Here is a 60948-nt window from a genome sequence, read left to right on the forward strand (position 1 = left end):
CCTACCTGTTTATTTGAGATCTTTGAGGCCTTTAGTAGTGCTTGTTATGGACTGAAGCCAAAACCTCTTTGCACTTCATAGTAACATGCAATTTTGCATAAAGTAATAATGCTTAATCAAATACCTAATATTTGATCTTTACATAAGCTAAATATTTTCTCATGTATAAGTATTTTATTGTTTGAATTTCACTCCTTTCATCAGAAGAAGGATGATAATAACAAGCTTTACTTTTCAAATTATTTCACCTGACAATGTGTGATTATCAGAGTTTTCTTTAAAGCATTTCTGTTAGTTCATTATTTTGATTTCTGAAAAACAAAGCAACCATATTTGATCAATTTCATTGTTATTCAAATTGTTTAAAATAAAATGCATAGGACGTGCGTAAAGCTATCTTATCTGTAATACAACTTAAACGTCATTCCTTACAAGATTATTAAGGCAACGGTAATACGGACCAAAACAGTTATAGAAGATAAATAGATAGCACCGAATCAATAATAATGTTATATTAAATCTGTCGTGCTTAATCAAGATAAAACTGATTATTTCATTAACACATGGATGGTTACATTATGATTCCAAAATATTTTGTACCAAATACTGTGACATTTGGCGACTCTTTTGAGAGATGTGGACCTTTTTAACAATGCTATACAATGGCTTTTGTAAGTGTTGCTTACGAACCGGCTTGATAAAGATTTACATTGGAGACTATCAATATCAAAACGAAGCTTTTATAATTGTTTGAAACATCCTTTTTTTTATCATAAGTTCACTGTTGAAATGTGATTTCGAATTCACTTTTTACAATAGGAAGGGGCCTTTGAATAATTGAAAACAATTTACCATTCAAATTGTTTTTGAAATAAGCACGTTTAATCTTATTTCATTCGGTTCTCACCTTGCAAGAAATGTCATTGTGGTCGTATCTTGCAATATTTTAACGTAAAGTTTGTGCTCATATTCTGGTTTCAGATACAGAGGTAACATTCTTTAGAATTGCGATAGAAAAAGAAGGTAAATCATGTCCATAGGCAGTTAGAATACGAAGCACACAAAGACATTGATTTTTTTTTAATTTGTTACTGACATAGATTGATATTAACATACACTGAAAAAGTTTAAAAGCATGATGATGGTAGTTTTTAACGACCTTGACTGGCTTTACAGCCCTCGCACGGTCGGTTTAAAAGCATTTTGCTAGCTGTAAGTATTATACTCCCTCCCCAACCCCTACTGAAAAGCCCGCTATAGGAATCTGATCATCATTGTCAATGAGCTGTTAAATTGTCTGTAAGATCTACACATGTATTTGAATGATGACTATAATTACATGTGAACACTGTTTTAAGAATAAAAGGAGATGTAGGATATAGGTCCACCAGACAGCAACACACAACACAAACAAGTCTCTTGCATTTATAAATCAATACTTTCATATACAAAGAAATTAGAGAACAACTAGTACAAATGTTGTAACAATTAACAACTTGTTTACTAATACGCATCAATTTCAATAAGCAAGTTTCTTCACAGTATTTATCAATGTTGGATAACTTTCTATTGAATGTGATAATATTAAAATTAAGAGTAAATCAAATGTGAAATATTTAGGTATCATTTTTTTATCTGGTGAACAAGTTGTTGACAATATTATAAAGAAGGCTAATCAGCGACTTAAATTTTTATATAGATATAAAGAATGTTTGTCTCAACAATCTAGAAAAACATTGTGTTCTGCATTTATACAATGCCATCTTGATTATGCATGTGCTTGTTGATATGAAGGCTTATCCAAAAAACTTAAAGACAAGCTTCAAGTTATTCAAAATAAAGTTATACGGTTTATATTATATCTTCCTTAGAGAAGACGAATCACTGTAAATGAATTTGAAAAATTGGGATTATTAAATTTTTGCAACAGAGTGAAACAATTTCGTCTGAATCATGTTTAATGTTTTTCACAACAAATGTCCAGAATACTTAAAAAGTGTTTTTTCAAGAACTTCTTCGAATAGGAATACTAGAACAACTACTTACAATTTTTATGTTCCAAATGGCAAAGGTGTAGAATCTTCTTCTCTCTGTTATAGAGGTTTTAAAAACTGGAATGCTTTGCCAGATTATGTAAAAGGTATTTCATGTGAACTCAAAAATAAAATTTAAGTATGAAGTAAAACAACACCTAATGAGTAAACTCAGGTCAATGTCAGATGCGGATTTTATATTTTATTAGATTGCTTTTTATACGAATGTTTTAAGCTGTGATTCATGGATACTATTTATTGCTGTAATATTGAATGATAAATTATTTATTTTATTATCAAGACTATAAGGACCCCATTGGAAATAAGCTTGTTTGCTTTCATGGGTAATCCTTGGGTTAAGGCATTAGAGGTACCTATATCACAACCATTGCTATATTTTAAGGTTGTATTATGTATTTGTATATATTGCCTTTACCTGTATAAATATTATTATTATTATTTAACAACATGATTTCCTTACTCCCCAACTGAAAATTGTGGTTTGCAGTACAGTAGACATATGGTTTTAGACTCGGAAATCTTTTACATTCGCAGACAAGATCCATATGAAAAAGTAAACGTAGAGGTAAAATTATGTCAATGAAACAGTAACCCCACAACACAAACACCTTTTGGAACCATATACTCAATAGGCTTTTTTTTATCAAAACGATAGATCCAAACGACTGTTAATATCGATAGTAAAGAAAGTTTGAGTACTTATAAAACTAGTTTAAAACGATTCATTTCTCCATGAGAAATGCCACTGTTATTGGACTGTTCGTCCCTGAATGAATCATCTCTGCTAGATTGACTCCACTCCACTTGAGCGATACCACCTCTAATGGAATGTTCGTCCGTGAAGGTATCATGCATGTCAGATTTACTTCCAATGAAGTGATACAACTTCTGATGGACTGTTCGTCCCTGAAGGTTTTTCTCCATGTCATATTTACTTCCACTTGAGCGATACCACTTCTAATGGACTGTTCGTCCCTGAAGGTATCATCCATGTCAGATTTACTTCCAATGGAGTGATACAACTTCTGATGGACTGTTCGTCCCTGAAGGTAACATCCATGTCAGATTTATTTCGAATGGAGTGATACCACTTCTGATGGACTGTTCGTCCCTGAAGGTATCATCTATGTCAGATTAATTTCCACTAGAGTGGTGATATCAATTCTGATGGACTATTAATCAATGTCAGATTTACTGCCACTTGAGCCATACCACTTCTAATGGACTATTCGTCCATGAAGGTATCATCTATGTCAGCTTTACTTCCGCTTGATTGATACTAATTCTGATGATTTGTCCGTCCCGGAAAGTATCATCTATTTCAGATATACATCCACTTGAGCAATACCACTTCTGATGGACTGTTTGTCCCTGAAGGTATTATCCACGCCAGATTCACATCCACTGGGGTGATACCAATTCTGATACACTGTTCATCCCTGAAGGTATCATTCATGTCAGATTGACAACCACTGGAGTGGTACCCATTCTGATGGATTTTTCATCTCTGAAGGTATCGTCCTTGCCAGATTATTCTACTTGAACGATACTACTTCTGATGGACTGTTCGTCCCTTAAGGTATCATTCATGTAACTTCCATTGGAGTGATACCACAAATGAAGGACTGTTCATCCCTGAAGGTATCGTCCTTGTCAGATTCACATCCACATGGAGTGGTACCAATTCTGATGGACAGTTCGTCCCTGAAGGTATCATTCATGATTTACTTCCACTGAAGCGATATCACTTCCGATTGACTGTTCGGCCATGAAGGTTTCATCCTGCATCATCGACATTGGTCATGATTAAATACGTACATATACATAAATTATCTGCGTATAATAATGTTAATGAATATGCTACAGTAACGATTTCTTCGCGCAAATTTATGACATCTAGAGGACAACAAATATAGAGATATATTGTGGAAGTATGACTCCATCAATAGGAATTTGATAAATAGTGGTATTCTCCACGATAGTATTTTTGGTGTTAAACAGCACTTCGCTTACTTGTAGTTTGAAGCAAGACTAAAACGTTTCTTTTATATTTTCGGTATTGAATGTCTGTAAATGATGGTTTATTCCTGTACTGTTCGTGTAGCAAAAAATCTAATGACGTTCTTTGAATTTCCAATCAGCGAAAAAAGAAATTGTAACCACCGCAACAGATAAAGTTGCCTGTACCAAGTCAGGAATATGACAATCGCTTTCCATTTGTTTGATGTGTTTGATCTTTTGATTTTGCCATTTGATAAGGGACTTTCCGTTTTTTTAATTTTCCTTTGAGTTCGGTTTTTTTGTTATTTTACTTTTTACACCCAGTTTCATAGAAAGATCAATATATCAAATAGACATTTTTGTTTGTTTGAAAAAAACGTATTGATTGATTGTTTGTTATTTGCTTAACGTTCAGTGGCAAATGTTTCATGTATATACAGGACGAGAATAAAATAACAATTGATACGATAAGTAGGTTCTGAAAGGTAAGGCGACCGAGATAAAGCGTGGTCAATTTGGACTTTCACTGAAAAATGAAGATATAATGGAGAGGGGCAGACATATTCCAGCAACTGGCTACCTACGGACCCCTCAAAGAGTTGTTGCTAGGGTTCTGTAACGTGCAGAGATCGTGACATTCTCCTTTCTTGCCGACCGGACGTGGCTGCGTATTTATGCATCCCACACAGCCAAGACAAAATGATGCCTATATCCAGCATACTTTCATTTTCAAATAGAGGTCTATATTTCCCGCCCTTCATCTCGGACGACTTCCCTTGCCAAACCTACCTATCGTTTTTACTGTTAATTTGTTTTCGTCCAAATATTTACCATAAAAAGTAAAGGAGACAACAAACAATAAATCAATACAAGTTTATCAAACAATGATTTAAACCACTCGGCCAATTAGGTTAGTTAAATATAACTTCCATTAGTTGAGTGATGACTTTTTTCTTCGATTTTATGTAGGGTTGTAACACAGTACATGATGTATTGTAGCATGCACATGGAATGTTATAGGTTAAAATTTTAGATAAAGCCGACGATGTAAGGCATCACTCGATTAACGAAAGCTACTTTTAACAATTTAAAATTAGTAGTTGCTGCTTTTCCACTCAGCAACCGGAATTTATGAATTAAGGGTAATATTTTTTCCTGTGGACTCTTATCCTGCGAATTAGCTCGTCAAAATCTGGTTCAGTGTGTCGGGTCTTGTACACAGGAATGTGATGTATAGTCTTGATGTGATGTGATATTTGCCACTGGGCGGTAAACGCTACATCGTCAGCATCATCATACAGACAGTACCACGTTCTCTTTCAAACAAATATTGTTTCGAAACTTATAAAACTCACTACAATATGTAGAGTAGATGGGTTTATTGGTATGGAAGTAGCATTCTGCAATTTGCGATCCTTCATTGGTTTGAAGATAAAATTGAGAATGGAAATGGGGAATGTGTCAAAGAGACAACAACCCGACCACAGAACAGACAACAGCAGAAGGCCACCAACAGGTCTTCAATGCAGCGAGAAATTCCCGCACCCGGAGGCGTCCTTCAGCTGGCCCCTAAACAAATATATATACTAGTTCAGTGATAATGAACGCCATACTAAACTCCAAATTGTACACAAGAAACTAAAATTAAAAATAATACAAGACTAACAAAGGCTAGAGGCTCCTGACTTGGGACAGGCGCAAAAATGCGGCGGGGTTAAACATGTTTATGAGATCTCAACCCTCCCCCTATACCTCTAGCCAATGTAGAAAAGTAAACGCATAACAATACGCACATTAAAATTCAGTTCAAGAGAAGTCCGAGTCTGATGTCAGAAGATGTAACCAAAGAAAATAAACAAAATGACAATAATACATAAATAACAACAGACTACTAGCAGTTAACTGACATGCCAGCTCCAGACTTCAATTAAACTGATTGAAAGATTATGTCTTCATCATATGAATATCAGGCACAATCCTTCCCGTTAGGGGTTTAGTATCATACCATCATAACATATATGAGAAGAACATAACCCGTGTCATGCCAACAACTGGTTTTTAAGATACATTTTTTTAGACAAGATGTTTGAAATCTGGTCATCAGTATGCTCAAATGAAAAATGAATTAGAGACAAGTTTTTCGTATTGGGAACTTACAATGATTGTATATCTCAACTGCATGATAATCAATCTTTTTTTTTTAATTTTCGCTTCAAACCATAAATAATTTAAAGCCATTTTCTTGTTGTTTCGGTATTTGTTGTCGGCGCAAACACGACGTGATTTCGACACACACGTTGATGTTGACAAAACTTGCACAGAAAAATAACATTAACAGGGTTTTTTTTTAATTTGAAGCTCAACCTTAATCTACGAGTGCTTCGTACATAGAAACGTCTGCAGTGCTGTTCTTTAATGGAAGTTATAGTCACGTTATTATAATCGATCAATTACTTCTCAAACTTTCTTGTATGTAACAAGAAAAAAGATAATGCGAAAATGAGATTTTAATTATAGCATCAGTTGCTTATAAATACGTAACATACCGGAAATATAATAAATAAACAACCGCTTGATTGCAAATCCTTTAACATTCAATTTCATTAGGAGGTGAAAAATGAACTTAGTTATTATTTGTATGAATGAATACTAATGTACCATCACACAAAATCTTCTCACTTTGATAATTTTTTCAACTGTTGCCACATGTTATAAAATAAATTGGTTATCGTGAGAAAAAAAAATGTGTTACTGTCTTATCATCTCGAAATCAAATAAATTATGAAATTACAATGATATTCTTATCAAACTAAAATTACATTGGTCTGTTTCGATTACATCATGTAAAATACAACATTATACAAGCAAAATCAATTTCAAATCTCTATCAACAGTTTATATTATTTTTTAAAGGTGTACATGTGATTTTATCAAAATTCACATTATAAGTGCACTTTTAAGACTATCTTGTTTATATTTTATTTCTATTGCCTCTTGCCGATCTTGGCGTTATCACAGTTTTGATATCTTCTCAGAATGACCAACCTTTTTCTTGAGGAGGTTTATTGAGTGGAGCGGGAGGGTTAAACTTAACGTTAGCATTATGCGAACGATTCAGAACTCCGTTCATCCATGGCATCGATCGTGGTGGAGACATGATTCGAGTGGTCCGTTTGTTCTTATCTCGACTTCGATTATTCCAATATGAAGCTCTTGATCCACTTCCAACATTTTCAAGCATAAGTAAGCGTTGTTCCATCTTTTGCAAGCGTTCTTCGTCTGCAGATTGTTTTTCTGTCAAAGCATTTATTTGATACTGTTGATGTGCTTTTTCTTTCATCAGTTGTTCTATCTGATCTTGCTGTTCTTTCCTATCGTCTACACTTTCGTCATGTAATACTTCTAACTTCATTATCTGAATTTTCTGTCGTTCGTTTTCCTCCTCTATTTCATGTATTTTTTGAAGCTGGGTATTGAGTTCTATCTCCTTTCGCTCAAGTTCTTGCTGTTGTACTTCAAATTTCTTTCTCAAGTTTTCGAGTTCCTGATTCCGTTTGTTCAATTCTTCTTTTGACTTTTGGTCACATTTATCGTTAGCGCGCAACTTTTTATTCTCTAGCTGCAGGTTAATAATCTGTTGTTGAAAAATGTTTAACTTTTCAATCAGTGTCCGATTTGTTTTTCGTAATCTCTCATTTTCCTCTTTCAGTTTGTTTAACTCTTCAATTGAAGAAGCGTTTGGTTGCTCGTCCTTAGATTTTGTTATTCTCTGAAAAAGATCAGCTATTGTAGGTGCAATTCTTACCAGTTCTTTTTCCAGTGTAGTTAAATCGGCTACTGTATTTGTTGTTTCTCCAGATTCCAGAGCCGTTCTGACAGCGTAAACAGCATTCGCCGTGTCGTTGTTAGGTATGCTCATTACAGAGGCTTGTCGAATAAGACTTGTTGGAGTCGTCAGTAAGTTTGGCGTTGTTGTACCACCTTCATTTGTTGAAGCCGGAAGTTGTCGTAAAATATCTGGTACTGGTGGTTTTATTTTCTTCTCTCCCGTCTCCCCATCTTTTGAGCTTATTCCTGTACCACCACTCTTAATAATAAAACAAATGTGTATTTTAAAATAATATTTATCATAGATTAAACATTGTTATATTCGATTTCATGCAGACGTTTGTGGAAGCCAGACATATTATTATATTTTCTTACATTTTTATTCTTTTTGTTTTTCCAACCAGTTGTTGATTTGAAGATTACAGATATTTTGAAAACTTAGAATTTCCTGTGATATGCCACGGTTTATATTGGATCTGTGTGTGAATGGATATCAAGCATTCTCATGAAAACCAAAAAATAAAAAAGGGTCCACAAAATCTAAATGTCATTGTATGGAACAACGGAAACTTATAAGTTGTTGCACAATAAGTACCTATCTCAAAAAAGTAACGAGGAGAAAACTCCCATATGTAAGTTATATCCCAGTTAAAATGTTTTTATCAAATAGATGAATGTAAAACATTGTTTATATATGAAATAGATACCATGCTTGAATTTGCTGATATTGGCCTCTGATCTTCCGTCTCAGCCTGTGATACAGAATCTGCAAGGGAAAACATAAACTATTAACACATATATTGTTACCCGGTTTAATCCACCATTTTATACATAAGAAAATGCCTGTACCAAGTCAAAATATGACAGTTGTTTTCCATTCGTTTGATGTGTTTGAGCTTTTGATTTTGCCATTTGATTGGGGACTTTCCGTTTTGAATTTTCCTTGGAGTTCGGTATTTTTGTTATTTTACATTTTGTATATTTGCGGAGGTTGTTCAACATTCCATAAGTCATTACAAGTTTTGTGATTTGAAACTGACTCTCTCGTCTCACATGTTCAAAATTGAAAATTCACCTTAAACAAAGAATTCTTTAGTCCCCAGCAGAATAGAATGAGAAAACATAGAAACAAATATGACCAAAAGAAGTCGCTACAGAAATTGACATGGTTTCTAGTGTGCTTTATAGGATTAAGTACGAAGACATATATACATCAAATCTGAGAGGCTTTGAAATCAACATTACGTCACAGACATAAAGATTTAATAAACAGCAACACTAATTGAACAACTTAGATTCTTTCCACTTGATTCTTATGAAATTCCCTATTTTATGAGATCATAGTGCACAATTGACAAGATAATAACCGTACAAGATGAACTAGCAACAAAACATAAACAACATACTTTACAATGACTATTGAAAATGAGTTAGGCCTCACGGTGACTTTGAGATGAAGAACAGCAACAAATTGTTTTTTTTTCTTTTTGCTGTGCATGTACTGATTTTGTGTCATTGATGGATACCCCATATCTTTTGTTTTTCTATTATAATCTTACCCGACATATAATCTTGATCAGATATTCCTAACTTTTCCATGACTTCGGCATATCTGTTTGACGGATCACTCTTCATCAGTTTACAGAATGTTTTGTAACCTTTTATACCTGACCGTATTAAAGCACTCAAAAACTTTTCAGCTTTCATGAACTTCGTATTTGGTTGAACTGTTAATATCATTTCTTTGGTTTCAGCATCGAATCTTCCTGCTTTGAACAACCCTTCTGTCAACTCTTCAACCCGCAGTTCGTGCTTTAAGAAAGTCCAATTTCTCCAAAGTTTTCTTTCATCATCGTCAATCATGGGTTCTACTTTCTTTTCTTCCATTTTCACAAATTTGTTGATATCAAAGTTTCACCTATCTACAATATTTACAAGGTTGGTATATTTAACAAACTGCTTTGGTTAGTTTAAACTTCAAACATTTCTCACAAATCTTCAATGCCAGAATAAAGTTCTGATGGAAGCTTTATATTTTGATAGCAAAGGTCAGCGGTATGCGTGTAATACAGCTCATTTTACAAAAACCTAAAGGTGCCTCGGAGGTTCACCAATATTTTGTTTAAATCATATTGGTTTTGTTATCAGACAATCTTTTGACCATTATTCTCTTAATGCTCTATTGCTTTAAACCTGACAAACGTGATACAATTGTGGTCAACAATTAAAAGAACAAATATACAATATATATTCAATAGATTTTTATCCTTAGCATTCATTAGCGTCCCTATTTGAATCTTATTAATAATTTTATTACTCAAATGAACCAAAAGTAAAGTTATCAATTAGAAATAACTTGTATTCAATATACTGAAAATATTTAAATTGCAATCTTAATACGACTTCCTCGTTATCAAATTAGAGGCTATGAAATAATTGCTTCAGACATAAAACGAATCACTTAAAGACGGTCATATTGTTTTTTATACACATGACTTTAAAACACAAAACGAATCTTGTTTTACTGGTTTTTTTTTATAATTTTTATGATACACACATAATATTCCTTTGTGATTTATTTGCTATTACAGTTTGCTGTGCATTCAGACCCAGAACCCGGACAAATCTAAGATTGGTAACTAACTATAAAAGAAAAGAACTTTAGGGAAAAGTAATTATTTTATAGTTTCTGATACGCTATCCTGATTAACATATTTGTATTAGACATCTTGTAGTGAAATATGTCTTTTGGGAAAGCGATCATAGCTTATATATAAATATTAATGACACGACCTCATTTAAGGCTATTTCAACAATTCTTCGAGTTTTGCATTAAATGCAAGAAGTTGGAAGACGTGAAGAAACTTAAAAAATATAAACAATGATATATCAGTGACAGGTAAATATCAGAAGGATATTATTTAATAAATTTCTGATACTTTTTGATTATGGAATTCAAAGGGAGTAAAACGATGTCTTATCATACCTTCTCTTTTGATCACTTAAATAGTTATGCTCCCCTTTCTTATGAGTCTTAACAACATTTGATTTATACTATTAAATAATAAGTAATAAATTTTTTGACGGGAAAAATTGAACTTTCATTTAGATTATACAAAGACATTTTAACTGAGGGTTTTGTTGAATTGAAATACGCTGCACCACATTTGGATATTAGAGACACATTGATTGTCAAGGACATGTTTATAACCCCTCAAAAAAGAGTTCATGAGATATTTCAGTATGGGTGGAAATTACATTGTAATTTCTCCCGTAATATGTTCGTCCTCTTCCAATCCTCTGATATATAGACATACAATTTAAAAGACCAGACGAGTGTTACTAGCACATAGATCATTTGCGTCAACTTCTAATGATAATGTTTTGTAAATCTGGAAATTGCTGAAATTGAGAACTTAAAAGAATAGATTTTAATAACTTTATCAAACTTAAGGCTACTTGACGCTCGTCCGGCCTTTTAAATTGTGTTGTCGGAAGATTTTAATAGGTTCTGTTTAATTTATTCAGAGATTGACCTGTTTACTATCGAATGTTTTTGGTTGCTGTTGTCGTTTGGTTGCTTTACCATTAACGTATACTGGACGTGTTCTTCTATTCATATTCTGTAGTTCTTTTCCATTCAACGTAACTAGTATCACAAATATCTTATTCGTGGTGATGAAGATTTCGACATATCGAAAAGTAAGCACTAAAACTACTTCCACTACCATGAATCATCCCAATGTTTAAGTATGTTTTGTAGAATAAAGGTGTCGTCTTTTTTCATCATAGACGTTAACTACGAAATGAAACAGTGGCAGCATATATCTTCATCGATTATACAAGTACATCATAGGTTACTAATAAGCATGAATCCATATCGCAAGTCACCAGACCAGACATTTTTGTCAGAATTAACTATAAACACGAGTGTTTTACTAACTGATGTACAATCATGTTTTTAACTAAAATGGACTTAATGTGACAGACACAATTTGATGCTTTATATTACCATAGTAAAAATGCATTTCTATACAGCTAAATCATCTGAAGCCAGACATTCTATCAACATACTATTGTTTCTGTTCTTTTGTAATTATTCTTACGTTTCTACTGAACTAAAATAATTGGGTTTTAACATTAACATTGACAAATCTTAGATAACTCAATGTTGTCTTCTGTAAAATATCAGAGTGAACGAAGAAAAAAGCTCTTTGAGGAAGATATTTATCGAATGCTGGAGTTTTTAATCCAAGCACATTTTTTACAACAGAGGACGAAAAAAAGGAAAGTACTCCGTACTATAGACGGTATGCTCTATTTAAAAAGTTGTATTTAAAGACAAATTACATCTGTTTAACAAGCCCAGAGAATGAAATGTTAAATAGGTAATATTTACTGCTAAAATGTCAAATCAGTGAATGTATGTATGGTTTATTCACCTTAACCCAAAAATTTCGAATACTTACAATGATAACAACTACATTCTTTAATTCTTTTGACTTTTTTTTTATTAAATCCACGCTTGCGTTGGTAACTCTCTTGTATAGAATAAAAAAAGCCTTAAAGGAAAAGCTAAAATCGGTGCAAGGCAAACTTTCAAGGGAGTTGAATCATTTAAGTTTTAAAAAATCTGAAACATTTTAATTGAAAATTAAAAAATGTTTAGAATACATCTTGGCCAGTTTTGAAATTCTGCGGGACTACTGGTAGAATGAACCCGTCGGGGACGAACAGTATACAAGCATTAATATCCACAGTAAATAAAAAAAAAATGTTTGTTGCGTTTGGAACACTTTTTGAATTAAAAGTCTCCAGAAACGAGAATTATAGCACTATAAGTAGTAGGGAAACGCGCTTTGAAATCCGAATGACCATTACAGAATTACATTTATTAACGTATATTTATATATTTTTACGTCTATATGAATATTGCTACAATATATTAACAATCATAGATGAAATATATTAACAATCATAGATGAACACAGAGGTCCTGGCTTCTGAATCGGTTAACAACTGTTGCCTAACTTTATTTATTGATAGCTAATGAATCTAATGAATCTAATGAACCGAATCAAACAAGAAGAATGTAATCTGACACATTTTAAAAAATTTGTTTCAATGTTTAATAAAATGTCAAAACAAATTCTGGTCGGTTTGTAATTTAAAGATTTTCTCTTTCTCTGTTTATAAACCCCTCTTATAAATTACAACTATAATCTATACAACATTACAGCTATCATTACGGGTATTGCCCATCACAGATCTGTCAGACTTGTTCAAACTGAAAAATATTTCAAGCTAAAATGTTTTTATCTTAAACTATTTGTTGCCATCAAAGATCTTGGTTGTTATAAATATAAGCAACATAATCTAAATTTCTCCCTTTTTCAAAGATCATACTATTCCAGTTATATCATACTTGACAGAGAAGACGAAGTTACTCTTTCAAAGCCCACTTCTCTAATGAGAAAGTTAAATATGTTAGATATACTTACTGGAGGTGTGATGAGATGATTGAAGCTGTTAAAAAAGAGGGAGGAAAGATACCAGAGGGACAGTCAAACTCATAGATCGAAAACAAACTGACAACGCCATGGCCAAAATTAAAAAGACAAACAGACAAATAATAGTACAGATGACACAACATAAAAAACAATAAAGACTTAGCAACACGAACCCCACCAAAAACTGGGGGTGATCTCAGGTACTCCGGAAGGGTAAGCAGATCCTGCTCCACATGTGGCACCCGTCGTGTTGCTTATGTTATTACAAATGCGGTAAATAGTCTAGTTCGGTAGGTCACATTCGTGAAAAGGGAAGGGTATTGTAATTACGACATAAGGAACATATCCGATATCATCTACGAAACGGTTATTCCATAACGGTCAACCAACTTGTGATGGCGTCCGTAAAATTTACGAAGGGATGATTTCAACTTCACCATTTGGAACTCTTGGTTTAATAGCTTCCTTGTGAGCAGCAATCCTCTATCAAGGAAATCATGATAGGAAATACAAGCCCGGGAATATCGTATCAATTGGGAGATATATACTCCGTATGCAGGCGCTGCTGGAATGTTGCTACATAGAAATGGAAAGTTCACAAGTGGGAAGCTGAAATCATCTCTTTTGTCGTAAAGTTTTGTTTTCAACCGACCCTCATTGTCAATTTCTATATGTAAGTCAAGATATGAGGCAGACTTGACTGTATCTATAGTATCCTTTATCTCTAGTTCGATGGGATAGATTCGTTCAACATAGTCACCAAATTTTGTATTATTTAGTGAGAGAACAACATCTATACAGCGGAACGTAAAGTTAAAGGATATTGCTAACTTTTTATCTTTCTTCCTAAGAAGTTCCTGTATGAAGTCAGCCTCATAATAATAAAGAAACATCTAATTAGTTAATTTTCACCTTGATAACCTTTATGTACGTTTCGGCAATACAGTTTATCGACAGGTTGTAGGTATTCCTATGATCACCAATTGCGCCACTTTAATAGCAGACTTATTCTTGTATTGTTATGAATCACATTTATGACCAAACACATTAAAGATCCGTTTAAATTGCGTTTAATTGATAAATTCAACAACATTTACTGTTATCTTGGTGATATGTTTTCGTTAAATAATCAAGAACTGTCTAAATATACTGCCGAAATTTACCCAAAGGAATTTACTTTCAATAAATCAAATTTAAATGGTAATAACTGTCCTTTCTTAGAATAAGATATTTCAGATTTACATGGGAAACTCTACACAAAATTACATCCCGCCAATGTGTCATTGTGCTATGGTCATTTTTTGTATTCTTGTCTTTCATTTTTGCTAATGTGCTTTGTCTATAGAGTGTCTTTATGCCATTTTGTTTTTCTTTGTTGAAAAGGTTATTTGTTTTTATAGTGATTAAGAGTATAACACAATGTTGACTACTGTACCCAATTTTTTTACATTTTTACCTATTATGTCTGTTTGTTTTGCTCACACATTGTTGTCAATATAATGAAATTCTATGCGACTATCATACAAGTGGGAGGTTTAGCTAGCTATAAAACCGGGTTCAATCCACCATTTTCTACATAAGGAAATACCTTACCAAGTAAGAAATATGACAGTTGTTTACATTCGTTTGATGTGTTTGAGCTTTTGATTTTGCCATTTAATAAAGGACCTTCCACTTTGAATTTTCCTTGGAGTTCGGTATTTTTGTTAATATACTACTAACGGTGTTTATATATGTAGGACTCTAAAGTGCGATGGTCACGCTAAAGTGCGATGGTCTACGCTAAAGTACGATGGTGTCTCACGCTAAAGTGCGATGGTTGTTTGTTTGCTAAAGTACGGTGGTATATCAAGCTAAAATGCGATGGACCAATAGGGTAAGGTTCGAGGACTTTAAAAACGTTAAAGAACATAAGATGTAAAAATAGTCCTTTTGCAAAATCTAGTATTCTGAGGTATACCATATGTGATAGGCATTATAATCTACTGGTAGGCTGAGTTATTGTTTCTAAATTTAGAAGACCGACCACGTAATAATTGCTAAAAAGGTAATTTAGGTGTAAAAAAATACTATATTTCTTGTAAATGAATTTTTAACAATTCGGGCGTATTAAATATTGTGATAATTGGCGTAGTTTGCCATTCACACAGTCTATCACTAATAGGAACACCTCCCCTTACAGTCGTCATTATAAATTACAAATACAAAATTCGATTATTGTCGGAATATGTAACATTTATTTGTTTAAGCTTTAATTTAAATGAGAGAAAAAGGCGATGTTCGCCGAGTTTTCTCCTTTTTCGTAGCGACTACACATACATGTTATATTTTCCTATAATGTACAAACTAATATTTTAGACGACAATTTATAATTTACGCATGCAAACATGTACCTTTATTTTACCAATGTTACTTTTTAAAGCCACAATATTTTAACGGGGACCGCAAAGTAAACTGCAACATAAACAATGATTTAAATTTATCCGTAAGCTTCCAATAAAAGCACGATACAGGATATGTATGGGAATACTATTTTGTATCTAAATAGTAAAAATGGTCGACTGCAGGATACAAGTTCTTCTTCCAGCTACCGAAAAAAAAAACACATTTGCTTCAGACGTCAAAGCACGGTTAGGTTTAAATTAATTATTTATAAGTCATTGACATTTGGTTTAACAGTTGTTAATCAAATACTAGTAATTTTTCTTCCCGAGTGTTCATTTTTAGTTTGTATAAACGACTGTTAACGTCATAATCAAACTACGTTTCTTACGTCTATACTTTCGCGGACCATCGGACTTTAGCGTATGGAGGCATCGCACTTTAGCGTATACCATCGCACTTTAGCGTGACCATCGCACTTTAGCGTCCCCATCGCACTTTAGAGTCCTACATATATCATAACTCGTTCGCTATGCCCGTGTCTGGTGTGACGTTTTGGATTTAAATGAAAGTACTCTATGAATTACTGGTAAACTATTAATTCAGGGATTTCGATACAACAAATTACTTAAAACCTTTATTAAATTCTTCCATAGATACAAAGATTTGGTTTGAAAGTTTGGCTGTATCTGTAGAAAACGTAGTTCAAAGGGGATAGCACATCCTAATTTTTACTGAGATTTTGTTTACCGAGACCGGAAATTTAGATACGATCCGAGTAAACTTATCGATCTATTAAATAAACTTATTCCAAAAGGTTACCAATTCAACAACTGTTATTGGATCTTTGAATATTGTTTTTATGGGTATAAATGTCGATTTTGTTATCAGTAAATTAAAATCAAACAATAACTTATTGTTATATACCTATTCACATTCATGGCTTTGCAATCTGTCGGTACCCGTATCTTGCCATTGCACAAGGTTATGCTTTTCTACAACTGTTAATGACGTCTTTACACTAAATCCATTGGATTTTGGATGTGTACTATTTGATATTTTAGATGATGATTTTATTAGTTGTTATTGGCTTTGAACTAGCTGTCAGTAACTGTGAGTACTCTCAGTCTTTTGTGTTGTGGGGATGTATCAATACTCTGCCACGTCCGATCTGGTTTTTTTTTCTTAGATGTTTTTCTATTTTGTATCAATCTGATGATCTAGGCCCTTTTTAACTGATTTTTATAGTTTCGTCTTATGTTGTACTGTTACAACACTGTCCATGGTTAGGGGAGGGTTTGGTGCCAACAAATTAGTTTCACCCCGCCAACATCCTGTATGTGCCTGTCCCAAGTCAGGAGCATGTAATTCAGTGGTTGTAGTTTGTTGCTGTAGATCATATCTGTTTTTCGTTCATTGTTTTGTACATAAATAAAGCCGTTAGTGTTCTCGTTTAAATTGTTTTACATTTGTCATTTCGAAGCTTTTTATATCTGACTTTGCGGTATTGGTTTTGCTCATTGTTGAAGGCCTTACGATGACATATAGTTGTTAACTACTATGTCATTTAGTATCTGGTGGAGAGTTGTCTCATTGGCCATCATACCACCTCTTTTTATTTTTATATTACGAACACTTATGCAACATCTATCTTTAACGACCCAAATGTTGCTTTACACTTGTCAAGTATAGATTACAACTCCAAATGTACTGACAATGTTGATCCATCCCATCGAAGATAACCACAGATATAGATCGGTCTGCTTATTCATTACTGTGACTTGACTGTTAGGGTTGCTCTCCACCAATTGCAATTTATTCAAAATTTATTCAAAATTGTAATTTCACACATATTTTACTGAATGTAAGATGTTTTAATTCAAATGATGTCTGATTCTTATGAATATAGAAAACTTTTCGAAAGAAAAATTGTATGAAAGCTTAGTTTGGACATTTTTATAGCAATTCAAAATTACTACCCATCACCTTTAGCATGACAATAACAATAAAATTTCTATACAAACTGTTAGACTGATTTTTCATTATAACATTGAAGTGGAATTAAAGTCTTATAGGATTGTAAGTATGCTTTATTTTATCACCTTGCACTTTCACGACTTGACTGTGGTTTTCTACAGCAGTTTGTTCAAATTTCTGACCAGTTGAACAGTTTGGTTTTATAAAACAAGTTGCAATATGGTTAGAATTTTTAATAAGTTGCAATAGGTTGAGAGCAACACTTACAGTCAAGTCATAGTAACTTACACTAAGAAATTGACAGTGTGGGTAGGTTCAGAACTAAACTTTACAACATAAAAAAGTTAACTAAAATTTTCGTATTGTAAACTTTCAGTTTTTATGTAGCAATATCGAAGCAGCATCTAAATATTGAATATATATAGGTTGAAACCATATTCAAGAAATTGTATTCTCTCGGGAGTGAATTGTCGCTTACTAGGGAGGCTTCGGACAATAGGCTCTTAATAGTAAGTTTGGAGTCATATCTTCGAATGTTTACCGATGCCATCATGACTTGATTGCCCTTTAAAAAATAACTGTGTCACAGATAGCCTAGAATATAATATATTTGTCGTTACAACAGTCACTGTATCTTTTGTTAAAGACCTATCGTCGAAAGTGACTGATCACAGCATTATAAGTAAAACGTCGGTTGCCACTAGTTGAGAAGAAACTGTATCTAAAGCACTCGAGTTCAATCTCCATTTTATTTAGTTTTGTATTTCTGCTTATCATACTTCTACTCTTAATTGTGTTTAATTTGCTTTAGTTTTTTATGTTGCTTCTTTTATGATTTAGAGGAGTCTTGCTAATTCCTTAATTCTCATTCATGCATGCATACATTAGTCATGTGTAATATTGTGTGTTTTATCTTATTTAACTTAGTTCAGCCTTGCCTTTTGCACGAACTATATTTTTATGTCATTTTTGCTTTAATGTCAATATTGTATTTGCATTGCGTATCTCTTTTGTACATGTATGTAAAACTGTCTTAAAAGATCTTATGTTATTTTCATGTGACATAACGACTTTAAATCAAACTTTTGATTTGCTTTGATTTGATTTCTGAATAGTCTTTTTCAACTTGTGAACTGCACATTTGGTTTGTTCTATACTTTTACTTAGTGACGTTTCAATTTACCAATATTTTAGATTGTTTCGTATGAGACGAAGACGAAACAGAGATTCTCTGAATATTTATCCAGCTGCGAAACTATCATCTGGTGCGATAAAGTTGGTATCGTTGATGTTATTATTACCACTGGGTCGATACCTCTGCTGATGGATTTCAGTCTCCGAGATATCACCTGCCTAGTTGTCATTACTTGGTATTGGCTTGAAAATGCGGATATTGTTTGATTGAAATTTTCTGTTATCTGAAAATCACTTAAATTGAGGAATATATTTTCCTCATGCAAAGCTTTAATTCCTTGTCCTGATTTGACTTTATTTTAGGGTCTTTTTGGTTTGATCAGCTCTTCAACATTTGTATAAATTTTGATCTATTAAATATTTAGGCCTCGAGCATCACTGATGAGACATGTATTGTTGAAAGGAGCATATGGTGCAGCAAAACTTGTATCGTTAAGCTTATTACTACCATGCTACCACTGGGTCGATACCTCTGCTAGTGGACTGTCAGTCCTCGATGGTATCACCAGCCCAAAGTCATTTATTGTCAAAATGCGCATTTATGGTGCAGTAAAATTGTTACTTTTAATGTTATTGATATCAAATGAATTCGATCTGATTTTAATTATTGCGTTTGATGATTTTTTAATTGGTTTAATGTGAGATTTCTCCTATTTATATTTTGGGGGACTTACTTTGTAATGAGTGGTAGTGATGACCCGCTCGAATATGTTACTATTTCAAGCTTCGTGGTATATCAGGTCGAGAAAATAAAAGGAAATATATGAAAACGTTGCTGATTGAATCAGAAGTATCTGAAACTAATCATATGTCGATTTTTTTTTAAAATCATGCAACAGATATTTGTCAAATATAATTATCTTTTGATGCTATAGCTATTTTTTGTACATTTGATATTCAAAGTAAATGAAAAGGGTGTGGTATTGGATGTCTCAGTTGTTCGTTCCTACCACAAAAGGATTGAAGTGCCCCTTCCTTTCTGAGATTTTTCATACTCATTCTACAGACATTTCTCTTTTAACTTTAATTTCAAATAAGAGTATAAAAGAATATCATGAAAAATGACATTGATAATTGCAATCGATAATGTTGAATTTATACAAATGCATATACATTGTATCTCAAATGTTTTATCAAAATAGTTTAAGACCACATAATAAACAGACAACAAGGATGATAACAAATTGAGTTAATTATAATCTGACATCATTCCGAGCATACGTTTGGTAGCTGCTCTAGGATTGCTTCTTCTTAATCCTATTCCACGCCGGTTTCTTCCTCCAATTTCTAGTTGCTCCAGTCGATCTTCCAAATCCTTCATTCTTTCATTACTAAGTTTTTGTTTGTATTCCAACTGCCCTATTTGTGCATCTTGTACTTCTTTCTCTTCCTGTAGTTTTTGAATTTCATCTTGTTGTTTACAGCTTTCTTCCACACCTTCATCATACAGTGTGTGCAGTTCTTGGATCTTATTTCTTTGTTTTGACATGTTATTTTCAATTTCTTCTATCTTCATAAGTTGAACTTTTAGCTCTTTTTCTTTTTCTTCCAGTGCAATTTTTTGATTTTCAATTCGTTTTTCAATGGCGTCCAGTTCATTTGCTTTATCCTCCAGATCTTTCTTGGCCTCATTTGCACCTTCTCCTTCCTCGCGAAGATTTTTATTTTCAAGCTGGAGTCTTATAATTCTTTGCTGGAATATATTCAACTTTTCAATCAGCGTACGGTTTGTTTTTCTAAGTCTTTCGTTGTCCTCTCTAACTTTTTTTATGTCTTCTTCGCTCACAGGGACTTGAGCAGTTGATTGCGATATACGATGAAAAACGTCGGCAATGGTAGGCGCCAACCGTAAAAGTTCTTGTTCAAGTACTTGCATATCTATGTTACTGTTCTGTCTGTCATTTAATTGGCCAGAAATACTTGCAGCTCCTTGAGGCTCATCGTTATTCACAACTCTGTTGGTGTTTTGTGTTACTGTAGAAACGTCGAGATTTTCCTGATTTTGTGTTGCCATAGGTTGTCTCGCCGTTTCAGACCCAGTCATTGAAGCGTCAGAGCGCCATGCTCGCCTTGCAGACTTATTTTGCTTTATATTTTTCTCTCCTGTTTCTCCGTCATGGCTAGGAAGACTGCATAAACTCTAAAGGAAAAAGAAGCAACTGTTTAATATCAAATTTCAATATTTTAAAATCATCAATTTTGTCGAAAACATTCTTTCTGCGACAGATTCGTTATTTTTCATGGAATATAAAATATCTCAAAGTTCGAAAAAAAAATAAATAATCAATTATTACCACAACTTTACTTTACGGTACACAGTTTTGAAAATAAAAATAGATTTGAAATCCATAAAATTGGTATACATTGTAGTTATTTATTAGTCTATTACGTTGAAATTTAACTGTTGGTGCTTTGCACACTTGCTTATTTAAAAGTAAAAAAGTATGATGATTTATCGTTTATAACATTCTCTATAGTTGTTATGTGATTTTGGTGATCAGTTTCAAAATTCTTGTCGGAATGTCACGTACTGTACATTTCTAGTTCACTAGACCTAGAGTTCAAGATTCAATACGATTTCGGGGGCCTCGGTGGCCGAGTGGTCTAAGTAGTTACTACTGTAATCACTAGCCAGTCAACACTGAGGTTGTGAGTTCGAACCCCGCTCGTGTGGATGCACTCGACTCCAATCTTAATTGACTAGGATTGTCAGTTTTCCTATCGAAGGTCGGTGGTTTTCTCCTGGCACTCCGGCTTCCTCCACCAATAAAAACTGGCCGCCACGAAATAGCCCAAAAGCGGTGCTTAAAAGTGACGTTAAAACTCCAAAAATCAAATCAAATCAAATCAATAAGATTTCTGTACACTATGTCACATGTGTTTTTCTTTCTTTAAGATAATAAGTTAAACCTACTGTGGATGAGGCAGCTGATGCTGATGATTCTGGTCTGAATTGTACATTATTATTTACTGGAGCTGCTGTGCCGGAGTCTCCCGCTGTAAGAGATATAAATCAAGATTGAATTGTACATTATTATTTACTGGGGCTGCTATACCGGATGCTCCCGCTGTAAGAGATATAAATCAAGATTGAATTGTACATTATTATTTACTGGGGCTGCTATACCGGATGCTCCCGCTGTAAGAGATATAAAATCTATATTGAATTGTACATTATTATTTACTGGAGCTGCTTTACCGGATGCTCCCGCTGTAAGAGATATTAATCAAGATTGAATTGTACATTATTATTTACTGGAGCTGCTGTGCCGGAGTCTCCCGCTGTAAGAGATATAAAATCTATATTGAATTGTACATTATTATTTACTGGAGCTGCTTTACCGGATGCTCCCGCTGTAAGAGATATTAATCAAGATTGAATTGTGCATTATTATTTACTGGAGCTGCTTTACCGGAGGCTCCCGCTGTAAGAGATATTAATCAAGATTGAATTGTGCATTATTATTTATTGGGGCTGCTATACCGGATGCTCCCGCTGTAAGAGATATTAATCAAGATTGAATTGTGCATTATTATTTACTGGGGCTGCTATACCGGATGCTCCCGCTGTAAGAGATATTAATCAAGATTGAATTGTGCATTATTATTTACTGGGGCTGCTATACCGGATGCTCCCGCTGTAAGAGATATTAATCAAGATTGAATTGTGCATTATTATTTACTGGAGCTGCTTTACCGGAGGCTCCCGCTGTAAGAGATATAAATCAAGATTGAATTGTACATTATTATTTACTTGAGCTGCTGTACCGGAGTTTCCCGCTGTAAGAGATATAAAATCTATATTGAATTGTACATTATTATTTACTGTGGCTGCTGTACCAGATGCTCCCGCTGTAAGAGATACAAAATCAAGATTTAGAACAATAGACTGATCTAAGTCAGAACTATGAGATTCAACTGCCAATTCGTTTTCAGAGATCCATCAAAACTAGCTTCAATATATGGACATTGATTTTTTTAGTATAAACCTTAAAGTTTATTTCATTTGTTATTCGAAATGTAAAATCGGGAAAATAACTATTGTGCTTAAAACACCCAACCCACTGTATTGCAATCCGTTACATACTAGTATATATCATTTTTATTACTCGTCACAATAATAACACGTATATTTGTTTACTTGGTGTGTATCATACTTATCTGATACGAATCATCCTTGCGTCTACAAAAATATATAGTAAAATAATTTTGAATAGTAGACTTACTGGATTCAACTGGTGTGTTACTTATATTGAGTTTGTCTATAACAGCTTGGTATCTGTTGTCGCTATTTCTTCTCAGAATCTCACAGAAAACATCAAAACCTTTCTCTCCAGATTGTATTAATACTTTCAGAAATTTTTCTGCTTTCATCTGTCTAGTGTTAGGAGACACATGTAAAATGTCATTCTGTTGGTGTTCAGTAAACACGCCTGATTTTACCAAGTCCACTAACAGATCTTCCACATGAAGTTCATTTTTCAAATACATCCAATGTTTCCATAATGTTTCTTCGTCTACGCTCCCCATTATTATTTGTTTTATTCTAAAGAGTTATTCTTTCAATTCAACCATTTTCGCCTCAATTAAAAGACATATACCAATGTTTCCAGACCTGAAGAAATTAGTCTATAGTCTGTAAAACCCAATAAACCGAATCGTCAGAGGTACAATAAGGGTATGGTACTTTGTAAAAAATCCATCAAAATGGCTAATTATTATGTTTACATTATTTTTAAAATCTACAAGAAAATACCATTATTATGTTTGCAATATTAGTGCAGATAAGTATCTGAAATATATTCATAATAACAATAAAAGCAATCAATACAATTAGATGATCTTTCAATTGACCTTACAATCACCTGATCATCCTTTAAAATTGTAATTCTATCTTATGGAACATTGCCTGATTGAAGCATCAAACATTGATTTGGTTAGCTTTAAATGAAGTATTGTTTTAAAACAAGGATGTCAACATAAATTTGAAGAATAGGGAATAACAAAACTTAAGTCCATGGTATTAAAAAAAAACGATAGGTCTATACACTTTGGTAAATTTAGAAATTATTCATAAACTAAGGTTCAAACACCAAACAAAATTGAATATAGGTGGATTTGTCAATTTTGGGGTCCCTTTTGGTGATATAGCTTCATCAGTATTCAGGTATTACATCCTTTACATTTTTGGTTTTGAGCGTTTCTGATGAAGGCAAATCCAGAAAATCGCTTCGAATACACCAAATCTGATAACATCAGTGAAGGACGAATGACCGTTGTAGTCTTGGCTAATAGTGGATAATTAACAAAGAAGCAGATAATACCAGTATGTAATTCATTAACAGTCTAATACAGGGAAACTTCTGAACAAATGAGCAGAACACAAACAATCATAACCCAAAGGTACAAATCAACATCTTGTAAATAATGCTTTCTTTTAAAGGAAACATCCTATCATCAGCTAAAACGCTCTGATACATTAAATATTAAATAAATATCAAATGTCATGATGATGAAACTTTCATATTTAAGTCAAACATTTTAAACTTTTGTGGCTAACAATTTGGTTTTATTGCAGCAAATTAGTGACGTTATTAGTAACAAAAATATACTTTATAACAGTTTTGCAAGTTTTGCCATACAATAAAGAATTATTGCATGAATGTTGTTGAATATTTATGCAATAACCCTATTGTACTAGAATCATGTGGCTAATAATTTGATTTAGTTTTATCATTTCCCACTTTTAAACATAGTCGATTCCAGAAATAAAATCGGGTGGTAAGAATTTTTATTATATAGAAACACTAACTACATGTTTTCCGTGGCAATGAAACATCATTTTTCATAATTGTTTGAGGGAATAAATTCATACTGGAACTAGGAAAAATGAATCACTCGCAATGTAAAAAATCACAATGTTCTTGCACAGAAAACTGAAGCAAGTATATGCTATTGTCTCAACCCAAATAGCAAAAGAGTAAATACAAAATAAAATATAGAAGGTAAAAAAAAACAATATATACATATCATGAGAGAAAGATACAACTACAAATGTTGTCACATAACTACAGTATGTCAGAAGACAAAATATATACAATAATCTTACCTTCGGCTGTAAAATGAGAAAACAACAGCAGAGATTGATATAAAAACTTTTTGCTATACTCCAGTCAATCATTGGGTAGACCAAATGATAAATATTTAGTTTCAAATAAGTTTTTGAAGTAAACAGTGAAATATTTCTCATGTAAATTTAACGAAATCATTTGAACAGCGAAATCATCAACCGAGAATGTTATCACTAATCAATGTTTTGTAGGGAGACAAATAATTTATCAGTAAATAATAAATTAATGTGACCACTGAGTCAAAGTTTTGTTAGTGGACAAACGATACTAGGTACACTCATCAAAGATACCAGATATAAATTGTGTACGCCAGACTCGCGTATTGTCTATAAAAGACTCATCAGTGACGCTCAAAACAAAAAAGTAAAAACATGCCAAATAAAAAACGAAGTTGAAGAGCATTAGGGACCCAAATTTCCGAACAGTTTTGCCAAATACAGCCAAGGTAATCTATTCCAGGGGTAAAAAGTCCTTAGTTTTTCTAAAAAATCAAAGTTTTGTAAACAGTTAATTTATAATTGTGGTCATATATCAATGATAACTCATGTCAACACAGAAGTGCTGACTACTTGGCTGGTGATACCCTCGGGGAGGAAACCTCCACCAGCAATGTCATTGACCCAGTGGTTGTAAATAACCTCATCACAGATATCAGGATTAAAATTTTGTACACCAACGAGTGTTTCGTCGACAAAAGACTCATCATTGACGCTCAAATAAAAAAGTGCAAATAAATGTTGCCACTATGTCGCTGTTTTGTAGGAAGCAAACACATTTCTTGGAAGATATTAAATCTATGTTAACGCTTAGTCAAAGTATTGTAAGGAGGCAACAATACTGTTGGTAGATACTAATTTAACATAACAACTAAGTCAAAGTTTTGTAGGGAGATAAAACAATTTATTGGTAAATACCAAATTAATATTACCAGTCAGTATTTTGTAAGGGGGACACCGAAATTATTATTGTTATCACCGAATCAAAGTTTCGTAAGATCACAACCCATTTGATATCTGCAAATAATCTTTCGCACAATCTGACATCGAACAGGCAAAGAATATTGTTAAGTTAGATTTGTTCAAATAGTAAGGAAATAAATTACACTAAAATCCAGAAAACTGCTCATACACTGACTCTTCTTAAATAATTCTTTTCTTTTTAAGAATACTACTTTTTGTAAATCTGTTTTAATTAAATATGCTTTTGAAAGAGTGTGCGAAATGGAAAAATGTAAATGAATAATGCCATTAAGCCAAATCTCTATTATCTGAAGAAAAATTGAATAGTTTGGCCAAATGTATTTCTTTATATATTCAGAATGAATTAAGTACCCCCTAGTAATATACCGACTGTTTGTAAAAAAAATATCAGCTAATTAGAATAAGCTATTTCGATGTGCTAACTCGAAAGACGAACATGTTCTCAACATAATTTAAACAATAACCTTTTAGAACTTTAACATATATATTTATAAAAGATCAGTTAATGTGAAGATAAAAAAATGAAACAACACGTTATAAATTTAATGCGTCCGAAACGCTTTTCTAGATTTACATTCATCAGGAACGCTCAAAGCCGAATATCTGAAAGCCAAGGATGTATAAAAACCGAAACAATTGAAGAGCTATATAACCAAAAGGACCTAAAAAAAATAACCAAATCCATCTAAGGTCAACTTTGCCTGAGGGAGTTGAAACCTTACTTTCTTCGTAATTTCAAAATTTATAAACGGACAATTTAAGACAGGTTTGCTATAAATAATGTCAGTACTGACTACTAAGCTGATGATAGTCCACCAGCAGCGATATCGACCCAGTGCTGTAAAAAAATGAAAACAGCACGTAGATTGTTCAGTTATGAATGAAATATGACAATAATGAAAGTTCATGGGACGTTACTTTATATTAATGCAAAATGTCAATTATTTTAGAAGTTAAATCTCCGGAAATTTTCTGAATCGTCAACATGGCATAGACAATTGCTTTACAACACTTTTTGAAAATATTAAAGTTTAAAAAAAATGTGTACTGTGCAGTAAAATAATTTAAGAGTTAAATCCCGTTGACTGACTACATATAAGTTTTAAGGGAAATAATTGCATTGGTCTTAAATAGATATTTAAATTGTCTGTCATTTCTTTCATTCATTAGCTTTTGTGTGTTTTAAAATACGTTTCTCCTTTTTCTTAATCAAGATAAAGTTAGTTCTTTCCCAAAACTATTCGTACAATAAAAAAGACAGAAACGTAGTTTTACCTATTTCCGCATGATGAAGTATATACAAATAGTCCAGGTCAAACCGAAGACTTCGAAATGAAAATTTCATGCATCTCCGCGAATAACACGAATTAAGTTGTGAGAGCAGAGTCTGATTGGCTCGGAATTAGAAATGTGAACAATTTGTCATGTCGGGGCCCCCTACAGCAGACTTGTTTTTCTAATGTTGAAGGCCGTACTCTGAATTTATATTTCCTTACATCCACGCCATTTTTGATCTGGTGGATAGCTGTCTCATTGGCAATCATACTACATCTCCTTGTTTTTATACAGCACATTAACATCGGCCCAGCGAATAGTGTTAGTACAGAGCATGGTTCCTATTCATATCAGGTACCATGCATTAACATAATCTCTTATTGAATATTCATGAATCATGTGCCGTAGGTCCCTACACATCCATTTAAGTTTGAAAAACATTTGCTCATTAACTTAAGAGAAGATCAAAATGTAAAAAGTGAAAAAGGTAAAATGAGAAATTTTAAACGACGGACGCCATTTCATGGAAAACGCTTTCCTTAGCCATATGATCCAGAGGAACGTAAATCTAGATATCCATACAAACGATAATGTGAGTCTCCAAAGGCAAAATTAAGTGTTAAATTCAGTCACAGCTACTTATATGAAAGTGGGATGTGTGATACTTGGGTAAAAAGATTGGGGATGTGGTATATAGAAGTTAAAAAAGTAAAAGAAAGAAAAAGTGGAAAGTGGGAAAAAATTACAAAAAAGCGGTATTTGGAAAATGAGCATCCTCGTGTCACCTCCCCCTCATATATCAATGATAATTCATGTCAATACAGAGAAGCCGACTACGCGGCTGGTGTTTCCTGAAGGGAGGAAACCTCCACCTGTAGTGGCATCATCACAGCGGTTGTAAATAAAATCATAGAAACTACCGTGTCACAAACTATTTTCTTATTTCAAAGACAATATTTTAAGCAAACTTTAAAAGTTTTAGAATTCATGAGAATCACTATTTTTTCAGTAAACAGGTCATGTTTTTAAAGGAACGATATCAGGATTTTTTCCACTGGATTTATAAAATATCATATAACACCGCTTTTTGAGATGGAATGAAGTTAACAAGTGGATTTTACTGTCAGTTTCCTTTTGTCACTATTTCGACATAGTGGCATTTTTTTCCTCATGGAAACTGCACGGGCACTTATATCTATTGACATTTCGTTTGTGCAAGACAAGTAACTTTCGTTACAATTTGTGTTGATTTATTGACCTACTAAATGAGTAGGGATAGTTTCTCCTGATTTTATTTTACACCAGGGCTATTTTCAAAAAGTCTTTTAATCTTTTCTTGAATTCCTAGTATAATAGTCCACTATGTATACTTGAAGGTTTTTACGAAATTATGGCTTATTTCTAAACATGTGACTGGTTATCAAGTTATAAAAGCCTGATTAATGCACAAAACCGCAATTTTGAGAGGTTTTGCAAAATTTTGAGTATGTTTCCCAAAAATGTGTAAAAAGGACATTGTTAACCAAAACAAAAACTATCTTGGAAGAAAGGCTGCATATTGTCTTTCGGATACAAATTAATTCAATTTGGTTAGCGATTTTGACCCTGTGAGTTGAAGAAATACAGGGAAAATAGGCCATACTCCTTTCATAAAATTATCATTTTTTTATGCACACTTTTAACATACATAGGTTTTTAATATGACGAATTAAATTCTTAGATCAAATACATCAGGTTTCATAATCATATTTTATTTCATGATAGTTGGAAACCAAAGCAAGCGCGGGCATAAAGTATATATTAAATATACTTTTATTTTTTTTCAGTAATGGTTTATTTATTTTGTTACATATAGATTCTACCACTGTCTCGAATGTGATACGATATTTATCCACTCGAGACAGTTAAATTTTCAAATTTAAAACGCAAGGCTCGCCGAGCGTTTTAAATATTTAAAAGCTAACTGTCCAGAGTGGATAAATATCGTATTGCACAATATTTGTTGGCGGAATCTGTTTCTCTAATGATTTTTTTAAACGATATGCAGACAAATTCAATCCTTCCTTTCGAATGATCTGCAAAAAGATGTGTTCTTTCTATGTGACGTCATCAGACATGGTCGCCTTTTTCATGATGTCACAATAGGAAATTCAGAGGAAAGCAAGAAAATTTTACGTCATAATCGATTTTTAACCAATGAAGAACTGAGTATCAAACGAACCACACGTTGATTAAATAAAAATAATCAACAGGTCACGAAAAGGATAAACCGTGTAAGAATTAGAGAAATACTGTTCTAAAACAGTTCTCCTGGCAGTTCCTGACAAATTGTAAAGAAAGGTTATATAAACTGATCCCATCTGTAGCTATACTTTAAGGCATCTGAGCAGATACTGATCTTGGCAAATTTTCTCTGGTATTGTCTGGTTTGGGTGTTGGGGTCGATGGTCTTCTCACATATAATGGTATGTTGCCTTCGACCTCTCCATGGTCAATCTACAGGATTTCCACCTTGATTCTAAATTCTGCCATTCTAGGGTTTGCCTAATATTCGTCACTATCACTGGTTCTCTGCTGTATGTTGATATTGCAAATCTGGCAGCTCTTCGCAGACCAATTCGAGAGGTTGCCGGAAACATTTCGCATTCAAATGTGCATACAAAATACATTTGCATATAAATGCGACGAAATTTATGTCTGTACGCGGAGGTTCCAAATGCGAGAACAACCTGACATGCGTTTTCCAGAAAAATTGGCAAATCGTTCCTTCAGTTTAATAGATAACGTAAAGCTTGTAACTTTGTAAAAAAATCATTAACAAAGATACTAAGCTCCAAAGTAAATTTAAAAAAAAGGTAGAAGACCAGTAAACATGACAAAACCGAACCATCTACTATATCAACCATCGGAACAACTGGAAAACAACTGTCATATTCCGGACTTGGAAAAGGGCAATTTCCATAGAACAGACATAAGTGATTAACGTGACAATAATTGGGATACAGCAGCCAAAATTGTATAATCATACATCATAGATATATAACACAACTGACTTAAGCAAAAATCAACAAACATACAAATAAACCTAACAAAAACGCAAACAAAAAGGTTTTGTAATTGATGGTACAGTAAAGTAAAACATAATGAAACACATTCCCGATAAAGTTCAAATTAAGTCAAATATAAATACAAGGTTATACAAAATGAAAAAAACACTATAAAACCCTCATACGTCCGAATTGCACCTCTAGACCCATCCGCATCAGGAACGCCCAAAGCTCAAAACCCGAAAGCTGGATGCACAAATAACGAGCCACGTCAAAAATCGTGCGACGAAGAGGAACATAATAGTACAACGACAAATATAGGGAAAACTGAAAATTAAATAAAATGATACATATGACATTATGTTTTGTTCAGACACCGATGACGTTTTACAAAGCCTAAGTAGCAACTCATGTTGTAAGCGGCAAGCTCTTGAATTTCGTATGTTTTGAGAACTGTATAATCCGTGTGCGGGTGAAGTCGGTATATTGCTGCTGGGGTGACGAAAATCTATAATTTCGAAATTAAAAGTGTCTCGTTTGTCTTAGACTCTAGTACTGAGATTACCATTGAGGGCCAATTCGAGGTAGGTATAAGTCTTAAATTGGGGCGGAGAAAGCTATGTCTCTGGTTTCTTTAATCTCTAGTTCAGGAGGATATATTAATGGGACCCAATCAGAAAAGTTTGAATTGTTAATGGAGAGATCATCAATATAGGTGTATGTGAAATTAAATTATTTAACTTCTTTGGTATCTTATTTTTTAGTTGGTTCCAGGAACATTCCAAATTCAGCAAGTTTCACAGTTACACATGTTGTTTCTACTTTAATCAGTCCTTTTCTGTTATTTCGTGAGGTGCTTGTATTTCACTGGACATCGTTTATTAATCTTGCCGATTATAATAGTTTTGAATGATCTTGATCTTATAACTCATTGGATAAAAGAGAGGCGTAAGATACCAAAGGGATTCGAACTCAAAAGTCGACGAAAAACTGTCAACTCGATAGCAAAAAACAAAAAACAACCAAAGACAAACAACAATATACAAAACAAAACATAGAAAACTAAATGAAGACACGAATAGCAACAAATACTGGTTGTGATCTCAGGTGCTCCGGATAGGTATGAAGATCGAGATCCTGCTCAACATATGGAACCCGTCGTGTTGCTCATATAAGTACAAACTCTGTGATAAGTTTAAATCGGTGATGTCACATTCGAAAAAAAAGGACTGGATTGTGGTAACGGTAATTAGAATATAACCGTCGTCATCTGTGAAATAGATTTTCTATAACAATTAACCGACTCGTGATGACGTCCGTAAAACATCTGTCATCGGTTGGACGATTTTAACTTTACCACTTGGAACCGTTGGGTTTAAAGGTTTCTTGAAAGCAGTTACCCTCTGTCAAGGAAATCATGATAGGAAATTCAAGCTCTGGATTATCGTATTAACTGGGAGATATAAACATAATATGCAGGCACTGCTGTAATGTTTCTGCATATAGAAATGGAAAGTTTCCAATTTGGAAGCTGAAATGATCTCGTTTGTCGTAAAGTTTTGCTCTCAACCGACCATCATTGTCCAGTTTTAGAGGTAAGACAAGGTATGAGGCAGATTTAGTTGTATCTGTTGTATCCTTTATTTCAAGTTGGATGGGATAGATACGTTCAACATAGCCACCAAACTTTGAATTATTCAGTGAGAGAACATCATCTATATAACGGAACAGGAAGTTAAAGGTAGCCTCTTTTCATTCTTCATTAGAAGCTTCTTCCTGTATAAAGTCTGCCTCATTTGAATAAAGTCGGCAAGAACGGAGTACAGTTGGTTCTCATGTGAATTCCGATTGTTTGTCACGTGAAAAACACGTCCTCCAAACGTAACAAAATATGGTGTCAATCATTGTCAGTTTCAAGAGTATTTTTTTTTTAATCAGAGTTAGGGTGTTTTTTTCAAAGTATGATTTGTCCTTCCCTGAAACAAGATACTTATATCGACGTTGGTCATTTGATAAAACAAAGTAAAACTATTTCTTTCAATGTGGAGTGGGGAATACTTGTGTAAAGGGTAGAAAGGTCAATTGTTTTATACAATTTGTAAGGCAATTTGTAAGAATCCCCATCCTATTCACACCGCCCGTAGAATATTTTTTCACACTCACTCTGAGGCTCGGCTTTGATTGCTGATAAAATAGTATGTTAATAGTTTAGAAAGATGGTTCGTAGAGCGCATGGAAGACTCAGCAATATAACGTTGTTTGTAAGGACACTTATGTAATATTGGCATCCAATAAAGTGAAAGAATATCCAGTACTTCATCTTTGGCTGAAATTCCGAAGGAACAGAGAACAGACCTATAAGATTTTCTCTTGTTAATATCTTTGGGGTATATGTTGAGCTTCCTAATGAAATGTCAATATTATCAAGCAGTTGGTGTAATATTAGTTATCTTGGTGTAATCAGGGGTGTACAGAATTTTACACCGTTGTTGAAAATTCATACACCCTGAGGCGCAGCAAGATAACGAATTTATTTCTTATGAACAATTCCTTTACTCATTTTTAAACCGGGATGTAAAATTGAAAAATGCTAATGAAAAATTTCGAGTGTAATATTTTTTCAACGTTGATGTTGCTGCGTATTGTCAAATACTTTTTTCTTTATTTTTGGGAAATTCAGAAAAAAAAAGAAAAAAAAATTGTTGTCCTCTTTATTTATTTATTTTTTATTTTTTATATATTTTTTTTTTTTTTTTGACATTTTATTTTTTTCTTTATTTTGGCAATTTTTTTATTTTTTTATTTTTTTGGCACAATTTTATCTATCCCGGGGTGAACAAGGGTGAGGTGTTATTTACACCGGGGTAATTAACCAATCAGATTGCAGTATTTTTGCTGCATAAGAAATAATGTGATTTACACACAAAAAAAGAAGTTTTGTGGCTTTATCTGCAGAAAACAACTTATTTGTCATTGAGGTACATGTAGGATAGGTGCTTAGCAACATGTTGGGTCTTTAAAGATCGATGACGCATGTGTATTCATAGACCCATTCAGTTTTTAATTTTAGTTTAATTCTAATTATCAACGACATCACTGCCCTAACTATATGAATACATATTTATTCATTTTTTTAAGTAACACGGAGGTACAAAATTAAAGTAACAGAACTGTTGGTGTATTGCCGTTCTGATACATTGTAAAAAAATACCAGCACAGAATCAGGATCGCCCAGCATCGGTCAGGACCAAATCACCAGCACAGAACATTCTCTCGCAGGACAACCTTACCCAACGTGTTAAATGTATTACATTATTGAGAAGGTGTTTCTAATTTATATAATTGTACGAAAACAGAGGTTGCAACTTTCTCAGAAATGATTGACCTTAGACAATTTTGGTTGTTTCCTTTAGGCCCTTTTTGTTGTTAATCCTATAAATGGGTTTAAGCATTTTGCTTCCCGAACCTTTGGTCTTTAGCGTCCTTGATGAAGATTATTCGAGAAATACATACAAAGGGTATCATTTGCAAATATACTGTTGCTCTTCATTCAAAACTTCACAATAACGAGCGAAGAACAAAATAAGTCTAATTTCATAATACTGTTTTTTTTTTCCGTTATGGCACGTTTCAGTTTGTTCTATTGTTATAGAATGGATAAAGTAAAATCTTTTTTTTTTTTTTGCGAAGTGATCAACAGTAAAATTATTTACTCTGTGAAAAATCACCTACAATTTTACTGTTTCAATATCTTCTTATAATCGGCCATAGTATTATACGCATCTAAAGCAAGTTACTCTAGTACAGCATGGCCAAGATCATTGGAAATTCGGTGTCCCTTTGGAATTTACAAGATTTTTTTATGTATACTATATATGTATGCTCTTTAACTTTATTCACATATCACCGTATAATTATACTGTATAAGTTTAAACTTTGAATAAACTTTGATATAAATCAATTTGCGACGAGGATACTTTGTTATTTTGGTTATTCTGCACGTTCTAGTAATCAATAGATCTAGTTACAGATACACTTGACCATTTAACTGAATAAGTCAATACAAATCTATCTAGTAATTACACAGATTTCAAATTTGAAATATTAAATCATTTGGATTGATTCCAACTTGTCAAGTTCAAAAGACTTCAGATATAATTTTCGTGTTTGACCAAGTATACTAATACCTTAATACTAATTAATGGCAAAGCCATGAGTACTATATGTTGTTAAAACAAACATTAGTTAATTTTGTATCTTTATTTTAACCTTTACATTTTATAATTTAAACAATTGAGATATCTAGATACCATTGGAAAAGACTATTTTTATATTTCTTTATTTGTTGAGAAATGTTTAAAGTCTTAACCTTTATTTTTTTAAATTTCAAGTTTATGTTTTAATTGTATATTATACTGATATGAAGAATACCTTTTGAGCATGAAAATGAATTTTGTTTGTAGGTGACATTTCAAAATGTTCTTCCATAATAGTTTTTATGCTGTGATGTTGTTGCATCTTCGATTTAACCTCTGGTTTATTTTTTCTGCTGTGATATTGGGGAAATGACAAAACAGAAAAAACGAAATGATTTATAAACCATAACAGTTATAGTATTTAATGATAACTACAGTAATTAACAAAAACATCCGGACAATACAATACCTTTACTCGACTCTTCTGGAAAAATAGACGTTAGAACATCAGCAAACCACAACAAATAGTACCTAGTCTGTAATTTGTTTATATTACATCATAGCTGTGCTCGTGCTAGGGGCCGTCTTGAACGTTTCTTGAACTTCCAGTGAGGTGTACGCTTTTGCTCCAATTACTGGCCTCACCACAATGAAGACCATAAATAAAGGCACTAAAACGTATCATTTATACTATACAAACATAAACACATTCTCTTTCTTAGCATATTTCGTTTAAGATAATTCTTCGAATCTTTATGTAATAAATTTATTTTCTTAATAAAGAAAATTAAACAACTTTTGAAAGATATATTCCAATGATGACGAATGAAAGAGAGTCTGAATTATGTGCATTACAAGTTTGGCAGTCGTATAACGAATGCCTTTTTGACTATGCTGTCGACATGACCACAAATAAAATAAAAGGGTTATCTGAAACCGTAAATCTAAGGGCAGGCAATAGTATGGTTATAAATATAAGAGAGAAAAAAAGAAAACTAAAACTGATATCGATTGGGCAATAAAAGACTTAAAGGGAGGACAGACAACGCCATGATCAACAGAAAAGAAAAAACGAAAAGATAAACAACAGTCCTAAAAACACTACACAGGAAGCTAAAGATTGGACAATATTTATTCATTGCTGCTTGTATAATATCCAGTGACAATTATTCCATGTATATTCAGGACGAGAAACTATTATAAAATAATACGATAGGTAGATTCTGTAAGGTGGGATGACAGGGATGAAGTGCGGAAATTTAGACTGCCATTGGAAAACAACGGTGTGTTGGATAGGGGCAGAAATTTTCCCTTGCAACAAACCACGTACGGATCTCTCAAAGAGTTGTTGCAGGGGTTCTCTAACGCAAATGATACTCTCTCTACACGAGTTATCCGATTTAACGTCCCCATTCAGACCTGACGTGGCTGTGTGTTTATACATCACAGCCAAACGGTCGCCACAATTTGGCAAGGGAACTGGAAGAATATGCAGCGGATTACTTATGTCAAATCTGGTGACAAGTCATAGGAACATAGACTTAAAAATTGATACTATAAAATAGACATACCACCTGTGGTCATCTGTGATACCATTGAAAAATTGTACAACGGTCAACCAAGTTGTGATATTTTGTGTAAATGTAATTAACTTGACGCTATTTATTTCATTTCTTATTTAAAATTTAATATCTAAGTTTTATTTTCATGGAATAATCTGATATTTCGGCGAATCTTTGTAGTGTTTTGTTTGAGTTTATTTTTTATATATTTTGGTATTTCATTCGTAATTTTACTTTTCACATCTGAGATCCCCTCGCAATAATCTATATACATTACCTTTTCTGTATGTCACCAGTTGACAATTTAAGAAACTTTCAATAAATTATATTAATTTAATATATGTATATATATATATATATATAGATACTAACACTTTTTTTCTTATTTACACAGTATACATTGACACTGGGGGACGTTCAGTCACGGGGACAGTATAACTAATACTTTCGTTCGTCGTTTGGTTACGTTGTGCTGGATGATAAATGTTATCTTCATTGGGATTTTTTAACAATTCAAGTTTTGCTAGCCAGTTTTTATAAAGTTCATATGTTGAAGTGTTTGATGTCATCGTTGGCACAGCCCACTTTTGTTTTGTTATAGAAGTACCAAACTTATTCATGGCAGACGCACATGGGTGTAAGTTATGTGAAACTCTTTTCGGTCGATTTCCAGCAGAGTGTGATGATCTCATTCCCTGAGGTGGCAATTTCCAACGGATTCCAACGCAATCTAATTTACTTTTACAAGGTTTTGTAAAACTTACTGGTTGTGCATTAGAGTCACTCTTGAAACTCTTCACTGACACACTGTCAGGCGATTGCGATGTATAATACGTAGTAGCAGACCTGTCATCTGTTTCGCGATCTAACCCGGTCCAAGTGACCCGAAGGCCTTTTTTCTTTTGAGATTTTTGATCCTGCTTACTACTTACTGAACTTCCATCCTCGCTGTTGAGGTCGGAATCTTTCATAGACAATGTCAGAATTTCATATTCTGGCATATAATACGATTTTCTTAGAATACTTTTCTCTGGACATTGCTTCTCGTTAAGATGATGATATTTATTATGCGGTTGAAAGAGTCCCATATGTTTGAAATGCTTCACATATGTTGGATCTTCGTTTTCATATTCTACGGGGAACATATTGAAATTAGACTTCAGCTCCTTTCTTTGTTTTGCTGAATCACGTGACGATGTCCTTGATAAACTTTCTCGGCGGGTTTCGTCATCTAATGCAGTACTAGTATATGTCGTAGGCGACATTTTCAATGTTGGTAGGGATGATACTTTTGAGCTGGTATTTCCAGATCGACCTCTAATTTGAGATCTTATTTTATCTTGGTTTTTTCTGAGATATTCTGATTGCCTTTTCATTTGTTCCTGTCTCCTCACCAACTGCTGACTCTGATTGTCGATTCGATTGGCCTCCATTTGCATCTCGTTGTTAAGTTGTTTATTAAGATGGTTAAGTTGAACAATATCTTTTAGACTTTCTCGTCTGAGTTTGTTCATTAAACCCCCGTTCACTGCCACTTCTCCTGGTATACCCTGTCTTAGTTTCGCAGTAAGACTATTAGCAAGGAGGTTTTTATCGACTTTCGATTTTCTGTTTATCAAATAAACGTCTTCTTTGACGAATTCCTCAACCGTATAATAAGTCTCTTTCGGTCGTTTCTGTTTTTGTGAATGATCTGATTTCGGTTCTGAAACGCTGATATTCTCCTTCTCATCAGAGATTGAACGTTTCCTCATCTTGATAGTCGTCTGTTTGGTCCACGAAACTGAAACTGCTAACCTGTAAAAAGTCAGTAAATAACATAAATCTACTGTTAACAAAACGGAATTCACATGATACTGAAATTATCCAACCAGTGCTCGAAACCAAATATAAATTCCGACAGTATTAAATGTCGAAAAGTATTTAAGTTAGAATTGATGTTTATTGTTTCTTTGACAATAGAGGTATATGTGTTAGAATAATGAGAGGTTAGTAAAAGGTAGGATTTTATTATTTCAGATGGGATCGAGTTAATTCAGTACAAGTTTTCATTGAATTAAAGAAAACTATAGAATTAATTAAAAGTGATAAGTATGGGATTATATCATTTTTATAATGCTTACACCTTTAAAATAACAGTGGCTGATCCAGAACTTTTTATATAAAGGGGGCACTGACCGCCATAAGAGGGGGCCCGCTACAGTCATGCTTCAGTGATTCCCTATATAATCAACCAAATTTTTCCCACAAAAGCCCCCCCCCCCCCCCTGGATCCGCCTATGAATAATTCTCCATTATTCACTTCATATTTATATTACATGTTTTTCTGTATTTCAGTAGAAAGCATTTTCATTTTGCCAGTAGACGCATATTTTTAATGAAAATTGGTTATGAAATTATTCACTTAGTCTGGATCATAACTTTTACTATAGTATCTACCAAGTAAACAGATTAATGTCTGAATTTCATAATGAACAGTTAGATTTTAACAACTTAATAAGATTAATGCTCTAATGACTGCAATCTTATCAACACATTCATACAGAACACCTTAACAGGTAAAAACTAAATTGTATATACTCTGGGAAATATCAGCAAATAAAAAAAAATCAATTGGGTTGTTTATCTTTCTTTTGCATTGATGTTAACAGTAAAACAATGAACAAATGGATGTTTTACTGCAAAACAATGAACAAACGGATGCTTTACTGCAAAACAATGAACAAATGGATGTTTTACTGTAAAACAATAAACAAATGGATGTTGTGTTAAAGTAAAAAAAGAGCTAAAAAATACCAAGGGGGTTATTAAAGACTGTAAGTCCAAGAACAACGGAAAACATTAGGACCAAAAGAAACAAGACAAAAAGACAAACAACAGTCAACTAAAACACTTCACAGAAAACAAAAATTGAACAACACGAACCCCACTAAGAAACCATGTGGGGGACTTAAATGCTCCGGAAGGTAAAGTCACACAGTGGACGGAACTGTGTATGGTTGGATGTGTTTCTGTTGCACATTGAAAGGAATAGCATATAGAATGAATGTTTAAGCTCCAGGGGTCAATCAAGGACTATGACCTGAGGTGATGAGAATTAAGTTCCTTTTTGGTGCTATGTCCATACGCTGAGCTTGATATTCAAGAAAACAGTCCACACGAAAATGTGTCACCTTACCAGGACACGATCCGACCGGTTCTTGCTCTTACCCGTGCATGCCACGTGCTTAGTTGGAAATCAGCAAATACCAGTTTTAAAGTCTTCAGTTTGCACGATCTAGGATCAAATCTACGAGCAACCTCATTCGAAGCTAGTTCATTTTTACGAGATTACCAATCTTTGCATATTATTTTAGCACGAGTCAAGGATTTTATTATCTTTTTTAAATCACTTAGTAAATCCTTGAATGAGTTGAATTGTATTGTGTATAATCATTATTGATAACAGAAAAAATAGTGATGAGAAAAATAGGCATACACGTATCCTCAATAGATAATTTTTGGAAGAAATAGGAAAACAACAATGCATATGCTTTTTCACATTCAGCGACTCAATTGATAGATAAATCCTAATTCATTTTCAAATTTATGGTGGAAGATAAAATAAAAAGCCTAAACATCAATTCATTGAGAACCAAGATGCTTGTGTTAGGAAATACCATAAAAAAACTATGGAACATGTTGATGGGTTTGTGAAATGACAACGATTATATGACATGTGGAATATATATACAGTACCACTACAATCATGCACTTTAAAAAATGATCGCGATAGCGGTTTTATTTTTGATATGACATTTATACATGAAATTTTGATGCAAAAATTTCTCTTACGATTAAAAATGTAAAAACTCAACTTACTTGTCGGATCTTATGTTTTAACAATTGTGATATATATTATCTATCCAATACATCTCTATATATATACCCGAAATCAGATCAATGTTACCTCCTTATCTAATCTAAAGTACCCTTCAGAAAGCCAGTGATCTTTAAACGACTTATTGGTACTTATCTATCATACTATCCAATCGGTGCAGTCGAAACACAGTAATAAATTTTTAAAAGTCGATGCAAATCAATCACTGTACTTAAAACGTACAAACATATTGTGTACTTGTTACACTCAGTGAAGGTTATATGTCAGTAATGTGATTAATTCTATACGAGATGAGTGTCAGAAGAGCGATGTCCTCTCTTTATTAAATGCACTTGCAAAATATGGTTCCATATCTTTATTTAGATATGTTTACATATGCATTGAAATAAAATCAAACAATTTATCATGTTCTAGTAAATACAATAAGACATCACAACTATATGGAAATCAACAACCCACAATATACAATGCAAAGAATTTCGTCAAAATGAAGTCCAACAAAATAGTGCAAGTAAAATGTAATAAGACAAAATACGCAAAATAATCAAGGAATACAGTTGTTACTTATATCACCTAGAGCAGACGTCATATTTTATTTACAAGAACCAAGTCTGCAATACGATTTGGAGTAGAAACTTAAAACTATATAGCTAGATCCTTCTACAGAGACTCCCATCTCAGTAGGAAATACTGAACATTTGGTAAATATTAAAATCAAACTGATTCCATGCCAAAGTGTAAGCATGGACTTACGACATCCTCAATGAACTATTATAGTTCGTCGATACAAATGTAGATATTTTTCTCATTGTTGAAGGCTATACGGCGACCTGTAGCTGCTTATTTTTACGTCTTTTGGTCTCTGGTGAAGAGTTGTCTCATTGGCAATTATACAACATCTTCTTATTTTTATTTTAAACAAAGGTGACACCAAATTCAGGTAATTGAAAGGAAAAAATAGCAGATGGACTGATAAGCATTCGTAAAGGATTCCGTGGAACCTTTTTCTCGCCTGCGATTGCTGTTGTCAATGTAAATGTGTAATGTTGACTGCCAAAAACTAAGTCCATGTGTTAGAAATATGAAAACTATTTACAAAATCATACTTTTTTCTTCAGATGCAACTCTTTGATCTTGAATAAGCTTCTGTCCAAGTTTCATAACATTTCATGAAGGTTTTGTGAAGTTATAAATGTTTAAATTTTTTTTTATCTAAGACTGAAAGTAAATGTTTCCTAAAAAAATAGAATTCCATTTATCAGTTAAAAATGGAAAAAGGAAAAAATTGTCAAAATGTTCAAAAAGTTTCATGAAATTCTCTGAAGATTTGACGAAGTTAGTGATGCCTTATGAATGTAACTAAAAAAAAAGTTCACTTACCAATAAAATTTGGGAAAATGGAAGAAAATGTCTTTAGAATTTTGCTCTGGAGACTGTTGATCATGAAGAAGCAAATGTCAAAGTTTTGTAAAATTCCATGAAAGTTAAACAAAGTAATTGATGTCGTAAAAACTTTAACCCTACACTGTATTTCAATGTAAACTGTAAAAAATTATCACTAAAAAAACGGGAAAATGAAAAAAAAATTTTTTCCAAATTTTGCTCTGGATACTTTATTTTTTATCATAGATACCGGTAATCTTCTGTCCAAGATTTGAAAAATTCCATGAAAGTTTACAAAAGTTATGATGTTACAAACAAAAACTTTATCCACAGACTAAACCTAAAATGTTGACACCGCCGACGGAATGTAGGATCACTATGTCTCGCCTCCGCGACAAAATGTCGCAGACCCGACAAAAGAATGCTGTCGACCAAATATTATTTATTATGGTGACACGTGTTCCCACTAGACACTTGAGACAATACCAACGCGCATACAAACTTTATATGTTTCGGAGTTTAGTGTGACGTCCATTTTCGCTGATTTAGTATACATTATTGTTTAGGGACCAGCTGAATCCCGCACACGGGTGCGGGATTCTCGCTGTGTGGAAGACCCATTGGTGGCCTTGGGCTGTTTTCTGCTCTTTGGTCGGGTTGTTGTCTCTTTGACGCATTCCTCGTTTTCATTCTTAATTACATTTAGACGCTGGAAGGGCTTTAAAAGAAAGACCATTTGGGCCAACTTAACTAAAGAATCTAGAACTAAATGATTTGTATGCCCCACCAACGATAGTAGAGGGGCATTATGTTTTTCGGTCTGTGCGTCCGTTCGTTCGTTCGTTCGTTCGTTCTTTCGTTCGTTCGTCCGTCCGTTCGTTCGTTCGTCCGTCTGTCCAGCTTCAGGTTAAAGTTTTTGGTCAAGGTAGTTTTTGATGAAGTTGAAGTCCAATCAACTTGAAACTTAGTACCCATGTTCTCTATGATATGATCTTTCTAATTTTAATGCCAAATTAGAGTTTTGATCCCAATCTCACGGTCCACTGAACATAGAAAATGATAGTGCGAGTGGGGCATCCGTGTACTATGGACACATTCTTGTTTTAATCATACATATACCAAAAAGGAGCTAGGTTATACTAAAATATCAGCTTAGTTATTAATAGGTGTACGTGGCGTCCTTATACAAAGTTCACTCAATTTCTATGTATTCTGCGTTACAGAAATATGTTTGAAGCAAATAAGATCAATTAGGTATGTTATTTCGTTATCCATAAGGTCGTGACATTTAGGTTATTTTCTAATCAACATGTTCGATCAAATTATATCTGCTAATATTTGTCACCAGGTGTATGGAATATAAATGAAAATACTATAGAAATTCAAACATGTCAGTCTGTATTATTTAATACCATCGTCAAATTTGGAATAGATTATCCTTCATCAGACTTTTCATATAGTATAATACAATATGTTAAGTTGTGATATGGTATATCCCTGTAGTAAATAGGATGTTTACATTAAATTGTTTAAAACCTAAACATGGACGCTTGACTGAAGCCTCTGCTTTGTATTAAGTGGTCCGCTATGATTTAATTTTCGACAAAAATCATTTTTTTGCATACACCGTATTTAACGTGAGGCCTTTTCGTCTGGTTTTTTTTTACAACGAATATGACTCATACTTTTGCCGGGAGAGAACCTACTGCAACTTATTATTTAGTAATATTTTCTATTGGGTATCCAACTCAACGAAATAAGGAAAAACATTTGCGAAATAACAGGCATTCGAAGGAAAAAAACTAGAAGTTAAGGCGTGTATTAAAGGTGAACACTTTAAAAAAAAAAGTGACAACAAATGGGGTTTCTAAGCATTTTTTTAATGCATTGCCTAGAAAAAGTAAAAGGAATTAAAATTATGAAAGACAATTAAAAATATGAGTAACGAATACTATTGAGACGGAAACCTGGAATTTTCTGTTAGAAAGTCACTAGTTTAACGGTCATTAACATGTTGGGGATTAAATTGCTAAACTTATATTTCAATTTTAATAAACCCTACTCTATTGTTATTTCCCTTCTTTCCGGCATATTTGTCATCAAAATTGATATTCACTACCGGACATACATTGATTCCACGATAAGCTCTACAGGCATTAATGAACTGGTTATAAGACAAATATGTCAACGAAAACATCATACGTACATCCATATCGGAATTAATATAGTTTCAGTATCTTTCACCAATGATACAAAAGAAAAACAAGGAAGTTGATAAAGAAGACGGATATATAGTGATGGCGTCGGTGGATTATTTGGTATTTGTAGATTGACATTTTATTGTCTAATAAGAGACTACCTAAGTACCATACTTAACAAAAATGAACAATATGTCAACTCGTAAAACGAAATCCTTGTGACCTTTACAATACATCAAGAATAACCTCGACTTTCTATTACTTTTACTTTGATTTATAGCTAAAAGGTCAATATAATATTCAACACCCCGACATTGTCATGAATTTGGACTGTTTTGGACCTGTTAGCATCTTTCTCCAAAGAAATGGTTCTTATAAGACAGGATTTTTTTTATAAACCAACTGTATACAAAATATTAATTCTATTTAACTTTGACCGTTATGAAAAAGGCCAAAGAGATATTCAGATATGAAACAATGGTCGATTTCGTTACTGATAATGTAAATATAGATAAAATGATTTCATATTTAAAAAAGAAATTGAATTAACATTATTAAAAAAGAAAAACGAGAAAATAAGAACCTACCATAATGACAATTTTCAATCTGGACGCCATTTTTGGTGTAGATATATAACGCTTTCAGTTCCAAGTGTATGGTATTTCAGCAAGGTATCCAATAACATTAATTGTAACCTTGATGGTTTTAAAAAATAGTATCTTCTTCCATTTAAATATTGTTAATAACCTTATTATCAACTTATCTCATTGAATAGGGGCAACCATAGGCAAATTTGTTCTTATGTATTCGAGAAAGAATAAGTAATAGTTTTATATGCTTTAGTCGTCAATGTACAAATATACATGGGTTTAACCTTGATGTATGTAAATATACATTCTCTATATTCAAGTATGCTTTGTTGGTTTGAAAAAATGACACTTAACCAATTAAGGTTTAACAAAGAATACCATTTCAATATTTTACTTCTGAAAATTTAAAGTCTTATTTACAGAACAAACTTGTTAAATCCTAAGGTCACCTCTAGAAATACTTCTATGTTTTATGCATTCAAGTTTTTATTCCACTCGACATGACTTATGTAGTTTGATACAAAGAATTTCAGGAGATTTGCTGAAGATATTGGGACTGGTTAAAGATTTAAATCTTACTATGCCATTGGAATAAACTAGCTACACCAATTTCAACAACAAAGAGAAATATAGTAAAATTACACATATAATCATATACGTATTTGACAAAACATTTCAATTCATGTTATATCTAAAATGTTAATGTGATGTTTTAAAATGTTTATCTTCACACAATCTCAATATAGACATACATTATTTTGTTGAATAAGTAGCCTAGGAATAGAAATCAGGGTATGATTACTTTTATTTGATACTCGATTGGTGGCTATTCAGCAAACTTTAAATTGACAAATATTAATTGACAATGTATGCAACATTATCTGGTAGATAACAGGGCAGTTAAAAAATTCTTCAAAATTGTCTACAGAGAAGCCATTTCAAACGTCTTTCTAGGTGACAACAGGGGTCTTTTGGAACAAAATATCTTAGGACTAAAATTGATCTATGAATTTTTTTCTGACCTGAGAGTATATTTTTTCGTAAGATTTGTGTTGGTGGAAAAAGCTACGGATATTTCGATATGATGAAACTGTAAGCGGAACATTGAATTCTCATGAAAATATTTGCAAAGTATGGACATCGTTTTTATTAATGTCTACTTTTTTTTTATTCATGGTGGTTACTTTTTTTCTAAGATTTAACTTGACATAAATCAAAGAAAGTAAAATCCCAGGCACGACTTAAAAACCAAAATGAGACAATTTTTTTTGTGGCGAGTGAAAAAGAAAATGAAAACGCGAGGATCTAATTTATGTTAGTTTTTATTCATGAAACTAGGTTTATTTTATTGGTACCATAATAATGAAGGGCTTTTCTTAAGTATAGGTAGAGCATATATCCTATTTTATGATATACATCCAGATTCTCTCGAAACAAAATAACCTAAACTGAACGATTGGACATCACAAGGTATCCTTCTTTGATTTCAAATAAAATCTAATAACATAGATTATTTAATGTAAACTTTAGTTAAACGTCCCTTTGCTATGTGTGCGCTAGAATGCATCTAGTTGGTATTATAAATGTAGTACCTGAAGTTACTTTTAGATTTCTAGGTCCATTTATAAAAAAAAGTCCCATCCCTATTTTTGTGCTTTGTTAATTCAATATCAGGTTGACGTATACCCCGCATCTATACATTAAAACAGACGTATACCCCGCATCTATACATTAAAACAATCTGAATTACTCAAGTTGACGTATACCCCGCATGTATACATTAAAACAATCTAAATTACTCAGGTTGACGTATACCCCGCATCTATACATTAAAAACAATCTGAATTTCTTACAGAGTAAACTGAAAATTTGTATATGTTCTTGTATGTACATTCTGCTATCTAAAGGCTAAAGAAGTTTAAAAGGGGGGGGGGGAGGTTTGAGTGCAAAAAAAGTAGTTAAACCCATCCATATTCATGTTCATGTTCATGTGCGTGTCCCAGGTCTGAGATAGCTGCAGCGATTATATTTACTCATATCTTAATAGTTTTGTTCTTTAAAGAATTTTGTGTACACACTGAAAGCAGCAACTTTAACTAAATGAACTTGTGAATGACGGCAGTTCGAATTCCTATTTCGATCATGTTACCCACCGAGTTATTAATGTTAATGTAATAATCTAAATTAAGAACCAGGATATGATGAGATGAATGGTGATTATCCGAAGTCATATAACATAAATATTCTTAAATTGTCAACAATGTCGTCATACCAAAAAAAAAAACCAACTCTTTAGAGATTTTGATAAAATCCAGAGCTCTGGGTCAAATCTTTACCATTATGAACCTAAGTTAAACTGAATAGAGTCAAATAAGAACTATTTTTATTTGCATTAACAAGTGTATTGTAAATTTTAACATATAGAATTAAGTGCGTTTTGAGTGACCAGAGAAAATTATAAGTATGGTCAGTGTACGAGAAGCTGAAATTGCAAAGACACAATAATGGAACTAAACGAATCCTCTTGATAAGAAAAAGCACACACCCATCATTCATTGATTGTTGGGGAAATCTACACACGGTACTATGGCTAACAATATAGGGAATAAAAGAGAATTATTACATAGAAATAAGCACATCTGGAATTACCAACAGCATTAATACAATGAAAGAAATCACTATATTTGTAACCTATTGAGAGGGCGTGAACAGAAAATTAATAAATCTTATTTTCACAAGTTAGCAAGGCTAAAGAGCATTGTATTTTTTTTTAAGAAACCGTTGTCGATTAAATGAAATGCCGATCAACAAAAATGATCGTAATACTGTCGTGTTATTCGTTGTTTGTTAAGAGGCAACCAAATGTGTTCAAGATACTATATGAATGCTTGCTAATTATGTTACATAAATATAATTCATTATTTTCATGTAAACAATACTGTTGAAAATCTACCATAGTATATTCTATTTATAGTATATTCTTATGTAGCTGTATATTAATGATCTAAAAAAAATAACAGTCTGCACCTGGTGAAACTTTTAGATATGAGAAAAATTGGTAATTGCATCCAAAATATGATATTATTCAAGATTTTGACCATTTTCAGTGTATTTCATATGTCAGTATCGGCTTCCTTGGAAGCACTGGCTACCATCCTAGCTACACAAAAGTATTTTCTACAAAGAGATGGGTGAGGTACCAATTTTTACTATAAATTTATGTTGGTCCATGAATCTGGTCAATATTTTCCAATAAAGAACTATTCCTTTGGTCTAATTCAGTTTCATCGTTGAATTTCAAAATTATGGTGCGAATTGTGACAGTATATCTCAGGTTGATTCCATGAGCCATAAGTTTGTTCATACTGTATATATCAGATATTTTATATGCTTTGTAGAAAAAAACGAAAGAAAATGATGGGTATATCTCATAGAGACGACAACGTACACCACAACATAAACAAGCTACAAAGAAACAACATACCGTCTATAACAATAGGTAAATATCTGTAACTCTAAATCCTCAGAGTCCAGTCAAGCCGTGAATGTATTTAAAAAATACCTTCAAACACCTGCAATTAGCAAAAACAGTTAATTAATGATATGTTGTGTGATAATTTGTTTCAAACTTTTTGTCTTAATATGACCATTTATGTAAAAATAAAAAACGACTAATTGTCTACCGTCAAGAAAAGGTTCTAAATAGACATTTGGGGAAAGATGGGGAGCCATCAAAGACATCAAAAGACACTATAGTGTAAATGTTCATGGAAATACGTATGTTGTAGTTAAAACTTTGATTTTGTTTACACTAGTTTTTACATGAAATTGAAAACTTCGTCGATCTTGGATGACTTAATACAGAAATCAGGGATTTTTTTTTAATTGTAGAAGCACACACAATGTACATATATTTGAAAGGATGACCATACTTGCAATCTGAATTTATTATCATTTAACAGTTATTGATTAATGTCATGCATATTTAGGTTGAGAACAAATTTAACATCAATCAAAAAGGTAGATTTTGTAAAGTGAGTGGACCGGGATGACTAAGAACGAAAAAAAATCATAGGCAACTGTGGAAGACTGAAAATTTTGGATAGAATAAGACATCTAAACTTGCAACAGTCGTCAAAGAGTTGTTGCATGTTTTATTTAACGTATTTCTACTTTACACGATACATCAGATTGAACTTCGCCAATTTGATCGGACGTGGCTGCGTATTTATACATCCTACACATACAAACAAACGCCTCCTCAACATGGGTTTTACTGACAGATGGGAGAATTCCAGGTGACCATATTCCAATACGACCGTCAACCCTAAGGGGCCAGAATTAACGAATGTCTACGTTTTCTGAGTTGTTTAAGTCTCGAGCATTATTGAAAAGACATGCGCATCTGGTGCAGTCAAATTGGTACCTTTTAATGACTCATGTATAAACAATTTGTGCAAAGTATACATAACCGAATTTTCTTGTTACCAAAACATACAGATTTTTTTCGATTGATAGCAAATGCATTTGCAGACTATCCTATCATAGTTAAGTTTTATTTTTAATTTACAAGTGTACTTGCTAGAGATATGTGTCTGTTGTGGCACTCAAGTTTACCTACAAGGTGTATAAGATAAGATAAGAATTTTATTAATCTAATCAAGAACCCATAAAGGGCATCATTTACAACAATATTAAGCACAATATGATTGGAAAAAAGAAAAACTATATCCTAATATAATACTATCATATATTGGACAGGATCAGAGCCTAACACATCATGTGTCTTACATAACATTAACAATAATTGCATAATAATTTTATATATTTTGTATCCACCTGGATCTTATTTCTAAACACTTAATTATATAATTGCCTAGGCACATAAGAGTTGGTAAATGCTCATTTGTGAACAGCCAGAAATATTTTTTATCCTTGGGTAATTCTTTAAAATTATTACAAAAACTGTTTACTTTATCCCATAATAATTTTCTCTGTTCGTTATATAAAGGACAACTTACTGTGAAATGGGTCTCATCTTCAATAGAATTTGATCCATGTGATAGGCAGTGATGACATAGACGCTGACTTCTCTCTATGTATTTTCTACTATACCTATCTTTCTCAATTTTAAGATCATGTGCACTTATTCTCAATTTACATATAGCTCTTCTTATATTAAAATCTTTAATTGATAAATAAGCCTCCTTTACGAAGTCAGTCTTGAGGTTGAAATAATTTTCTAATTTACTATTACCTTGTGATAAGGTATCAGATCTTTTGACCCCCAAAATGTTTTAAAACTGTTACAAAGTTTACATTTTACAAATTTAATTAATCTATTGAGCTTTGTATTCAAATTTTGTATATCAAGTGATTGAAGGACATATCTCATAGATGAATACCAACAATTAATGTTTCCTGCATCTAAAATTTTATTACAAACATAAGCATCATAAAGTAACCCATCGTCCAATTTGTTAAGCCTGTGTACATATTTTACCATAGATATAATGACAGAAAAATAAAGAGGAAATCTTGCAACCTCTGATAACACTGCCAAATTTGAGGCTTTTTTATTTACACCAAGAATATATTTTAGATACCTGAAATGTGATTTTTCCAAATAATCATTTATGTAAATTAATTCAAATAGATAATCACTTTTTTTCTTGCAAGCAGCAGAGTTAATCTTAAAGGTACCCCAGATTTCACTACAATATAATAAAATTGGTTTTATTGTGTGATCATATAAATGGATTGCAGTATCAATACTTGGATTACAAGCTGACATGGATTTTTGTAGTTTAAATTTTGCCTTTAAGGACTTTTTGAATAGCTCTTCTTTCCCCTGCTGAAAAAGACCACTGGAAGTAAAGACTATCCCTAAATATTTATATCTGTTAACACATTCTATAGCCTCATTATCTAAACAAAGTGATTCCTTCAAAAATTTTCCAGGCTTGTTAAAAATTAAAACTTTTGTTTTGGACAAGTTAACATCTAGACACCAATCAATACAATAAGTTTGCAGGTTATCAAGTCGGGTTTGCAGACCCTGTTTAGTGTTTGATAATATAATAATGTCATCGGCGTACATAAGACAATCAATTCTACGCCCATTGATATAAACAGCATCTGGACTCGACTCAAATCTTGGAGGCAGATCGTTAATGAAAAGCTTAAATAAATTTGGGCTTAGAACATCCCCTTGCCTAACCCCAACTAGCGAGCTGAAAGATGGCGTTAGTACATTACCCACTTTCACCGACATTTCATTTTTTCTGTACATGTCTTTTAAAATAGTATAAAATTTTCCAGATATGTTATTTTCCAATAATTTGTATCTAATACCACAGTGTATGACCCTATCAAAAGCCTTTTTAAAGTCCACAAAGCAAGCATAAATTTTCCCCCCTTTTCTGTTAGTATATTTATCTAATATGGTTTTTAAAACAAACATATGGTCAGATGTTCTGCTCTTTTTTGAGAAACCAACCTGACATGGATGAATTATATTATTTTTATCAAGATGAATGTCAAGTCTTTTATTAAGAATACTGTTAAATAATTTTCCAATGCATGAATTAATTGCTATGCCTCTGTAATTTTCAGGTTTACTAGGACTCCCTGCTTTAAAAATTGGACATATATAAGACAATGACCATTTGCGAGGGTATGTTCCAGAGCAGAATATCAAGTTAAAAAGTTTCTGCAAAACAGGTGCAAATATACTACCCCCTGATTTTAATATCTCGTTTGGGATACCATCTAGTCCTGCAGCTTTATTATTCTTTAGTTTATTTATAGCATCCAAAATTTCTTTTAGGGTTATTTTGTATATATATATATATATATATGGACTTTATTCAAGTTATGCAAAATAATTATAACGGTACATTTCTTGAATCATACAGGAAAAAAACGTATGAGAACATACGAATGACATGACAAAGGCTTATATAAAAATTCGGCATATGAAGACACATACTATGGACACATGTAACTACGTTATTATGTACAAGAGTAAGACTTAGTATAAAAGTAAAAAGCACCAAACATTTGCTTCAAAACATATCTGTAAACAAAACACAACATTACAACATTATAGATTTAATAATGTGTGTATGAATTATTTCTATTGGACCAACTCTACAGTTACAGGGTGCAGAGTAATGGTATAGGGACTACATTTAATATGTTCAATACCTATTTCATGAATAAACACCTGTATATTGTTTTAAATCGTATGTTGACCTCTGCAGGTCTTTTACTGTCGTTGGGTTACTGTCTTATTGACGTTTCCTTTTATTCACAATATAATGAATATAAAAATAAAAAGGTGTTTTATGATAATCAATGAGAAAATTATCCACTAAATACCAAAATGACAAGGATATAAACAAATAACGGTCATCGCGAAGTTACTTATAAAAAATTCCCCTCGCCAAATAAAATCAGTTATCAAAATATGGGTTTGAACTAACATGTACAACACTTTTTACTTCAATACTATCATAATCATGAACCGCAAAACTCTGCAAATGTAAGATATCAGTCAGGTATCATATTATTAGTAAAACGAATAAAGGTTATTTGATTGAAATCAACTTATGTTTTCATGTATTTCGATGACATAGATATAAGAAGAGTATGATAATGAGTGCCAATGAGACAACTCTCCATCCAAGTCACAATTTGTAAAAGTAAACCATTATAAGTACGGCCTTCAACACGGAGCCTTGGCTCACACCGAACAGCAAGCTATAAAGGTCCCCAAAATGACTAGTGTAAAACTATTTAAACAGGAAAACCAACTAAATCTATATAAAAAAACAAGAAACGAGAAACACTTATGAACCACATCAACGAACGACAACCACTGAACATCAGGATAATCTGTATTGATTTTGATATGTTCGTGAAAGTTTGTGAAATTCCTTAGCATTTACAATATCTTGACATATTTTCGTTATGAAATGGACAAACAATCAAAATCTGTATCCTTTGGAGGTGTACTAGTTGATATTTTAGTCAGGGGGAAAGTATAATCTATTTATTTCGCTTTGGACTAGCCTTCCATTACTGCGAGTAATCATATTTTTTTTATCCAATCATATCTCTTAGGTCGGTTCTTTGTGTTCTTTGTCGTATCAGTAATTGTTTTTGTAACGATTGGACAAGTCTAGCCCTTTTCAACTCCTTTTTTACAGTTTTTTTTTATTTTATTGTTGTACCGTTACACCACTGTCCGAAGTTATGGGAGGGTTAATCGCTTACAGATACGTTTAGCCTCGCTGCATTCATTAAGTACCCGTCCCAAATCAGGAGCCTGTAATTCAATCAGAGGTTGTATTGGTTGCTGTCTGCCTTAATTATTTTCGTCTATTGGTTTTAGCCTAAATCATGCCGTTGGTTTTTTTTCGGATGAATGATCCCGATGCCTTCTTTACGGTATTTTGTTTGCTTATTGTTGAAGGCCTTGCGCTGTAGTTGTTCACATCATTGTCCTTATGTACAAATTGTTTGTCAGGTTGTCTCTTCTATTAACAACGAGTATTAATACGAAGCCTTTTCAAATAACTTGGCGTAATTTTTGTATCGTATCGATTTGAATGATCTTTACATCGCGATGACCGTGAGGGAATTCCGATGTATTGCTATCGCCTAGATTTCCATTACGTAACTTTCGTTTGGGGTTTGTAACCGATCTATAAACATGATAAATACGCGGATATTAACGAGTGCAAAATAACATTCCTTATCGTTTTTTATAAATGCATCTCTTCAATGAATACTGATAACAATATTTGTGTTTAGAACATAAATTAATAATATGAAAATGTTTTGTCGTTAGATATATATTGGCCAATGGACGTTGCTAACTTCAACTACCAATTTTGTAAAAATCTTGAACTTCATCCAAATTATGTATTATTTTCAAGGCAGCTAAATTCAAGTGCAACATATACATTGAGCTGCAAAAGTTTCTTATCATCTACATCCGATTTCACCTGGATAGATGCACGCTTGATAAAGCTAGTTAGTCTAGCGAAATATTGCGTTTATTTTCATCATTTTGTAAATATTTTAAACATTCTTATATTTACATACTAAATAGTGTGTTAAAATTACATTGTTAGGCAATCTTTAATTTTATTTGTGTAATTGAATTAATCTCTGTACTGATTAATCCACACTCCCATAGATTTGTATGTCATGTGCTGCTATTTATAGGCACTTATATATATATATATATATATATATATATATATATATATATATATATATATATATATATATATATATATATATATATATATATATTATATATATATATATATATATATATATATATATAAGTAAAAAATCATTGATATTATTTAGCATGCGGAAGAATATCTCAAGAACATTTTGCGACAATCCCGCAAGGACCGGTAACTCTGCATGGAAGATTGTTTTTGCGGGAAAATATGAATGCCTACTCATATCCAATCTTTTAGAAAAAATCGATATTTTACAGAAGAGAGTCCACCATGCACTTGCACTGCACTCTTATTAGAATAGTAGAATAGAATGATATACAAATGGATGAAAATTATATATACATGTAACTTTTATATTTATATAATATATAACAACAAACCAGTGTATACTGATTTGTATCACTACAATATAATAGTTATTACGGTGATGTTGAATTTCCTGTCATTTATTCATCATCCACGCACGAACTTGTCTCAGTAAAAAAAAATCTCTGTACATTAACCTCAGTTTCAGGTATAGAGATGTGATTTTTTTCTGTGACAAGTGCTTTTGACAATCCACAAGAACTTTCAGTCATCCGATGTTCAGTACTTCAGTACTTTGATTTTTCTTGTGTTTAAATGTTTTTGGGAGATTGTCTCGATAACATCGGATTAAAGTTACCAATGTCAGTGTTCATATTGATTAGCCTTCAAAAGACCCCCTCTCTTACATTGATCCTTTCATACAGCAACATGATTTAAGGTTACGTTATATTTCTTTATATTAAGTATTTACCGTACAAGAGTTATACTAGTACATAATTTACACAATGGTGTTTATTTAAAAAAGCGAATATGACTGGTAAGTTATAATTAAACCAAAACAGTATTGCTTGAAGAAACAATGCTTACCTGAGGAGACTGAGTTATTCCGTACAACTGGCATCAATTAAATAAACTACACAAGTAAAATCAATTTTCATCAATGGTTAGTTTTATTCTACCCGTAACAGTCTTTGTTATCAACAAAACAGTATTAAGTTTAATATTGATTGAACAAGACGTCTGTGGAATTAAAAAATAAAAACTATTATTTAAATGAGAGAAAATCCTATTCGAAACTTACTAATGCTCTTAACAGACATGCTTGGATAAATAAAATTTAAGTAGTCAATTGCATTAAATCTTCGAACCCTAACATATTTAAATATATTGAATAAAATCATAAAATTTCTAGTAGGTGTTTAAATTTGTTATAGCTTCTGATTATCAGGTGTCCCGTGAGAAGAACATAACAATTTGGGTTTACATAATTCCAATTGTAATAACGGATAAGGAATTCGTCGAATGGTTGCTGATAAACACGAAGAATTATCATTTGAACAAAATTACTAAATAAACTAGATGTATTATATTTGTGAATGATCAACAAAATACAATAATACAAATATGAACATGAAATGTTATATGAAAGCGCATCTGTATGTTAGGCTGTCGAGAGAAAAATAATATATATAACCAATTTCGTAGAGAAAAAACAATGTACTGCACTTGCAATAAAACTAAATCTACCAATGTACAGTAGTATTAGAATAAAATGTTCTGTTGATAGACCAATGTTCTGTTGATAGACCAATGTTCTGTCACGATAAGTTCTATAGAAATACCATTATACAAAACTGAAAACAACAAAATAACTGTCTCTGGTGGATAGATGCCTTATTGGCAATCATGCCTCATCTTCTTATCTTTATAAAAGTATTTTGTGAAAAGACTTATTTATACTCACAAGACGATTGTTGGTATAAAAAGTTCTGTGGAAAGGTACCGAATACCTTGTTGCACTAGGATTGGTTATTTTTATTCATGTATGGTTTGGTCTAATTCTCAGTTTCAAGTGAGTATTGAACAGATATATCATGTTAAGGAGGGGTATTTGCGAAAAATACCAGTCGAGAGAATGTTAAATTTCGCGAGCCGTAAGGCGAGGGAAATTCATTCTCAAGACTGGTATTTTGGTATTTTGGTATTTTGGCAAATACCACGGCAGAGAGGGTAAAAAAGGCATATCCTTTTTGCATATACCCCGGCGGCGTTAAAAAATGAACAATATACATTTGATAACAGTAAATTGGTGAAAAATACACTGGCTATCAACCAATCAAAACCCATGATTCTTACATAAGGTGTAATTATTTCTAGGTGCTATCTCTTTCATCAAAACACAACAACGTACTAAAAATAAAGTAAACTGCTTTAGGTTCCACTTGAAAATACCTTACAACTATCAAAACCTCAACGATTAGCTTGCAATCGACCCAGAGTTTTATTTCTGTTAAAATTTAAAGAAATTAGAACAAAAGTTTTATTATTGAGACTGGACTAGCCCGTATTTGAAATAAATAAATGAATTTATAAAACCATATCCTCAAAGAATGATACAAATCATAGTTAAAAAATCCACTGATTCTGATACGGGGAAGTTCTTAAAAGGTCTTTTGAGTAACATTGTCTGGAAAGATACCCAGCGGGAGGGACAGGAAAGATCCTGAATAAATGAACCTAGTTGAATTGGTAGGTTTTTTTTTGTTTGCATTCATCAGCGATAAGACAAAGAATAATAATTTTATTATTCCAATCAAGAACCCATAAAGGGCATAATTTTACAACAACAATATGCACAATATGATTGGTTATTAATTGGTTGTATATCATATGATTTAACATATACTTTTATATTTCGACAGTTTGTGATGTATAACTACGCACGCACGACACCCAGGCCTTCAGTATTGGGGTTTGTTTATTGTAAAACTTTCAAGATTACGAATTAATTCTCAATTACCTGTGTTTATGAACACTAAGGACTTTCATATAATTGTATTTTACCTTTTCTAGAATTTAAACAGGAAAAATAAAAATGTGAAGATTGAAAATTGATACTGGTAAAAAGATATTTATATACGAATAAAATGAAATTGTATTGTATTGTATTGACAAATATTACAGCACAAATTACATTCGTCAGTGTGACTGTCAATCATTCAAGTTTCCAAAATTAAATATCAAAATGAGTTCCTAGTGTGTTAAAGTATATAACAAAAATACCGAACTCCAAGGTAAATGCAAAAAGGGGAAGTCTATAAATAACTGACAAAATCAAATGTTAGACTTTATGTGTACTGATTGATATTTTAGTCTTAGATACATGATTTTTTTAATTAGTTGTTATTGGCTTTGTACTAGCTGTCAGTAACTGCGAGTACTCTCAGATCTGTACTTTGTGTCTTTTTTTTTTTGCTGTGCAGTGGAGCTATAAATTCCCTGCCTCGTTCGGTCTGTGTTTTTTTTAGTTGTTTTTCTGCTTTGCATCGATCTAACAAGTTAAATGTTAGACCACTGAAAAATATGGCTTCTTCATGATTTTGATCCTATGTCAATTGAGGTGTTTGTGTAATGGCTGTTTTGACTCACCAACAAATCTAAAAAAGAAAAGGATATTAATAAATATTAGAAACAGAGGAATAAAGTGAATAATATGAAGAAAGAAACGAAAGAAAATTTTGAGAAAATATTATACTAGATAACGCTTCCGATTCTAAGACTTATTGGAAAATTATGAAGATGCTGATTAAGCCAAGTAGAGGTTCTAATAATTTAACATACCCCCATTAAAAAATATTCTTAATGATGAACGTTTCGAGGAGTTCGCCGATGGAGACGACGAGAAATGCGACATTCTTAATAAGTATTTTTGTTTTATTTCATCGGTAGCAGAAGTTGATGCTCAAATACCCGATTTCGACAAAAAAACTAACAATTTATTGAATGATGTAGTGATTAGTACTAGTGAAATTGTTGACATTATAAAAACTTTAAGTCCTAAAAAAGCGTCAGGCCCGGATGTCATTAGTCATAAGATGCTTAAAATTTGTCCCGAAAAAATTGCAATTCCATTATGTATAATATTTAATAAATCCTTGCAGCAGTGCAAGTATCCATCCAGCTAGAAAATTGCAAATGTTATAGCCTTATTTAAAAAGGGGGATAGTTCATTACCTTCCAATTATAGACCTATATCACTCATTAGTTGCATAGGCAAAGTCATGGAACGTGTTATATATAAATATTAATACACCGTCAAAATTTCATGTTTGGTTAAATTTCTTCAAAATACTGGTCTGGTCATCTGTTTTGTATATTGTCCTTTCATACTATTTTAAACCGCTAGGTTTTCTTACACATATTTCGATGTGCCCCGTGCTGTCTATGATTTGTTTTTTAGTTTTATATGTATTGTCTATCATTTGTTGTTTCGAAATTATTGGTCTTTTGTTGGGCAATGTATGACAAATATAAGTTGAAAAACCTCGCCCGTAATTATAAATTATGTAATTCATTGACCGCTCCCGACATGTGTAACTTCAAGGCATATTTTAGCGGCGATCGATGTCTTTCAAAATTACTGCACTTTTCTTGTATCCCTGGTGATTTCGACTGGAGAACCGTCGTACACAAGCATCGCACAAGTTGGCACTCCGAGGCGGGTGGGGAGCAAGAAGGTGAACTGTGGTTTATTTTTATCAATAGTGCCGCTTAAGTCGACGCTAGGGGCTGTCTTGACCTTGTTGTAGGATATGAATGATTCATTCATTGTTGAAAACCCTACATCAACTGTCAAGATGAAGAACAGGAATAAAAGCCCTGTTCATTGATAATTTTCTATGTTTTCTATGTATTGTGTGCGATTTTGTCCCATGTACATCTACTCCATATCCTTTCATTTTCTAATGTTTACAACCACTCACAAAGAAATAAGTTAATTTATGAGTATCAATCGGATTTTCTTCCTAAATGTTCAACGGTTCACCAACTGTTAGAAATATATAATTGCATATTGAACTCACTTGAAAAGAAAGAGATAAGTTGTTTTGTTTTTTGCGATTTCTCCAAAGCCTTTGATAAAGTTTGGCATGATGGTTTGTTACATAAAATGAAGTCTTATGGTATAAATGGAAATCTGTTAAAATGGTTTAGAAGCTACCTAAGTGATAGTAAAAAAGAGTGGTTATCAAGCAATCTTCTTCAAAACTTTGCAGAATTTCAGCTGGAGTCCCTCAAGGGTCGGTCCTTGGACCATCACTTTTTATAATATATATTAATGATATTGCAGAAAGACTTATTTCTCTGTGCAGACTCTTTGCAGATGACACGTCGTTCAGCTGTGCGGATCGTGATGCATTGCAGATAGAAACTGTGATAAACCATGATCTGGAAAAGCTGAACAAATGGTCCAAAAAATGGTTAATGTCTTTTAATCCAGATAAAACAGAAATTATGTTATTTTCTAATGTTGAAATCCCAGAAATGAACTTTATATTCAATGATAAAAATATACCTATTACAAATATTCATAAACATTTAGGGGTTACATTTAGCAATGATGCTAAATGGAATGTCCACATTGATAACATTATCTTAAGCACATCTAAACATATAAATATGCTAAGGAAGTTGAAATATAAACTGAGCAGAAAAAATTTAGAAAAACTCTTAGTTTTTATAAGACCTTTATTTGAGTATGCCAGTGAAGTTTGGGGTAATATTGGGGTAGGTTATATCAATAAACTGGAACAATTACAGCTCCAAGCTGCTAGAATAGTTACGGGGTTACCTATATTCACAAGCACAAGGGTTATTTATGAAGAACTTGGATGGGAAAAAAATTAAAAAAAATAATGTTCCAGAATATTTGACAAATTTAATTCCCCAAAAAATCCAAAGTATGACGGTCTATCCTCTACGCAATGGAAATGACATCATTGTTCCATTCTGCAGACTAGCATTGACTAATGATTCATTTATTCCATCAACCATACGTCTTTGGAATAATCTTGATGATTCAACTCGTGATGCGGAATAAATAAATACATTTAAAACTGAACTAAAAAAACTTGACCCTCAGAGTAACATATTTGTACCGAAGCAATATGAGATTGGAATTCGAAAACTGAATATTATTCTAACCCAACTTCGATGTTTTGCATCATCCTTAAACTATGATCTATATAGGGTCAATATTATTTCTGACCCTTCTTGCCGCTGTGGTGTTAATCGTGAAGATTCCTATCATTTCTTTTTTAAATGTATATTTTATTCAGACATACGAAATGAAATGTTTGAAAGTCTGCGCTGGCTTCCAAATGATTGTAAAATTAACATAGAACTACTAACCTCGGGTAGTTATCTTCTTTCTCTAGAGCAAAACCAAACCATTTTCAAAAATGTCTTCGAGTTTATTAAAAGTTCCTAAAGATTTCTAATTGTCTAGATAGCAAACCATGATCGCACACACATCATCATCTAAGTAAAAGTCTTCCTTTTTTTTGTATTTTTGTTTGTTTAATTTGGATTTTATTTTTTGTTTTTGTTTTCTAAATATTCATTTATTTATTTTTATATATTTATTTTTTCTGTATTGTTGTTTTCTTTATGTCTTCACTTTTATGTCTTTTGACATAAATCCATATATATTAAATAGATATACCATTCTATACATGCATGCTCATACATATATTTTGTATTATATTGCTATAAATGTTAAATGGAGAAGACTTCATAAGTCTGTTTGACTTGTGTCTTATCCAATTTGTACTTGAACAAATAAAATATGTTTAAACTAAACATATTTGAGTTCACAAACCAAACGTTATAGAATGTAAATAACATTCAAACTTTTGAAGGTCACATTGCACAATATTTTATACATGTAGTTCTTTTGGGTGACCTTACTAATGAATATTGGTGAATGATGCATCTGTGTGCAACATTTGCAGCGTTTGTCACCATTCTACAGAGCAATAGACAGCGGATTCCTCAGACTATTTGATTGCCTGTGCAGTACGCAAGGCGGTAGCTTTTCCGGGACAGGTATTGTCAGTAGGCTTAAATATAGGTCTGAGGATATCATGCCATCTGTTAGAGATCTGGCTGTATCAAAGAATGTAATTTGAATTTAGATATCTCATGACTAAATTTGTTACTTGAATGTATGTTATTGGTATGATTGATTAATCTGTCTAAATCCTCGTCCCTTATATTCAATTTCGTATCCACATCATCTATTACTTTAAACCAAAAAAAAGCGGGTTTTCGATAGAAGATCCAAGGAGGTTTTTTCCCCTATTTACTCATAAATATATTTGCATAAAAAGGAGCCACTTTGGTACCCATTTTAGATCCATTAATTTATAAGTAATGGTCTCCATTTAAGATGAATGTGTTGTTCTTCAGTGCCATGAGTGAGTTTATTAATCATGCACTCAATAGATTGAACTGTTATTGATCGAGAATCCCAAGCTTCTCTAGATGCATGTGTGCCATCTGCATGTGGAATATTTGTTAAAGATGGAGATGACATCATCCATAGAGACGAACGTTTTGTCTGCAGAGAGAGGATTAAAGGCCGAAAATTTCCTGAAATAGTCAAAAGTGACTTTGGTATGAGATGGT

The 60948-nt window shown here is 32.7% G+C and overlaps 4 protein-coding genes across 12 annotated transcripts in view; all 4 read right to left on the reverse strand.

Moving 5' to 3' along the window:
• LOC127739459 (kinesin-like protein KIF15) overlaps nucleotides 1–55 on the reverse strand; it is a 13412-nt gene extending 13357 nt beyond the window's left edge. Inside the window, exon 1 of the mRNA XM_052251254.1 lies at nucleotides 6–55. The gene's annotated coding sequence lies outside the window, so the exon portion shown is untranslated. The remainder of the gene's footprint in view (nucleotides 1–5) is intronic.
• A 6489-nt stretch (nucleotides 56–6544) lies between these two features.
• On the reverse strand, nucleotides 6545–9906 carry LOC127739450 (uncharacterized). The gene is made up of 3 exons (XM_052251234.1): nucleotides 9443–9906; nucleotides 8591–8649; nucleotides 6545–8142 (listed from the first exon to the last, which is right to left on the reverse strand). The coding sequence occupies exons 1-3, from the start codon at nucleotides 9768–9770 to the stop codon at nucleotides 7087–7089; spliced, it is 1443 nt and encodes a 480-aa protein (XP_052107194.1). The 5' UTR covers nucleotides 9771–9906; the 3' UTR covers nucleotides 6545–7086.
• A 10056-nt stretch (nucleotides 9907–19962) lies between these two features.
• Nucleotides 19963–23622, reverse strand: LOC127739456 (girdin-like). Of its 7 annotated transcripts, none has more exons than XM_052251248.1 (4): nucleotides 23173–23622; nucleotides 22404–22442; nucleotides 21861–21904; nucleotides 19963–21086 (listed from the first exon to the last, which is right to left on the reverse strand). In XM_052251248.1, the coding sequence occupies exons 1-4, from the start codon at nucleotides 23474–23476 to the stop codon at nucleotides 20136–20138; spliced, it is 1338 nt and encodes a 445-aa protein (XP_052107208.1). In that variant the 5' UTR covers nucleotides 23477–23622; the 3' UTR covers nucleotides 19963–20135. The 7 variants fall into 7 exon arrangements, with proteins under 7 accessions (XP_052107208.1, XP_052107202.1, XP_052107203.1 ...); XM_052251242.1 differs by lacking the exon at nucleotides 22404–22442 and adding an exon at nucleotides 21967–22014 and having other exon boundaries at nucleotides 21861–21895; nucleotides 23173–23621; XM_052251243.1 differs by lacking the exon at nucleotides 22404–22442 and adding an exon at nucleotides 22038–22085 and having other exon boundaries at nucleotides 21861–21895; nucleotides 23173–23621.
• A 12834-nt stretch (nucleotides 23623–36456) lies between these two features.
• Nucleotides 36457–54516, reverse strand: LOC127739452 (uncharacterized). Of its 3 annotated transcripts, XM_052251237.1 has the most exons (3): nucleotides 54349–54516; nucleotides 47673–47760; nucleotides 36457–37934 (listed from the first exon to the last, which is right to left on the reverse strand). In XM_052251237.1, the coding sequence occupies exon 3, from the start codon at nucleotides 37889–37891 to the stop codon at nucleotides 36524–36526; it is 1368 nt and encodes a 455-aa protein (XP_052107197.1). In that variant the 5' UTR covers nucleotides 37892–37934; nucleotides 47673–47760; nucleotides 54349–54516; the 3' UTR covers nucleotides 36457–36523. The 3 variants fall into 3 exon arrangements, with proteins under 3 accessions (XP_052107197.1, XP_052107196.1, XP_052107198.1); XM_052251236.1 differs by lacking the exons at nucleotides 47673–47760; nucleotides 54349–54516 and adding an exon at nucleotides 44186–44424; XM_052251238.1 differs by lacking the exons at nucleotides 47673–47760; nucleotides 54349–54516 and adding an exon at nucleotides 39999–40137.
• Between the last annotated feature and the right edge of the window lie 6432 nt (nucleotides 54517–60948).

The sequence above is a fragment of the Mytilus californianus genome, unplaced genomic scaffold (assembly GCF_021869535.1).
Source record: "Mytilus californianus isolate M0D057914Y unplaced genomic scaffold, xbMytCali1.0.p SCAF_4, whole genome shotgun sequence".
Lineage (NCBI taxonomy): Eukaryota > Metazoa > Mollusca > Bivalvia > Mytilida > Mytilidae > Mytilus > Mytilus californianus.

Bases quoted from the DNA above. Each gene is read 5' to 3' on its own strand.
- LOC127739450 (XM_052251234.1), bottom strand. From the start codon at position 9,770: ATGGAAGAAAAGAAAGTAGAACCCATGATTGACGATGATGAAAGAAAA. The intron at 8,650-9,442 runs GTAAGATTATAA...TTTCCCTTGCAG, and splicing joins TGATCAAGATTATATGTCGG to ATTCTGTATCACAGGCTGAG. The intron at 8,143-8,590 runs GTATCTATTTCA...TTTATTATTAAG, and splicing joins TATCAGCAAATTCAAGCATG to AGTGGTGGTACAGGAATAAG.
- LOC127739456 (XM_052251249.1), bottom strand. From the start codon at position 23,476: ATGGGGAGCGTAGACGAAGAAACATTATGGAAACATTGGATGTATTTG. The intron at 21,944-23,172 runs GTAAGTCTACTA...TATCTCTTACAG, and splicing joins TAACACACCAGTTGAATCCA to CGGGAGACTCCGGCACAGCA. The intron at 21,087-21,860 runs GTAGGTTTAACT...TTTTTCCTTTAG, and splicing joins CATCAGCTGCCTCATCCACA to AGTTTATGCAGTCTTCCTAG.
- LOC127739452 (XM_052251237.1), bottom strand. From the start codon at position 37,891: ATGAGGAAACGTTCAATCTCTGATGAGAAGGAGAATATCAGCGTTTCA.